We start from the raw sequence: 72,089 nt of genomic DNA on the forward strand, positions 1-72,089 counted from the left end.
TTCCTGCCTGCGATGGCATTCGAGACAGGAGATACCCTTGTCTCTGACAGCAAAGGACATTTGTTTCATCCAAGCTTTTCCCTTATCACTGACAACAATAAAATTGTCAAGAGTGTGATTTGAAACATCAAATTCAGTATGAACTTTTGTGTAAGCAAGGGACATTCGACATAATAACTTTTTCTCCACTCTGCACTGATATATAGGACATATGGATAGACAAATGGCTAGATAGACTGATATGTGTCTATATTAACTTATGTACAGACTACAAGCTCACTGCTGGATTTGTGCATTAGGAACCAAGAAGGTTATAATGAAGAGATCTTCTGAATCTAATAATAAATTTCCTTCTGTCAGCAAAGGTTTGAGATAATAACCTGAAGATTCTTGGAAGGGATAAAAAATGAAGACAAAGGAATAGAGATGCGGCACAAAGAAAAATCTCTTTTTTTCTTGGCAAACCTTGAAATATTGGCTAGCAAATTCTATTAACATTTTTTTTCTTCAAACAGAGAAGTTGACTCTGTTTGAATCTGATCCAAAAAAATCAAAACAAGATCTCTAAACTCATCATGACAGGAGAGTTTCAAAAGTGACTAGTGATTTGAAGTGCCTTAATTTTGGGCAGCCTAACCTGAGAGACCTTGAAACGGCCTGATTTTTCAGAGGGTGGGAGCTTAACTCATTCGGAAAACACGGCCCCTTTACAGTGTCCCAGATTGGACCCAGGCACCCAAAATTATTGGCCACTTTGGAAGATGTTGGCCTCAAACTTCTCAAGACAAAGAGAGCTGGAACAAATGGTTTTAGCTAGTTTGCTGGGTGGAAAAACGGGTCTGGCACGTGAACCATGATATAAGCTCAGAAGACATCACTCTATCTGTTGTGATGTTAGCTACTGGGACTCTTACAGAGCACCTCAGCGTCATAATACTAGACGCAGGCATTGTGGCCAAGAAAAAACTAACACTAAGTTTTTCCATCTGATCGTTTCAGTGGTTTGAGTCTGATGAAGGTTGCAGTGTCTTGGGTTCTTCAAGCTCTGAATTGCATGGACAGTGGCAAAGCCACCATTTCCAGGTTTGCCTCAGGATATAAGATAAGAAATCCCAACAGCAGAAAAGGAAAAAATAAAGGCTGAAGAAAGCGACTGTGACAAAACCTCTCATGAAAAAAGTCCACTTGAGAAAACTTCTAGTGTGTGCTGGGAAATTATTTTAATCCACTCTCCGGCTGTGTTAACTACAAACACTGCTGCTGAGAGCAAGCTGGGTCTGCATCACACAGGTCAATATTCAATACAGAGGACAGCGTGTCACATTGCAGAGTTGTCAAACTGTGTGGTTTTATCATGAAGCAGGCGCCCCACCAAAGATCATGAGACTGAGATTAAAAAGCCACAATTATTTTTGAGTTTTCTTATTTGCTTTCTGGCACTGAATACTGCAGAGGTCATGTTTTCAAGGCTTTCTCCACTACCGGGGGGCTAGGAACTGACTTTTTCTCTTTTAAATGAAAGCTGAGATCCTCACCTAAGCACATGAATGGAGCTTTAAGAAAAAAAAACCACATAGTATTGTGTGACTCACGATAAAATCATGAGTTAACAATCCTGAGCAAGGCCTTTGGAATCCTGTTGTGTCACAGGCTGAGATGGCTCTGAATTTGCTGGCATGAAGGGGTGGCCTAGGGACAGGATGGAGAAGGGCTCCTTTATATGGGTCTTTCATCTAGGAGCCCCCACATAGGGACAGGGACCCCAGTTGCAGCTCATATGCCAGAATAATGGCTCTGCTGTAGCCATGCATCTTGTGCCTGTGTTGATCCCTTTTATAGCAGAGACACATCTAAAGACCAAGTATTTGGGCATTTTGCGGCAGTAGCAGATTTCACCCATAAAGTTTAAAGCAATTCTTTATTATGGCATCAAAAGCGCATTTGTTATCATCTGAACTATGGTAGGATCTAGAGCCCCCAACTGAGATCAGGGCCCTGTTGTGTTAGGCACTGTCCGGCTGCACTGAAGAATTCACAATCTGACTAGGTGAGCTAGACAAATACAGTGGGAGGGAGACAAAGAATAAGTGACTTACCCAAGCTCACAGAGCAGAGCCAGGAATGCCGGTTTATGCTAGTCACCACAATTAGACCGTACGGTGACATAACATATGCAGCTAGACCCCACCCAACATTCTCAGACTCCCCAGCAGGGGGCAGTAGGCAGCACCACCTTCAAAAAGAACACTTGATCTAGATTTCCATTCTCCCAATCTCTCTTATGCCACAAGTGCCAGTGGGAGAGGGGGGCAAAACACACAGCAATGTGATTCTCCTGTTCCGGGAGTATCTGAAAACTTGTGTCCTTGTGCCCATCAGTTGTGAATTTGTGACATTTTAAGTGGCATTGCAGATAAAACTGAAATTTAGAAGGGTCTTTTATTTTTTATATCACAAAAATTTTATCCAACAGTAAAATTATAGTTTATATCATTAGAACTGTGACAGTTAGAATAAAAGTTTCCACAATTCTATGGTCTGTCGATTTAAAACTGCAGTAAATGTCAGGAAAGCTAGTCACAGTATAAGAACTATAATATTGTTGTAAAACCTATTGATATACTTTTTCTTTACACCATTGGTAGGAGAGCTATATTTCAGTTCAGTAATCACAATTTGGCTGTATTTTATACAAGCATAGATTTACCATGCCACTTCTCTTACTTTGCATGATTTCCCCAAATGCAACATACTGCCATGAAAAAAAATTGCTTTGAGGAATAAAATAAGTGAAGTGAATGCGTTATTAGATTTGCTTTTCTCAAAATTTAGATATATACTTCAGGAGTAGAGCTGGCTTAAGTATTAATGAACAATTTATCTGTCAACTTAGCGCCCGAGCCAATGCCCACTGAAGTCAATGGGCATCTTTCTATAGATTTCAGTGGGCATCGGATGAAGCCTTTACCCCAGATGTTTAAAGGCATTTAGGTACCTAAAGATGCAGATAGACACCTACTGGAATTTATAAAAGCTCCTTCGCATTATGGCCCAGACCCTCAAAGGTATTTAAGCATCTAACTTGATCAGAGTCGATTTGAGTTAGGTGCCTAAATATTTTTGAGAATGTGGGCCTATACCTTGAAAAATCTGGTGCCTTGGTGCCTTTTTCTGTTTCCTAAATACCTGTTAACAGATTTTGATTTTTTCTAATTTGTTCAGTGATTCAATGGAAGATTCATGTGAATGTATTTCAGCCCAGAGTTAGCTCGCAAATGGTTACCTGTGACAACTGCTTTGAGTGTGTGCTGTTTGCAATTTGCTGTCTGGGCTTGTTGTGGGGTGAGTGTACCCCCTGCTAGCCCGGCAACCAAAGGATTGAATACAGCATCTGCCCACAGGCCCAGCCAGAACTGATTGGCAGCTTCACCACAACTGAGGATGAAAGAGCTACAGGGCAGGCAGGGCAGCTACCAGACAGCCTGAGGGACAGTGAGGGGACCCCTCCAACAGGCTGGGGAGAGGTCACCGAGTGTGGCAGCGCCTGGAAGAGGGAGAAGCAGTAGGAGAAGCTGAGGAAGATTGCAACGGGAGGCCGTAGCTCAGGCGACTGTGAAGGACTGTGGAGGATTGGTTGCTGTCTGTTCCCCAACTGGAGTCCAGTGGAGTGGGTGGGACTGGGTTCCTATACCTTCCCCCAGCCAGAGAAGAAAGCTGAGCTGGTCTCACTCACCACGTGGAGTGCTGACGCCTTGTCCCATTATGGGGCTGTAGGACTTTGTCTGCATGGTCTCCCTGAGGTGCCCAGGAGCCTCAAGGAGAAGGCAGGAGATGGGGGCTAATTGCAATGTTTGCAGGTCAGGGCGACTAAAGAACTCCGGCTCTCCTGGTATCAGGCAGGTGGAGTGCGCTTCGGGAGCTGTGTTTGCACTTTGCTTGGCAGGCTGGGGCATGCAGGCTTGGTAGGGGGCCCCTGGCAATGTGCAGCCCTGCACAGCTGCATAAACCTGATGGGCCTCAGATGTAAGAGAATCAAACGCTACAAAAATTTATTTCCCTTATAAAGAGGACTTCATTACTGCCACTACTTGGCCTATAGGGAGCTGGAAAACCGCCATTCGTGATGTCTTGTGCCACAGTCAACACTGGGGACAGATCCTCAGCTATTGTAAATTGTCACAGCTGGATTGAAGGCAATGGAGCAGTGACTAATTACACCAGCTCACGAGGTGGCCTTGAATGACTCAGTGACTGCATAACTGGTCATCTTTGCCTCTGGAATATGTTCCTCAGTTCTAATGCACCTGCCGAATGCCCTGCAACTCGTGTGCTCCACTCCACTCTAAGGGTATGTCTACACAGCCAGTCTCGGAGCCCAGATCTACAGACTTGGGCTTGTGCTAGGACACTAAAAAGAGCTGGGTAGGTGTTCAGGCTTGAGCTTTGAAGTCTAGGGAGAGGGGTGGGCTTCAGAGCCTGAGCCCAAACATCTCCACAGCTATTTTTAGCACTGTAGCCCTGGGCTCTGAGTCTCACTGCTGGCGGATCCTGCTGGCAGTGTAGACATACAGTAGAAGATTAGGCTTTTGCGGGTAAGTTGCAGCTGTTTACTAGAAAGGTGGCAGGAAACTGGCACATGGAGCAGCACTCCAAGGAATGTGGTGCAAACATTGCCAAAGGTTTGAAGTGATATGGGGTGTCTAGGTTTCCAATGGGAGTCATCTTAAAAGGGCCTGATTTTCAGAGGGGGGGTGATTGGTATTTTCAGAATTCTTGACGGAATCTAAAATTGGATGCCCCAAAATTGATAAACACTCTTTAAAATTCATGGCTCTTGCCCATTAGTAGCATGTTATACCTTCTGAACTCTGCATCAGAAGGTGTTCTCAGTTGCCTTTTAAAACACACACATTGGCTTGGGGGGGAAAACCCCATTTGCAAGGCAGATTGTGAGCCCAGGGGAAGAGTTCTTAATCGGTGTGCGGTAGCCTGCTACAGCAAAGCCCCTAGGGGACTGAATGCTCACGACAGTGGCTGAACTGCCCACGCTTCGTGCTGCAAGGGTGTTTTATTTAATCAAAACAATTTTATTTTTGCTTGCTGCAAGTGCACACAATGCTAACAGAGCCAGGCTATTTATTGCTAACGTTGGTCTGGCCTGCAGAAAACGCTTCACCATGCGGAATAATTGTAATGCTAAACCCCTCGGTGTGTCAGCAAGACTGGGGCTCGAACCTGGGATCTCTAAATCTAAAGAGCACTAGTTTACGGTCTGAGCTAAGAGAGCTCATCAACCTGAACCTGTGTCCTAGCCACCACCCGAGGGGACACCAAACTGGTGTGACTTACATAAGGATTAATATAACTTGCACTTGTATAGCATATTTCACTCAGAAAGATCTCAGAGTGCCTCCCAAACTCTATGGTTCTGTTGGAAAAGACCTTCCTGAATGCAGGCATGGGGATTTGAACTATAGCAGAGAGGTCTGTAGCAGGGAGACCTCTAATGGCTTTAATTCCCTACTCTTTGTCTTGAAGATTTGGTAATTGGGGCATAAAACAATGCCAGATGTCAGTTTCACATACACACTCTTTGTCTGATTTCCTCTTCCCTCCGCTGAAGGGCAATACAAAGAGATGGGCTCAAATTGTGAAGGTCAGATCCAGACAGAACGTTCCCCAAGTTCAGTGAGGTTCAGCTTTGGGGTTCTGCTCCAGGATGATCTTTTACAGCAAGCATCGGACCCACAACTGAAGTGGATGGAGGGATGACAGGAGCGTGCTGCATTGCAGTGTGGGAAGGGTATATTTTGGCCAAGAACCTTGGCCTATGAAAAGTGCCATGGAATCAAGAGTTCAGAAGCCAGCCATCTCCCTTTGTCTCGCTAGGTGGTGCTGGGTGCTAAGCCCTTTCTGAAAATGTGGTTCCTCCAGTCAGAAAGCACTGAATTGGGAGCTGAGCAATTCTGAAAATCCTAGTGTTCAGGACAGGCAGAGGGGACTTCATTTAAGATCTTGTCCAAAAGATCACACATAGTCAACTGTCAATCTATTTCGGCATGTGTCTGTCACCCAAAACGTTAGAGAACAGGACTGAGCTTTTAGTCAATGACCATTCGGCTTCAAAAATGTTGCCAGGTAGAAGTGCAACATTACCTCAATGTTATCTGATTAGCACAAAGGGCACCACAGAGGACGTAACATGGGAGAGGAGAGATCTGACCAAAGATATGCCGAGTAGCATAGATTTTCTTAGAGTATTGTTTACATAACTACCGAGAGCCATGGGAAATAGGCCACAGTAAAAGGTGTGAAAGCGGGGCATTAGGGAAGAGATGAGTTATAAGGGTGATGGGAGGGGGGAGAATGAAAGTAACTGGGGATTGTCTATAGAGCAACCATTTTTGCTGTCCCACATCTGCATTTTACATGGGACCAAGTGCAACATAACCAGGAAGGTTCTGCCAGCCCTTTAGGTCTGTTGTCTCTATGAATGTAAATGGACCATCACTCTCTCCTGAATCAGATTCTGTTGGATTTTTAAAGGCCTGTTCCAACTGCCTTATTTGGAGTTGCTTTGTGCATTACGAAAGCTTGCAAAGCTCTGTTGCTCTGAAGGAAACTTGCATCTGCAGAATGACCAGATGAGGCTAAATGATGATAGAAGTTCCTCAGTTGGGGCTAATGCAGCCTTTTGAATTTGGCAAGCATATGAGTGAAAATGATTACGATGAAACTGGAGAGGGCAGAGGACTGTCTGCACATTCCAAAGGACCAGAGAAAGATGTCTCTTGTGTACTCAATGATGTGAAGGGAGAGAGACTTCACAATTCTTTGGCAAATATTGGGCAGAGTTCAGTTGGTGTGATGAGACCACTTCGCATCTGTGTATCTTGGACTGTGACTTCATTCTAGGGAACACTTCACATTAATGGGCTATGATGGCCGGAGGCAGGGTTTTTAAAACCCAAATTCACACTCTCTTTATTTCTTCTGTATTTCAGCTGGCAGAAATGCTGACAAGGCCACAGCTGAGGTAGGTGCTGTACACACAAAACAGTAAGACTATCCCTGCTCTGCCTTGAAATCGAAATAGCCAAGACAGATAAAGGGGAGAAGGGGCACAGAGAGGGAACATGACTTGCCCCAGGGCACATATCAAGCTGCCAGGAAGAGAACTTAAGGGAGCTGAGTTCTGGTCCAGGGCCTTGCACACGGATCACCAGTTAATATTGTGCCTCATGGCATAATATTATTTTTTCTGTTTCCTGGTTGGGTGAATTTCCACTGGGGATATTTGTACATGCAAACTCAATTCACTTTCCACAAGCCTTTCTGCTGGTTGTAACAATTTGGGGGATCTATGTGCAGCTTATGAATGGTTTTGTTTGATACGGGGGACGCTGTATGTATCTGTCAGATGGCAGACTCCACTTTTAATTTAGGGCGTGTTTGCTTTCTTTTCTTTGCCTCCCTGTTGAGCTAAAACCCACGGGGTGATTATTGCACCTGTCACAGTTATCACAGTCCTAAAACTTCAGTCACCCACTTAAGTGGAGCACCTTTGGATGAGGACATGACTACCTCCCAGGGTAAATCAGCTCTTCAAGGCTGAACCGCAGGGAGTGGTAACTAAGCCGTATACGACCACTTGGAGGGCCTCCGGTCACCTGATGAGACTGGGAGTCACAAGAGAAAGGGGCCTGAGGGCAACAAAAGAAAAGGTCTCATCTCAGCCACTAGAAAGTGCGAGAAGAGATAGTCTGTTCTGGAGGAGAAGCCATGAGCAGGAGAGAGGAAGAATCCTGGACCGCCTAGAGGACCCTGACCTAATAGTATATGCTGCTTGAGTGGTGAGGAAACTGAGGCAAGAAAGGGTGTTTGTTTCACTATTTTGCCTACATCTGTGCATTTCTTCTGCTATCTAAAGTGAAAAGTGTTTGGTTTTGGAACCTTTTGCAAAGGCTCCAAGTCTCACATGTCTCTGGAGAAGCAAACGCTCTAATTGGGTGCCCACAAGTCTGGCTCTCTGGGAAAGGGTGTGATTAAACAAGTGTGTGAGAGAAAGAGTGTGTGCACGCCCTAGTCCTGGGGGCCTAGAAGTGTGCCAAAGAGAGACCGAGGCTGAAACCTAGCTTGAAAGCACAGGGGCCCTAATGTGGGACCCAGACACAGCAGCCTGGTCAATGCCCAGCAGGGGGAGTCTAACCACAGCAGTGACACTGGTAATTCAATTAAATGTCTGCAGAAAGCAGATACACATTCATGAATATAATAACTATTTTTGCATGGAGTTCAGATGCAGAATATGAGGTATTTTGGACCAACAGTGGAAAAGCAGTCCTAAGGAGGGAGAAGTGAACTATTTGGGGGGAAATAAGGTGACCCGTGGCTCTCCCCTGTTTCAGGGATCAAACCTAGGGTTGCCAGGACCCATAAAAATCCGATTGGTGGCGTAGAGGGGGGGCTGGGTTCCAGCAGCCCCTTGGTGCATGGGTGGCCTAGGAGGCTCCGTGTGCTGCCCACCCCCCAAGTGCTGACTAAGCAGCTCCCATTGGCTGGGAACCGCGACCAATGGGAGCTGCAGGGGCGGCGTCTGCAGACACGAGGGCAGCGTGGGGAGCCTCACTGGCTGCCCATGCACCTAGGGGCCACAGGGACCTGTTGGCCACTTTCTGTGAGCTGTGACAAGCACTGCTGAGACCCCGCACCCTCTTTTGCACCCCAACCCCCTGCCCCAGCCCGGAGCCTCCTCCCACACCCAAACTCCCTCCTGGAGCCCGCACCCCAAGCCCCTCATTCCCAGCCCCACCCCAGAGCCCACACCCCCAGCTGGAGCCTTCACCCCCACCCACCAACCCTGTGCCCCAGCCCAGAGTCCTCTCCTGCACCCTGAACCTCTCATTTCTGGCCCCACCTGGAGCCCGCACCCCTAACCCAGAGCCCATACCCCCCCTGCACCTCCCTTCCCCATGCCCCAGCCCGGAGCCCTCTCCTGCACCCCAAACATCTCACCCCCGGCCCCACAGCAGAGCCCGCACCACCAGCCGGGGCCCTCACCCCCCTCCCACACCCCTGCCCCAGCCTGATGAAAGTGAGTGAGGGTGGGGGACAGCGAGTGATGGAGGGAGGGGGGATGGAGCGAGTGGTGGGCAGGGCCTCAGAGAAAGGGTGTGGCCACCGGAAGGGATGGAGCAGGGCAGGGATATTTGGTTTTGTGCGATTAGGAAGTTGGCAACCCTAATCAAACCCTTTTGGTGAATTGAAGTATCTTAGGTGCTGTTGTTGTTGTTCATCCCCATTCTCTCCGTGACCAGATGCAGAAATGCCAGGAGAGATCCTGTTCTTGTTCAACTTCCAGCCCAGTTTGCAGATGTGAGGGCTGAATAGCTTAGAAAAGTTGTGGTTGAACAGCGGAGGCCAAATCATCAACGGTATAAATCAGCACAGCCCTGGTGACTTCAGCAGAGCAGTGCTGACTTGCGCCCGCTGCAGCTCTGTCCCTGGAACATTTAGATGCTCATCTGAGACGTTTGATTCACTCCAATCTCTTGAGGCTCCCCCTCAAATGAAGGAGGGTGGTCTAATGGATTGGGTCCTTGACTGAGACTCTAGAGGACTGTCTATTCCTGGCCTACTACCTGCGAGCTTGGTGGTACTGACCTGCTGTGACCTTGGGTGGTACTTTCGAAAGCACTCAATGTCCGCCTAACCCTGCTTCCCTTGAAATCAATGGGACTTCTGCCATTGGCTGGGAGGAGAGATGGGCAAACGCTGAGAGCTTCTGAAAATCCACCTCCACCTCTGTGCCTGTGGTTTTCTGCTCCAACCTTGTGGATATCTTGATTATTTAGGTTGTACACTCTGCAGTGTGTGTGTGTGTATGTTTTGGGGGGGTTATCTATTCTAGAGAAGTGTTTTAAGGCCTGCTTTATTCAGGGGAACTCCAGACTGCTGATTTCTCTTAAATCTACTTGCTTTTTTAAAAAAATCATTCTGCAGTGCTCTCTGCAGGGCAAGAGATGGGGTTGGATAGCTAAGGGTAAATATGGGGTGCAGAAGAGTGGACCCAGTGCTTGAGTGCCCCCTCATGGCTGGGTGTGGCATAGCTCATGGCTGGGTGTGGCTTAGCAGGCTTATTTCCCCTGCTCCTCTCCTTCCAGCTGACAGCAGATGATCTGCTGAGTCTCTTAACTCAGCCCTCCAGCCAGCTCACGTATTATTCCTGCCCCCTTCAGAGTAAGGGAATGTCCTCGCCAAGAACTTGTCAGGTCTCTAGCCCCTGGCTTTGGGCCCAGTCGTCCTTGCATTCCTTATCTCCAGGTCCACAGCCTCATATTATGCATCTTTTTACAATAGGGCTCCCTGGAGTCCTCCAGCAAATCCCAATTGACAGTGTAAATGTAAACTACTTCTGCCCTCCTCAGGCAGAAACTTTTATCTCTCCTAAGTTCCCCTGTGCTCCATTACTCCACTGAATGCCTCCCTGGACTTCTTTCTTGGAAGTCCAGATCTGGCCTCACCACCAAAACTTGCTCCTCCCCAGTGGCTTTTTCCAAGTCAGAGTTCTGAACTCAGGGGAGGATCCCTACTTTTCCCACGGGCTTCCTCTTTGCTGTGCTGATTTCCTTCCCTGGCTCTGCAGGCAGCTCTGCTACCAAAAAGAGACTTCAACGCTCTCCTTGCAACCTCTTCAATGCTGGGCTTCCTCTCTTTCTAGCACCGCCCAGCTCCTCCCTCAGCTGGGCCTGACGCACACTCTGTACCTGCCACCAGGTGCCCTAACTGAGCTCTCCCGCTCCCCTTAACCCTTTCAGTGCCAGTGTGGGCACAGGAGGGAAGAGGCTGATCTGAGCACAGCAAAGTAAGACCTAACAGAAGAGAGAAGCAAAGGAAGTGTGTTAGACGGGGGGTGGGAGGGGGTAAGAGCAAGATGCGTGAATGCAGTGCTCATGAACAATTTGTCTTAGTCCAAGGGTTGCAGTATATTTGCACATGTTTCTTCCAAATAGATGTGGTCATGACAATATAAACCATCAGGTCCTGCTCAGTACAGTCTTTGAGTTCAAAATCAAGATATTAACGAGCTGTCACGACACTGCAAAACGGTTAAGAGAATCCTCTGATAGCTGGTTTTTTTCTGGGATGCGAGCGTGTGAAGGAAGGAAAGAACATCTCAGTGTGAAATCTCCCAGGCCACATAAATGCAGTGTTTTGGTTTGCATCCTGCTCAGCTTGGCAGGAGTTCTCCAAGCTGGTCATTCCACCCCCCCGTTTCCCTCCCCTCCGCTCTTTTCAGAAGCAATATTTTAACGGTGTTAAAAGAGCATCGCCCAATGGGACCCCAGGTGTGTAACAGGGCTGCTAGTGAGCCTCAGTCAGAAAAGAAAGCTGAGAGACTGAACTGATGTACAGATGAAGAGGGAGATGAAAGGCAATTGGAAGAGAACAGGAAAGGGGAGTCTCCAGAGCATTCTTGTACCCGGTGGTCAATAGACAGGGTTGGGAAGCTGATCATTTGGGAGTGATGCAGCTGATACGGTATCAGCACATCCTTGCAATTGAGAAGATGGGCTGGACCACTGCAGAAGCAGCAAAGTGGTCTACTGGCTAGACGCAGAGGCTGTTCCTAAAGCAACATGGCTGCTAACCCTCATGTGGTCCCTCTTGTTATGCCTGTGCCTACACACACACACACACACATGCTTTTCACACAATGCCTGGGATTACAGCCACACTTTCGTTTCGACTGGCAGCAAGCCTGGTTAGCCAATGGGTTGCTCTCTACCATGCCACACTGCTGCGGTGCCAGCGTGGCTGGAGATCGCTGCTGTAATAGCCCCATCAGTGTAAACCGTTCTCCTAACCATGCCATGGCCCAGCAGTCACTGCTGAGGAAGTATGTGCCAGGCTACACTGCAGAGGAGTCGAGTTGGTCTAAGTCACTTCCCTCTCTGTAGCACTGCACACGGCATAGAACTGTTGTGGCCTAATGAAGCAGACAAAATGAAAAGGCCTGTGAAGAATCCTCATCCGCATGTAGACCTGAGTTCCCTTTCTGGCTCTGGCTCTGCCCCTGACTGGCTGTGTGACCTTTGGGCAGTCACGTCACCTCGCTGGGCTTCCTTCCCCTCCCACCCTGGGTCAGTCCTGTCATTTCAGCCTCTAAGCTCTTTGTGGCAGGTGCTTCTCCGAAAAAGTGTCTGTCCAGCACTTGGCACAAGGAGGCCCTGAGTTTTGTTTGGCACCTTTAGATGCTACTATAATACAAGGAATTAGGAATGATTTGAAAATCACCAGGATCATATGAGAGGGGCATATCCATAACTAGATTTATTGACCAGACCAGACCTTTTGCCAAGCGCGCTGTAGAGCAGCGGTTCTCAAACTTTAGCCATTCGAGGACCCCCATTTTGATTTAATTTTTTTTGTGGCGCCCCCAAGCCAGCTTCTAATTTTCCCTGCGAGTGCTCAGCCCCAAGCCCCGCCCCCATCCCACCTCTTCCTGCCCTCACTCCACCCCTGCCCCTCCTCTTCCTCACCTCTTTCTGCCCCCTCCCCTGAGCGCGCCCTGTCCCCGCCTCTCCCCCTCCCTCCCAGTGCCTCTGGCACACCGCTGAACAGCTGTTCCACGGTCTGCAGGAGGCACTGGGAGGGAGGAGGAGGAGTTGATCAGTGGGGCCGGCGGCCCCGGACATGACTCGCAGATCCCCTGGATCCGGACATGACTTGTGGACCCCCTGGAGTACCCTCGCGGACCCCAGTTTGAGAACTGCTGCTGGAGAGTCATCCATACAGGCAATGTATTGCATTGCACCCTGTCACAGGTTGGCTGGGCCTTTCCGGAGAGTGAACTCAGCCTTTCCCATGAGGTAGAAATTATCCCCCAGCTGATCCGACTCTGGTGACTTAATCACAGCTATTGATCCCAGCTATGGAAGGGCCAGGACAGACAACATGGAGAGGGAAGAAAATTTGGGCCCAGATCCTCAAAAGTATTTAGGCTCCTAACGTCCAATGAAATCAACTGAAATTTGGAGCCCAAACCACTTTATGAGCATCTGGGCCTCAGTCAAAGCAAGGTGACCCAGGAGCGAGGAGCAAGGGAATAGCCCTCTCTGGGACGGGCTGGGGGACAGAAGGCTGAAAAAGGCCCACATGGTGTAGGCCAGGCTCCTGTGGGAGGGCCAGCAAGAATCAGGTAGGTCCCTGGGAGAAATAGCCAGTGTCCTTGGGAAGGGGAGGTACTGGATACCTGCTGGGGAGAAGCCTGGGGAGGCAATGCTCAGCGAGCGGAGCATAGATAAGCTCAGCAGATCCTGGGAGCAGGAGTGCAGAGCAGGGACATTTGGAGGTCAGAAAGACTGTCCGTCTGTTTGTCTGGACTTTTGGTACCCCAGGAAGAGACTGAACTTAAAAGGTGACCTGGACAGAGGGCTGAGCCATGGAAGATGTAGACAGAGACAGGCCACTGTGGGGCAAAAAATGGTCAACAGGGGCTCTACAGACAAATATCTCTGCAATGCCCCATTCTGACAGCAGGGGGTGCCATGGCAGCCAGTGGAACTGCTTATACACCCACAAACATTTTCTGTGTGGCAGGGGGAGGGAGGGACATAAAACAAATGTATCTAGCAGTCAGCAACCATTGCAAAAAAACCAACCACCCCACCCCACACCCCAGCCAATGAGCTGAACGGTGGCGAACTAGGAGTAGGTTAAAAATACTTTGAAACCTTTCCAGTGTTGAAAGGAAGGTGATAACCTGTTGTGCAAAAATTTGAGGAAACTGAAGTAACACCAGTGTCTTCTACCCAACATGCCCAAGTATTCCTTCCAGCATATCTGTGGTTTTGATTTGTTAGTGTGTTGCTCGTGAAGGTGTACACATAACGAAGGACTAGAGAGAAACTGGAACCACACTGTGACTTAGACTTCGAGTGATATAAATACTGTTACAGGCGCTGAAACAAGTGTAAACACTTCAAATTAGCACCCGCTTTGTTTGCTGCCAAGAAGAAGCATATTATAGTTGGCAGAAGAATTAAGCAACATTGTAGCGTTAACACCCGAAGCCAATGCAAGACAAAAGTTACAAGTAAAACCTCCACCTAGGAATGCAATAATGTTCCTTTAGGATATATCTAAATATGGGGCTATCCCCCCACTCAGTAACTCTGGTAGGTACTTGCATATTATGATGATGGATGTGGGAGAAGGTAGCGCCATAAAATACAATGTAGAACTGAGGATGGCCAATCATAGTAAGATCTGTCTGACATTGGAATAACCAGAACCGTATTTTGCCTGTGTTTGTGGGGTGCATATTCTGTGCCCTCCTATTATTGGAGGCTAACCTATAGGTCTCTTGGAAGCCTTTTAGGATTAAGTTGTGAGAGCACCACTCCGCTGCATTTGGCATTTGCCATTTGCCAAGTAGCACATATCAAAACAGAACGGAGGGGAGGATAAGACAATTGTGTGTGTGTGTGTGTGTGTGTGTGGGGTGTGATTGTGAATGAGCTTTGGAGCCTTTAAGGTATTGGTTCAGATCTGGCCCAATTACGCTGGTGGTAACCAAATAGGATTACTGCTGTCTGATGACTGTTCGGTGGCTTACTCTATTTGAAATAATATGCTGGTCTTGGACCACTTCCTAGGAGTTGCATCATAAAACCACTGTCACCTTGACCTCTCTGCTGAAACCACCAACCAGAAGTCTAAGATCAGCTGGACACAGTAAATGAACCATGTCTCGTGGGTGATCCTTCAGATCAAGGCTGAGGACCCCTTAGGGAAGCAGGGTACCTCTGACCCACCTTTTGTTAGCACAAGGAAGAACTCTGCCTGAAGCTGCTAAGTTAATTGTGCTGGCACGTGCGGCTTGTTAACCACCACAAGGGTATGAGCGAGATGAGCATGTCCCTTTGAACAGAGGCAGTTGGAGGAGCAGAGACAGGGAGGTCCTGCATAGAGCCCTAGGAAGAATCAGACTTGGGAGAAAGCAGACTCTGAGGTAGACCTGTGACTACGGTAAGAATTACCACTAAAGCCAAACCCAAGGAGAAGCATCGATAAACATTGTTTGGAGCAGGGTGGTAATGTCACCTGCTAACAAGATGATTAACTGAAACACTGCTGCTTATAGAACAATGGGATCTCTGATATGTTCCTGCTATATTTACTATTGTTTAACCAGGCTTCCTTTCAACAGGCTACAGAAATTCAATCTTTGTGGATCTGATGCAAGGAGCACTGAAGGCACCTAGAGACTTCCCATGTTCTTCAGGGGGTGTTGGATCAGATGCTGTACGCTAAGTAACGGAGGAGCGTGGCAGGGTTTTATACATTCTCAGCAGTAGTCCCCACTGTCACTGAGCTCTGGTCACCTAGGACAGGCAGGTAGTATAGTTTATACTCCTGCTATGGATTCTGGAGGAGATTTCAAGTATGTCTTAAGGATTTAGGTACCCAAGTCCCATTGACCTTCAGTGAAAATCAGTGGGTCTTGGGCTCCTCCGTCCCTTAGCCTTTTGAATCATCTTGTGTGTGCAGTTTTAGGATCTTTATTCACAGCAGGCTAAAACCTGAGAAGTGCCAAATATCTGCAGCGCCTTTTGAAGAAAATAGGCCAAATCATGACTTCTTTCTTACATTTTACACTCCTTCCATTACTCAGACAAACTCCTATTGACTGTGGAAGGACCTGAAGACTTGATCCAGTGAGATGTGTGGCTGACAAGCCGGTGCTCAGTGCCTGATGGGATCTGGCTGTGTATTTGTGTTGGCTGAAAGTGGTGTAAGAGCTGCCAACACAGGGGATTGAACCAGGGGCTTCCAGAGCTAAAAACCAAGAGTCTCTACTGCTTGAGCTGAAGAGTCACATGCTGTCGGGCTCACTTACCCTCTGGTCAGCTACAGACAAGGGCATATAATGTGGTGGTCAATAGTTTACGTAAGACTGTTGGACAGAAACATTCCCCCTTAGCAGCTAAGGCCTACAGCAGTTCAAATCTCAATTTATATGGCTGACATGAGGCATTGAACTGGAAACTTCCAGGGCTGGAAGCAGAGGCCTTTACAGCTTGAATCATACAGATGGGGTCTTGTGCCAAAAGCTGTAACAAACCCATATCCTCTGTGGATCGGACACAGACACACAGGATATACTGCCCAGTGGGTTACAGATGCAAATGACTTAGTATATAGTTTTACCATCGTTGATCAGGATGTGTAATGTATGTAGGATTCTGGCTATTTAAGTGATGTGTACATTCTTTGACAGGGTAACCAGCATTGTAGATGGGGGGAAGTGGTAGATGAGGTATATCTTGACTTGAGTAAGGTTTTTGATACTGTTTTGCATGACCTCCTCCTAAACAAATTGGGGAAATATAGCCTAGATGGAGCTACTATATAAGGTGGGTGCATAACTGGTTGGAAAACTGTTCCCTGAGAGTAATTATCCATGGTTCACAGTCAAGCTGGAAGGGCATATCGAGTGGGGTCCCACATGGATTGTTCCTGGCGTCCAGTTTAATATCGTCATCAATGATTTAGATAATGGCATAGAGAGTATACTTAAAGTTTGTGGACAAAACCAAGCTGGGAGGGCTTTCAAGTGCTTTGGAGGACAGGATTAATATTCAAAATGATCTGGACAAACTGGAGAAATGGTCTGAAGTAAATAGGATGAAATTCAATAAGGACAAATGCAAAGTACTCCACTTAGGAAGGAACAATCAGTTGCACTCATGCAAAATGGGAAATGACTGCCAAGGAAGGAGTACTGCGGAAAGGGATCTGGGGGATATAGAGGATCAAAAGCTAAATATGTCAGCAGTGTAATGCAGTTGCAAAAAGAGCAATAATTCCGGGATGTTTTAGCAGGAGTGTTGTAAGCAAGACAATACTGACTAGGCCTCAGCTGGAGTACTGTGTCCAGTTCTGGGTGCCATATTTCAGGCAAAATAATAATAATAAAATAATTAATGGAGATATCCTATCTCCTAGAACTGGAAGGGACCTTGAAAGGTCATTGAGTCCAGCCCCCTGTCTTCACTAGCAGGGCTAAGTACTTATTTTGCCCCAGATCCCCAAGTGGTCCCCTCAAGGATTGAACTCACAACCCTGGGTTTAAGCAGGCCAATGCTCAAACCACTGAGCTATCCCTCCCCTCCAACTGTGGACACATTGGGGACAGTCCAGAGGAGAGCAAGAAAAATGATGAAAGTTGTAGGAAAGATGGGACGGGGGGAGAAATGGATTTATTTAGTCTGGGGAAGGGAAGCCTGAGGAGGAAACATAACTGTTTTCAAGTACATAAAAGGTTGTTACAAGGAGTAGGGAGGTAAATTAACCTCGGAGGATAGGACAAGAAGCAATGGACTTAAATTGCAGCACGGGCGGTTTAGGTTGGACATTGGGAAAAGCTTCCTAACTGTCAGGGTGGTTAAGCACTGGAATAAATTCCCTAGGGTGGTTGTGGAATCTCCATCATTGGAGGTTTTAGGAACAGGTTGGAGAAACACCTGTCAGGGAAGGGCTAGTTCAGCGGTTCTCAAACTTTAGCAACCCGAGGACCCCTGTTTTGATTTAAAAAATGTTGCCGACCCCAAAGCTGGCTTCTAATGTTCCCCGGGGGTGCTCAACCCCTGCTCAGCCCCCAACCCCCCCCCCCCCCTCCCCCCTCCCCCCAGGCCCCACCACCTCTCCACCCCTTCCTGACCCTGCTCCACCCCTACCCTCCTCTTCCCCGTCACTTTCCACCCCCACCCCCCGAGCATGCCCGGTCCCCGCTCCTTCCCCCCTCTCCCAGCACTTCCTGCACGCCGCTGAACAGCTGTTCCCTGGCATGCAGGAGGCACTGGAAGGGAGGGGGAGAAATTGATCAGTGGGGCCAGCAGCCCCAGACATGACTCACGGACCCTCTGGAGCTGGACATGACTCACAGACTCTCTGGAGTACACTCTCAGACCCTAGTTTGAGAACTGCTAGTCTAGTTGATACTGAGTCCTGCCTTGAGTGCAGGGGACTGGACTAGATGACCTATTGATGTCCCTTCCAGTCCTGTGATTCTATAACTAGAATTCTAGAAATGTTGCACATTAGGTTAACTTCTAATTAGCAGCTGGACTTAGTCAGTTTCTTAGCGTGAACAGCTTTGGGCATGATTCATTGTTAATACGTTCATTTTCTTTGGCTGGAAGGAAGAGTGCTATTGTCTTTGTTTGCATAGACTTGTTTTAGATGTTAGTTTTTGTCTCCAATTTGTATCAATTTTGCAAATTGGCCCTTGCAGAGAGTGCTTGTCTGAAGGTATTGTGCTTCCCCTTTAAGCTTGTAATAATGTCACCGAGTTTCTTTTGAAGCTACTAATTAAAAAGAAAAAATGCTGCCCATGGATTTCTATCATGATGTCATCTGAGTCCACTGTCTCTCTTGCTGGTAGCTATCTGATTTGACTTACACCCATGACAGACAGTGTTTAAAAATAAGTTGCGGCACTTGTTTCATTTCTGGACTGATGAGAATAGTAATAAGGAGGCGCAAGTCCTGTGCCCCGATAGCTGCATGTAGAACAGCCAGGCTGACTCTGTATACCATCACTTTCATGCATTGTATAGGCAATTAACATAGACCCTAAAATAATTAGTGATGAGAAAACTTCAAAGGGCGTGGAGCTTCCGTTCAGTCAAGCATCCAAACGCTCAGCTCCTTATCCAAGCATGACAAATTATCTGAATCTACATTAAGAACAGTCTTCTTGGCCCTGTGTAGGTGTCTTTGAGTCTGTCTGGAACTTGGAAGCAGAAAGGGGCCTGGCCTTTTTAAATGACCTACCATTCCAAGTTAAACAGTTTCCAAACTCCCCAAAAGTTTGGTTTCAGAGTAGCAGCCGTGTTAGTCTGTATCCGCAAAAAGAACAGGAGTACTTGTGGCACCTTAGAGACTAACAAATTTATTAGAGCATAAGCTTTCGTGGGCTACAGCCCACTTCTTCGGATGCATATGGTCTAATAAATTTGTTAGTCTCTAAGGTGCCACAAGTACTCCTGTTCTTTTTCCAAAAGTTTGGGTGACTTTATTTTTAGGGTGAGGAGGGACAATAAGGGTTTATCATTCTATTTTTATCAGAACTATTTTACCAATACAGTATCTAGATAAGGAATTTAGTTCTGTTGTCTATACCACATCTCTAAACAAACCAGCATGCAAAAGGTTATCAAAAAACATTACCTTTTGAATTCTCAGGGTATTGGCTGAATTTTCCCACATGACCTCCGGAATAAGCAGCCCTGCAGAAGAGATGAGCTAGTATTGAGACGTTGCTGGTGACTTCATAGCTAAGGCTGAATTGAGCCTTTCACTAAAAGCAGGATTAAAATTCCTCCATTTCACAGTTCAGTGAATTTAGTCTAGAAATGTAACAAAATTACTGTTCAGAGGATAATTGAATTTCCCTTGACACATTGGGGATAAATTCATAACTAAGTTTTCATGAGAAAACAATTACAAATCATTCACTTTTAAAAACTGGGTTGATTAAATCTCATTTTTGTTGGCTTCCCTCTAGTTCAAGTAGAGTTTACATCACTTTACCTCTTAGGGGCAGGGACAGATACCATGCCCACCCCGGCTCTGCCTAGACTTGGGAAAATGAAGCTTTTAAAAGTGAAGTAAGTTAACATGACCTGAGCCCCGCCGCTTAACACCAAATGTAGCCACATCTTAGCACCATTACCATCAACACAATGCTCATTTTGCTGAGGTACAATGGAGAGCTGAGGTGTTAACATGCAAACAGGCAGCTGAGACAAACAACAGCATATCCTCCCCGTAACAAGGGCCTCTCATTGTTCACTGACCTAGGCCTGTAACTCTTGGGACTGGTTTGTCCTTCCTCCTGCCCTTGTTTGTAGGGAGAGGGTGTTTCTTCTCTTCTCTCCCCCACCATTCACAGCTGGGGGGAAGGGGGGGGGGAGAAGGTACCAGCAGTACTCGGGAAATGAGGAATGTGCCAAAACTGGGATCACAAATGAAGCAGCTTCTGGAGTCTCTAAGAGCTTTCTCACTCTTCAGCAGATTCCTGCAGCTCACCTGGGTCAGGCTCTGACCTCCCTGACCTTAGCTGCACTGCGGTGCCAGCAGTAGGTGGGATACACTCCCGTGGGTTTCTCCATGAGAAGGGCATTCAGAGCCACCATTGCGGTGGGAGGAGGGGAGAAATGGCAGAGGCTTGCGTGTTGGAAAAGTGACCAAGATCCGAAAGGCTTTGCAGGGTACATTTGCTTTGCAATATGATTCTGAGGGACTGAATAGGTATTGTGTGCTGGGTTACACGTTGGAACGGAAAGAGAATTTGTTATGAATTGTAGGGACCTTTGGACATTTTCTTTAAGTGTTTGGGTGGTAAGATGTGAACTGAGGTAGATGGGGACATAAATTTCAGCATAACTGGCAATTTCCCTGCTTTTTAATGATTGGGAGAGAGTGACTTTAATTGTAAGCTAAGTGTATCCTGCCACTTCATTGATTGATGACTTCACTGTAGGTAACAAAACTATAGTTGACACAAGCAAGCAGTTACAGGTCCCATGTTGTAATAGGAAGAGGGAAAGGAAGTAAAAATCTATAAGCACTTCCACAAAAGAAGTGCCTAATCTTGCAGGAGTGTCTCTGCAAGCAGAGCATACGCCAATCTAAAATTAAAAGCAGAAGAGTGTTGATCTGCCTATATTTAGCCTGACAAACTTGTTTAGCTGCTGCTTATCAGAGAGATTTGAAAAAGCAAAGCAGGTTGCCTGATACACCTCTCATATACTGCTTCATTGCATTTCAGTTAATTGGATTAGATATGATTGTATGTGCAGCAGTAATTTAGATCCTATCCGACTATCCTAAATGTTTAGTGTGATGAGTTACATTCCGTTATAAAATGACTAAACTGTCTGTCAAGAATAAGAAGGGGTGACATAAATAAGTGGTGTGAGAATCACTTAAAATAATGTACATTGCACAACTCTGAATGATGCCTAGAAATGTTGCTGACACTACACAATAAACCATTTCTTCCCAGAAAACTGTACTGAGTGCATAATTAGCCATGTGCTTTAGTGACTGTTCTACTAAGGAACAGTAAAAGCCATTTACAAGGTGAGAAAAGAAACCGAGTGAAAAGGCAGTCAATCCCTCTGAAGCTTTAAAGACAATTTAAATAGAACAAAACCTTTACTGGATCCAAATGATCTATTAAGTTATTTCTGCAAAATCTCTCAAACTCGCTTTATTTCAAGGCCTCTAGGAAGGCTTTTTGCATAGAAAGTTGTAAACATTCTTATGTATTTTTTTTAAATCATGAATTATTTTCTTAATGTCTAAGCAGGCCAGTTGCCCCTTTTGCAGGGAGCAAACATCTGGTTTTACTTTCAATGATGCTTGGGCAGTGATCAAACAAAAAGGCTGCCAATTAACCCCCTGTGATCTTTGCCATGTGCATTTGATTCCATTGTTTTTCCATTTGATTTATTTCATTCAAGCTTGATATCAAATCCCTTACCAAATTCAGATCTAGCCATGGCTTCCCCAGTGCTCTGACAATATTTCAAACTGCCAGAGGACCTAGACAGTTGAATTCCTCACTGTTTGAGTCTGCAGTGAACTGATCTGAGAGATGTATATCTGGTATTTGGAATAAAAGGAATACACAATAGTAGTACTGTGCATGGGGACTCTGTGAAAAGGAAAACAGGGAATCAGCCCAGATTAGAGCTAAATCTCTGCAAGAAATACTGTACAGTAAGTGTAAATTACTTACAGCAATGACTTGTTCTGTAGCTCATTGCTAGGATGCAAGTAGCAATAAATCTAGTGTAACAGAATAATTTCAATATATACTTGTTGGTACTGGAATACATGATTAGTAATGTTTATATACTGGTTATTAGTACTACTAATGTATTAGTCAAGAGGTTTGGAAATGTAATGTGCAACCACTAAGGGCTTGTCTACACTTACCGGGAGATCGACACACGGCGATCAATGCATCGGCAGTCAATTTAGAGTGTCTAGTGAAGACCCGCTAAATCGACCACGGATTGGTCTTCCGTCAACTCCTGTACTCCACCTGAACGAGAAGTGGAAGGGGTGTTGATGGGAGAGCGTCTCCAGTTGACATCGCGTAGTGTGGACCCAACGGTAAGTAGATCTAAGTATGTCGCCTGTTGTATAGGGAACTCCCTCATTTTCAGGCATTATAGGGTCGCATCGAGAGGCTCCAACCAAGATAGCGCTTGTTGTACTAGGCAGAGTCCCCGCCCAAGTCCAACAGGTATTTGCAGAGTCCGAGTCTTCTGACATTTGAATTCATGTTTCTGACATTCTTTTCCCCGATACATGTTCTTACCCCATGTCAGCAAAACTATTCTGGCTCTTCCTGATGGAGGAGCATGTGGAACATTCTATGTCTTCTCAAGAGACATCATTCAAACATTTGGCTATTTATATCTCTTGTCTGTTGCTCACCATGTTAACTCATGTCTAGCTACTCCCCACCCCATCCACCCACAGCCTCACTCTTTTGTAGCACTTTCTCCTCTCTTTGATTTTTTAAAGATCAAGACAGCTGGAAAATATTTTCCAAGTTTCCATTTAAAAAAAAGTTTCTGTGATGGGTTGGACTCCCCTGATATGCCACCTGATATGCTGGGGTCCCACTGATTCTGCCCGTTCCACCAGCCTGGGTTTCCTCACCCTGTCCTAGCTGTGCCAGGCCCTCAAGCCTTCTCCAGTACACACACACAGCTGCAAATGGACACAGACACACTGAGATCAGCTCTGTGTGGGAGGAATCAGCTTGGGGATTGTCCAGCACTCACATACACATCTCCTTTGGGGTATAAGCTCAAAATAATATTGCCTTGCATTATAGAGAAAACTGCACAGCACAAGCTCACAAAAATTCACCCTCTCCCTCAATGTGGAGAGACAGACAGCTTTTTGCCTCCCTCCCGCAAGAAATGACTTGCACAAACTGGGTTTTGTAATAAACAAGAAATAAGTTTATTAACTATAAAAGATAAATTTTAAGTGATCATAAGGGATAGAAAACAGAACAAAGCAGATTACTGAGCAAATAAAACAAAACACGCAAATGAAGCTTAATACACTCAAGAAACAGGTTACAAAATGTAATCCTCCCCTCCCCCCAATGTTGTTTTAGGCAAGTTGCAGAGTTTCTGTAGCTTAGAGTTCCAGTTATTTCTCTTTACCGACTGGCCTGTGTCTCAGCCTGGACTCAATCTCTGCCTTTCCCTTCAGGTGTTTTTAGCAATCTCCTTAGGCAATAGAGAAGAGCGCTGATTGATTTACTCCCCAGCTATAAATAGAATTTACATAAGGTAGGAACCCTTTCTTTCTAGTGGAAAAATACCAGCAGTGTTCAAGGTGGTACTCCGTACCAGGTGACATTATCAGATGACCCTGCAGTGTCTCAGCAACAACCCAGGACGGTGGGAGATTAGTATCTTCAAAGTTCTATTGTCCTTCTGAAATGGCTCATTCAGGCTGATTGCCTACTGTCTTGTGGGCGTTCCCCCAAGTGCACACACAGTTGTAACTGTTACATAGGCAGTATTCTTAATCTCAGCTACAGAAATGATACATGCATACAAACTGGATAATCACATTCAGCAAATCATAACTTTTTTCAATGACACCTCACGCGACCCATCTTGCATAACACATATCTTAGTTATGCCATATTCCTCTTATAACAATATTTCTATGAAGAATATGGAGTGTGTGACATCAGTTTCCTTTTACGGGGGCTCAGTTTATGATGAATAAATCGATCAAGAGGTGTTAGTGTTTTGTTATCAACCTCTTTTGTACAAATGTGTGTAAGATGGATCCTGCAGGTTTGATGTGTTATGAGCATAATGAAATAGGGTATTTATCATGGTATAAACTCTGAGCTGGGTACGTCTATATATTGGGTAAACAAAGCTATCAAACTACCAAATGGAGGAGGAGATCGCATTACATCTTTGCCCCAGCAGAAGAGTGAAGCTTGGTCTGGGCTTGGCTTTTCAAGGAATACATGCAAACGTTTGCTGGATTATAAAGATGGGATGTGTGTGTAAACCCCAAGTGATAAGCAATTACGTAAGAACGGCCATAACGGGTCAGACCAATGGTCCATTTAGCCCAGTATCCTGTCTTCCAACAGTGGCCAATGCCAGGTGCTTCAGAGGGAATGAACAGAACAGGCGATCAAGTGATTCATCCACTCCCAGTTACTGGCGGAGACTAGGGATACCCAGAGCATCTCTCACTGAATTGGCTAATAGTCATAGATGGATCTATCCTCCATGAACTTATCACATTTTCTTTTGAACACATTCTAGTTTTGGCCTTCATGACATCCCCTGGCAAAGGATTCCACAGGTTGTCTATGCATTGTTGTGTGTACCTCTCTGCTGCCTAGAAATTTCATTGGGTTTCTTGTCTTGTGTAAAGGAGTAAATGATGCTTCCTTATTGATTTTTATAGACTTCTATCATATCCCTGTTTAGTCGTCTTTTTTCCAAGCTGAAAAGTCCCAGTCTTTTTAATCTCTCCTCCTATGGCAGCTGTTCCATACCCTTAATCATTTTTGTTGCCTTTCTCTGTACCTTTTTCCATTTCTAAAGTATCTTTTTTTTGAGATGGGGCAAACAGAACTGCATGCAGTATTCAAGGAATTGGCATGCCATAGATTTATATACTGGCATTATGATATTTTCGGTCTTATCTATCCATTATTGATGGTTCCTAATATTCTGTTCCCTTTTTTGACTGCTGCTGCACATTGAGCAGATGTTTTCAGAGAACTACGCACCATGACTTCACAATCTCTTTCTTGAGTGGTATCAGTTAATTTAGATCCCATCGTTTTGTAGGTATAGTTGAGATTGTTTTCCAATGTGCATTTCTTTGCATTTATCAACATTGAATTTCATCTGCCATTTTGTTGCCCAGTTGCCCAGTTTTGTGAGATCTCTTTGTAACTCTTCACAGTCTGCTTTGGACTTAACTATCTTGAGTAGCTTTGTATTGTCTGCAGATTTTGCGACCTCACTGTTTACCCCTTTTTCTAGATCATTTATGAATATGTTAAACAGGGCTGGTCCCAGAACAGACCCCTTAGGGACACCACTATTTATCTCTCTGCATTCTGAAAACTGACCATTTATTCCTACCCTCTATTTCCTATCAACGAGTTACTGATCCATGAGAGAACCTTCACTCTTATCCCATGACTGCTTACGTTGCTGAAGAGCCTTTGGTGTGGGACCTTGTCAAAAGCTTTCTGAAAATCTAAGTAGTCTATATCCACTGGATCGCTCTTGTCCACACGTGTGTTGATCTCCTCAGAGAACTCTAGTAGATTGGTGAGGCATGATTTCCCTTTACAAAAGCCATGTTGACTCTTCCCCAACGTATTGTGTTCATCTATGTGTCTGATAATTCTGTCCTTTACTATAGTTTTAACCAATTTGTCTGGTACTACAGCTGGGCTTACTGGCCTGTAATTACCAGGATTGCCTCTGGAACCTTTTTTAAAAATTGGTGTCACATTAGCTATCCTCCGGTCATCTGGTACAGAGGCTGATTTAAATGGAAGGTTACTTGCCACAGTCAGTAGTTCTGAAATTTCATATCTGGATTCCTTCAGAACTCTTGGGTGAATGCCACCTAGTCCTTGTGACTATTACTGTTTTATTTTTATTGAATCAACTTAGTGTATACAATATTGCTCTATTATAAAAGTGTATAGATTTGTTTTATGAAAGCCTATGACACACTGCAATTAATATAATACAATGTATGCTAATACTATATAAGGAATTATGCACACTCATTAATATAATGCTTTACAGTCTAATCAGAAAGAGGAACCGGTCTCCCAGAAAGGAGGAAACATCAAATCTATTTACCTGTCTCCTATGTAAATTAAGCATGGTGTAATCAAAATTATGAAAGCCCTATTTGCATACAAGGGGATGGGAAGCCCACAGGAAAGGAAAAGCAGCATCCTGCTTCTTGAAACAAGGTCACTGAACTTTAGGATATCTAAGCAAAGACAGAAGCCATCTTTGGCACTCATCACTAGATGGACACAAGGGAACAAGGCTTTCTCAAGCTGAGAAACCTGGGGCTTGGCATCTCTGGAAACTGAATCTAGGGTGAGAAACCTTCTTAGGCAAAGATCTTTCACTAAGGGAAACCAGCCCCTTTCACTTCTCTGGAATGTCCTGACTGAGTGGAAGTCAGCCATGGCTGGGGAGAAGGAAGTTTGGTGAAAGAAACTGTCTTGAACAAAGCCGGTACCTTGCCAGATTAAGTTTCAGGCCTTTAGAAAAAGTAAAACAATACAAAATACCCATCTATCTTCATTCCTTATGCTTCAACTCACTTAATCCTATGTATATTTTAATAAATTGGTTTTATTTTCCTGGAAAACTCTCCTAAAGTGTCAACCAGAGATTTCCCCAGTGTACAGGAATCACCTTGCGTGATAAGCGACAAAGAGTCCTGTGACACCTTATAGACTAACAGATGTATTGCAGCATAAGTCTATAAGGTGCCACAGGACTCTTTGTCGCTTTTTACAGATCCAGACTAAAACGGCTGCCCCTCTGATACTTGACACCTTGGGTGATATGAAACTGATCTAATTGGCTCAGTGTTGCCCACTCTACCAACCTGTGTGGAGGCAAGGAGGGTCAGGAGCGGGCAGAACGGTCCCTGTGGGACAGCTTCACGTGGCATAGGCTATAGCAGCCTTTAGGCAGCTTTGTTATCCCCGTGTCCAGTTTGAATGGAGGATGGAGTAAAGTCAGAGCAGTTAGGGTTTTAGTCCATGATGCTTCATGGGTAGAAATAGAAACTGAATTTGGCCCCATACATAGCTTCAGTAATAGGAATCTATACTTACAAAGATGTAGGGGAAGAGGTGTTATGTGTCTGGAATGATAGGAGATTAGCGTAACAGGCAAAAGTTGTTGTTGTTGGTTTTTTATATCAAGTGGCTTTAAGAACACAGGGACTGAAGCTCAATATTCAAATCTGGATGCCTAAAATTAGGCCCTTAACTCAGTAATTAAGCATCGACATGTTGATTTTAAAGTCTAGACGAGTATTTGGGTGCCTAAGACTGGCATTTAGCCAAATCTGTGTTTAGGTGCCTGAATTTAAGCACTCCAATCTGAAAACTAGTCCCCAGTGGCTGTGGGTCTGTATGCCTGTGGGGTGCTTTTCTGAATTGACGCTGGGGAATCAGCTGAACATAACCTGGCAGGAAACAAGTAATAAGACAGTGAGCTACTTAGTAATAGGCTGTGGAGCCTATAATAACTGTCAGACCATGGCAGATGGAGGCATATGTTTGCTGTGTGGGAGGGCAGGAGGAATAACTCCACATTTTTAGTCTTCTCCATGTGAGAAGCAAACCCATCACTTAACAGAATTGTCCACAAGTCTGACCCAAAGAGTGGTGCCACTGTTCGTGTTGCTTCTTGTCTCTTCGGCTCTGGGCAGCTTGTTGAAAGACTCTAACATACTGCATATGCTCTCTGCGGGGATGACTGAAAAGGCTCCGTGCATCAGTTGACGGAATAGAGGCAGAGAGAAAAAAGCCAGGCTGCAGGATGAGACAGTGGAGGCTTCAGGGCAAATGTGACTGTTATCAGCTTTTTCCTAATAACAGGACTGGTGCCTATAACGTCTAGCTTGTTTTTCAAGATTCCCTAGGAGATGTGCTAGGCTTGATTTCCCATCCGGCTGACACATGAATCTTGTAGACAGCGCACGTTGCAGAAGCAGGGCACTTTTGCCGTATTCAACCTAAAACCAAAAATAAAGGCTGGCTGCTTGTCAGTACTGTTCCTATCCTCCGGAACATGTCTAGGACAGCCAGGGCGTACAAAGAATCCGTTCCAAGCAGCTCAAGGAAGGTCAGGTTCTTGCAGAAATGCAGGCAGATAGTGCGAGAAAGAGCAACCCTCTTTAATTTTCAGATCTGTTTCTATTGCTCCCTTCCATAAAACTTTGGGGACATGGACGAAATGGCATGAGCACGTACCTGTGCATGCAGCTTACCTCTCAGAGGTGGCGCAAGGAGAGCCATGTCCTGCAAATAGCCAGCTCCACGCCCTTGTATCTCTCAGCAAATGTCTGAGAACGGAGTTGGCCTGTTCCCTGGCCCTGGAAGGTCAATAAACTGGGTTCCCTCAGGCCACCAGGGAGAGCGAGTTCTGTACGTAAGACTCCACCACCATTGGCTCTGTCATCATCTCCCTCATGTTTAAATCTGGGGCTTTTTATTTAAATGTCTCGGCTGACCTCAGTTGTCATCAAAGGGAGAGACGTTGCCTCCTAAGCAGCCGTGGCCCAAGTCCGATAGAGCTGTGTAGCTCAAATCAACGCTTTGAATTGCAATTGGAATTGGCTAGGAACAGTGACTGTGGAGTTACTATATCTTCCATCCCCATCTTGCAGGCAGACAGCTGCATGGGCTGCCACTTCCAAGCTCCCTGCAAATGGAGTTCCACGTAAGAGTACATCATGGGCAAGACACTGTCTGGTCTGGAGGTTATGGAGGCAGGAATTGCTGTGCTGAGATCTGAATTGGGGGGACACTGCTCCAAGGACACAGCTGTGGTGCGGATGAATAAAGGCACCTTGGACACTGTTGCTCCTTGGCTGATGCCAGAAGCTAGAGAGAGCCAAGAGGAACTTTACTGCCAAACACTTTAGCAAGCACCCACAGGAGTGGGGAAAGGAGCGACCTGCCACACTCTCAGGGCCTCTCCCTAGCCTAATGGCTTTTCTTTCATCTTCAGCCATCTCGCTCTCATTCAAGACTCCCTCTCAGCTAGGCACAAGAAATCCAACATGCCGCAGAAGTCGGGTGTGCTGACAACAAGCCATAAAGCTGGCGTGTCCGCTGCATGTGGGCGTCCAGGTTACCTTGCAAAATCCTGTAGCAGCCTCGAAGACCCTGAACAGTCGGATGAGAGCTCTTCAGAACACCACACGGGAGATCACACCCTTTGGAGACTCAGCCCGAAATGGCTGGAGCCAATCTAAAGTGACACTGTCTAGCACAACAGCGAACGTGAGGGATTAACAAAATCCTGTGGTGAACTGCATGGGCATCTGCTGTGATATGTAAATAAGCCAGCACAGATGCCTAACCAGATGCATGTGGAAATAGTCAGGGGCAAGGGAGAAATCACACTACCCTTTTGCTATTCTCCAGTCCAGGCAGGCGGGCGCTTCCCATTAACAAGGGCATTCTGCAAAGAGCAAAGGACCAATTCCCTGCTTCTGAACCTTCCTCTTCCAAGACAGTTAGCAGATCCTGCAGAAGGGATTAGAGGCTATCGATGCACACCCAGTCTTCAGGCAATCTCATTGTCCCTCTAGCCCAGATGAGGTCAAAGCAGTCTGTCCTCCCTCTACTCCAAAGGAGAAGGAGGTAAATATCTGGATCTTTTTGGACAGAAAGTCATATCCATCAGCTGCCAAGTGACCATGTATGGCTAGCAGAGTCTGGTAGTGAGCTCATGTGACTTGGGTTTCATTGAGCAGCCTGTTACTCTTGCATTGAGTGGGGTAAATAGGAGCTTTCCATGTACAGTATCATCTCTGTGCCATTAATTATAGCTCCCCTGTGTTCTGTTTCTCCCAGCTGTTTCTACTCTCAGTTCTGGTTGGCTTTATAAACAGGGCTGAGTGATTCTGGCATGAATAATAAATATCCAAGAGCTAGATGAACAAAGGCTTGCCCCTAGCACAGTCAGAACTGGCACGAAATCCCATTATTGGTATTGCAGTGGTGCTAAGAGGCCCTGACCAAAATCAAGGCTCCATTGTGCTCGGTACCATTACATGCACATAGTGAGAGACAGTCTCTGCCTCAATGCGCTTACAGCCTAAACAGACAAAGGGGTAGGAGGGGAAACATAGAAGTGAAATGACTCACCCAAAGTCATGCACCAGGGCAGTAGCAGTGCTGGGTTAGAACCTAGCTCTCCTGACTCAAAGTTCCATGCACACTCCCTTTATTGCTTTATCTTTCCCCTAATTCTGAACCTCGGTGGAGTGGGGACCCTTGTGTCCAGGCTCATGGTGCAACTCTGGAATGGCTCCATCAAAAACTTAATGATAGCGTTGTTAAATTTTTAAAAACAAATTCATCCACTCCTACTGCGCGTTAACCTTCCCCTACAGATAAATAATGCAGGCCTTCTACAAGTACAGCCGCACAGTCATTAACCCCAGTGCTATTTGTTTACAGAACCACATTTTTAAAAGAACAAATGCAATTTATTCCCTGAAGTCTGCCAAGCATCCGTTAGACCTTAGATAAGTCAAGCCCTACAACTCCCATTGTCCTCATGCTCCAGGATTTGAAAGTTTTATGCATGATCATCTGACTTCTTTTCTGAAGCCATAGAGAAATTTCTGCAGACGATAGGGGAGACTCTAGCTTAAATTTAGAGAGGGGGGATAGTTCTGAAATGAAAACAGGGATCAGTGAGGTCCTGAACTTGGAACTGGATCTGCACAGGTTGAGCCTTGGTGCCCGGCCACCGCCTCATTCACTGTTCACAAAGGCAGATCCCATTGCAGGAGCCAAGCTCAAGATAGCTAATGTCAAGAGTGCAGCAACTCAGAGATTGCTTAGGGCTTCTCTCCACTTACAGCCATGCCCGGGTGCAGCTGCGCCATTGTAGCACTTAGTGAAGACCCTACCTATGCTGACGGGACAGCTTCTCCCATCAGTGTTGGTACTCCACCTCCCCAAGAGGTGGTAGGTATGTGGAGATTCCTTTGATGGAGTGCTGTGTACACCAGGGGGGATTAAGTTGGTATAACTACATTGCTCAGGAGTGTGCTAGGGCCGGTTTTGTTCAACATCTTTACCAATGATCTGGATGATGGGATTAATTGCACCCTCAGCAAGTTCGCAGATGACACAAAGCTGGGGGGAGAGGTAGATATGCTGGAGGGTAGGGATAGGGTCCAGAGTGACCTAGACAAATTGGGGGATTGGGCCAAAAGAAATCTGATGAGGTTCAACAAGGACAAGTGCGGAGTCCTTCACTTAGGAAGAAAGAATCCCGTGCACCGCTACAGGCTGGGGCGGGGGGGGGGGGGGCTGGCTAAGCAGCAGTTCTGCAGAAAAGGACCTGGGGATTACAGTGGATGAGAAGCTGGATATGAGTCAGCAGTGTGCCTTCGTTGCCAAGAAGGCCAACAGCATGTTGGGCTGTATTAGTAGGAGCATTGCCAGCAGATCGAGGGAAGTGATTATTCCCCTCTATTCGGCACTGGTGAGGCCACATCTAGAGTATTGCATCCAGTTCTGGTTCCTCCACTACAGAAGGGATGTGGACAAATTGGAGAAAGTCCAGCGGAGGGCAACGAAAATGCTTAGGGGGCTGGGGCACATCACTTACGAGGAGAGGCTGAGGGAACTGGGGTTATTTAGTCTGCAGAAGAGAAGAGTGAGCGGGGATTTGATAGCTGCTTTCAACTACCAGAAAGGCTGTTCCAAAGAGGATGGAGCTCGGCTGTTCTCAGTGGTGGCAGATGACAGAACAAGGAGCAATGGTCTCAAGTGGCAGTGGGGGAGGTCTAGGTTGGATATTAGGAAACACTATTTCACTAGGAGGGTGGTGAAGCACTGGAATGGGTTACCTAGGGAGGTGGTGGAATCTCCTTCCTTAGAGGTTAAGGCCTGGCTTGACAAAGCCCTGGCTGGGATGATCTAGTTGGTGTTGGTCCTGCTTTGAGCAGGAGATTGGACTAGATGACCTCCTGAGGTCTCTTCCAACCCTAATATTCTATTATTCTATGATCTTTGGACTACAAGGGGTAGCAATATAACTAACCGGGCATATGTAGTATGGCCTGAAGATTCTGAAATCTTGTGCCTGCTGAATTTAAGCTTGCCAGCTCAGTAAATATGCATTTTTGCAACCTCTTAAACATTTTCAATAAATCAAGGAAAGCGGTCTGAAATCCATCTAACTTTTGAGGCTGTATAGATCTTTAAAACAGTTACCGTAGCAATTATTGCAGTTTTATGCCATTCAGAAGATTTTTTTCTTATCCTAACTTATTTATTGATTTATTTTGCTTCCTGTTCTCTGTATAATGGGGAATTATGTCATCTTTAAAGCAAGATATATTTTCTATTAAATTGGAACTTGGCATATGCTGATTCAAAACAGACATTGAGCGTTTACGATCCCCTATTGTGCTGAAGGCAGCTTATGTATGGCATATAGTCAAAACATCTTGATGAAGCATTTATGTAGTATATCTAGCCTCGGGGGCATGGGATAAGAGTCCCCTAAATGGAAGCAAACTGTTTGCTCTGTCCAATTAGACAGATGAAGGAAGATCTGGATTTGAGAAAGATCTTTTTTGTTTTTTAAATGAGAGGCTGGATTGATATAAATGTAGGGACTTGGGAGGAGTTTTTCCTTGATTGTAGCGCCGGAAGGGACAATTATAATGATCTTGTCGGACCTCTGGCATAAGGCAGGCCAGAGGATTCTACCCAGTGATTCCTGCATCAAGCCCATACCTTGTGTTTTCAAAACACCTAAGGGGTTTAGGAACACAAGTCTTGTTAAATGTCTCGACCTTACTCGCTTAGGCATCTTTGAAAATCCCACCATTCTTCACTTGGGTCTAAACAGCCAGAACAACGCTGATCCCAGGCCCTAGATGCTTTTACCCTCAGTTAACAAGACAGGCCTACAATCGCTACACCGAAACAAAATGGTGTAGCATTTGTACACCCATCCCTCTCCCCTAGGCACACAACCACCAAGCAGCAAACACATTACAAATCAAAATCCCTTCCCCACCCAAGTTCCCTGCATAACCATCACCAGCAATCACCTCAACCCTCCCCAAATACTTGCTGAAAAAGTTACTGAGTGAGCATTGCTGTGTTTATCCATCTGCAAAGAGCAACTGTCTACTTCCAACTTGATCGACTTTTAGTTTCAGAAAATAAAACCAAGCAAGAAAGAACAAAAGTAAAGTACCCTGTTTCCCCGAAAATAAGACAGTGTCTTATATTAATTTTTGCTCCCAAAGATGCGCTAGGTCTTATTTTCAGGGGATGTCTTATTTTTCAGAAATGAAAAATGCCTTATTATCGGTGGATGCCTTATTATCGGGGAAACAGGGTATGCGCACGTGCGAGAGAGAGCCCGGTGTCTCCTCTGTACCAAGCTGTGTCATTCAGCTTCACATAACATCAGATTCTCCAGCAGAGTCTTAAAGATGCAGTGCAGCAAAAGCAAAGCTGTTGCCTAGATAACTATGCATAACCAATATAGAATATCATTGACCCAAAGCAAAAAACATCCTCCTTTAGGATAACAAACCCCAAAGAGCCCTAATAAGATTTTTAAAACCCAGAACTCCTTGGGCAGGGAGGGATAGCTCAGTGGTTTTAGCCCTGGCCTGCTAAACCCAGGGTTGTGAGTTCAATTCTTAAGGGGGCCACTTAGGGTTCTGGGGCAAAATGAGTACTTGGTCCTGCTAGTGAAGGCAGAGGCCTGGACTGGACTCAATGACCTTTCAAGGTCCCTTCCAGCTCTACAAGATAGGTATATCTCTATATATTATATCCAATATATCTTAGGAAAATGGGTTGACCGAATTTGAAAAATATCCTAAATGAAAGGTTTTTATTGAGCTGGTATGAGCTCTGGATTGACTTTTAAGTGCATTTTATCTGCTCTTGCTATGACAAACTTTTAATAATTCTTAATTTAAATGGGAAGAAACATAGTGGAGCGCAAGCAAGTAAAATGAGAGTATCAGGACTGACTTATGCCTGCCTTGGAGGAGGGGATGATGGGGAATGGTGGCTGGAGGACTTGTACTATGAAATATTAAGCAAAGGGATTGATTAATTACTATTACTAATGAAATGTACTATGAGATTGGGATTTTATTGGGTCATAAATCTCTTCTCTGGCTTTGCTATGTAAATATTAAAGCCACCTCTTGCTGAGAGGGCTTTCAGCCATGAAAGGGCCGGCTGGACTCTGTCATAGGGCCTAATCTATCGAAGGGATAAGTGACTCTGGACGTGCTCTCAGTTGCCACCTTGGGGTCTGATTTGCCACTGTCTTGCCCATGTGCAGTCTCTTACCCCATTGGAAAGTGGGTGGAAGATGCCCCCAAATTGAGAATGGTGTGTGGGCCTGATCCCAAAACCCAATGGAAAGGCTCCCCTCGACTTCAGTGGGCTCTGGATCAGGCGCTAAATGACTACTCAGGGGTGGGAATCAGGTCCATTGACTTCAGTGGGCGCTGAAAGTGTTCAGCAAACTTCAGCAGGTGGTTCGTCCCTTGCTCGATCTGACCCATTAACAGATGGCCTATACAGAGGAACCTCTCTGACATTAGGCCTGATCCCAAGCCCAGTGAAGTCAATGGGGCCCCTTCTATTGTCTTCAAGGGGTATAGTGTCTGTGTGCCTCAGTTCTCCATCTGTAAAACAGGGATAATTCTTCCTTTCTCCTACCTGTTGTCTTGTCTATTTAGATTGTAAACTCGTTGGGGCAGGGAACGTCTCTGTATGTACAATGCCTAGCACACAATCAGGCCCTGATCTTGGTAGGGGCTTCTCAGTATTATTAATCCTAATACTGGCCCTTTGACAACTTGAAATCAACTGGATCAAGCCTTTTTGAATTATGGAAGTGTGCAGTATGTGTGAGAGTGATTTCAGATCCTCTCATCTCTACTCTTTCCCTCTCCACCTCTATAGGGTCCCAACCTGTGTCTTGGCATTTTCCCCTTAGGATATAGAAATAGCCAAATGCTTCATTATAAAAACATGGGCTTGGTAGGATTTTTTTTCCATTGGAAATAAATGGGTACACTTTGGAATATTTAGAAACTGACCTGATAAGGAAAAAAATTAGCCGACTTACATGTTGGCTCATTTCCACTTGTCGAACGACTCGGTGAAAGCAGATTCAGGTAGAGACTATTCAGTGCGCAGGAGATAGAATTGTGTTTTACCAAGTGAAAATGAATGAAAAGCGTCTCTCTCTTTTTTTATGTCACAACTCTGTCTCCTGTGGAAAGTTCTGGAACCTTCTACAGAAGGGCAGGCTTATGGGGCAAGATACAAACCAAGCATGTGACTTAGTTTTCCTGCAGATCTTTTTCTTATGCTTGTCTATCTCTAATTTAAATGGTGATTGTTTGATTATTAAATTCTACAAAAGCAACTCACTAGCTGAAGTACCCCTCATGGCTGGGCACAGCATCAATATACTCCAAGGACAGAAGGTATCATTGTTTTGACCATCTAGTCTGGCCTCCTGTATTACACAAGCCAGAGAACTTCTCCAAAATAATTCTTTTAGAAGAACATCCAATCTGGATTTAAAAATTGCCCTAATTACTCTCCCTGCTTAATAAGTTGCACCTTGTTTTCCACTCTGAATTTGTCTAGCTTCAATGTCCACCCATTGGATCATGTTAGACCGTTCTCTGTTAGACTGGAGAGCCCATTACTAAATATTTGTTCCCCATATAGATATTTAGACTCATCAAGTCACCCTTAACCTTCTCATTGTTAAGGTAAATGTTTTTTGCAGGGCCTTCTCCATTGCCCCCACCAAACACCATTCAGGCCTGCTAGTGCTCCACTTTGTCTTAGGACTTGGACCACTGGCCTGGTCACATTCTGTCCTACCCCTTCTGAGTTACCCAAAGTCCAAACTTAATGCAAAGGGACACACACTCTTCCACCCTTCCTGCCCCAGTCCTTAGCAAACTCTGCCGCCATCCCATGCTCTGCGGTGTTCTTTCCTGCTCTGAAACAGTGGGCTGCTTCCCAGGGCTTTCACCCTGGAGGCCCAGCGCACCTCAGGCTCCTGGCCTGCAGTCTATCTTCTCAGTGCTTCAGGAATTACCTTCTCCAGTCAAGGCCAATCCCAGGGTACCAACTCCCTCCCTCAACTCCTCCCCTTACATCAACCTCTCTCTCGTCTCATCTGGGTTTCATCCTTAATTAAACCTGATACACAGCCTCCAGGTGCCATCAGGGACACTAATTGTGCTCACTGGCTTCCCTTAACCCTTGCCAGTGTGAGGTTCATACACCCCACCCTTCACTAGATAGAAATAATCCCCAAGCAGGCTGTTACAGGAGTACCCAGAAACCTCAGCTGAGATTGGGACTTCATCGTCAGGCATTGTACAAGCACAAAGTAGGAGACCATCTTTGCCCTTCAGAGTTTCCAATCACAATAGACAAGACAGACAAAAGTCACACAGCAGGTCAGAAGCAGAGGCCTAGACTCACTCCTGCCTGCCAGACTGGTGCAGGTGTCATTGGATTACACTGCCTCTCATCATATGCTTTATTAGTTTAAAAGACACTAGTGGGTGGTCTCTAAGCCCAAGGGCTAGGGAAAGATCAGGGCACATACAGAGGAAATGGAACATAAATTGTGCTCTAGAGAAATTAGCTGAAAGACCTATGAGATGGAGCTTCTGTGCCAGCTAAACAAGTTGTAGAGTTGTAGGACTTGTAGAGGTCAGCCTCGTGGGTTATCTACGGAGGGTGAGTTTGGAAGACAGTGTAGATATGAGTGGGAGAAGGGAACAAAAGGGAATCAAAGCTGGCCTCATTGGTGGAGGAAGATCTATCTTTGAAAATCTTGGCTAAAATCTGTTTTTTGAGGTGAGAGTTTAGCAAAGGAAAGAGGTAGGGGGTGGGATTTTCAAAGGCATCTAAGGGAGTTAGGCACCCAACTCATTGGAGCTACAAGGAAGTTGGGCACTCAACTTCCATAGGCATCTTCCAGAATCCCAGGCAGAACCTGGACAGGCTGGTTGGGGCTAGCTTTGGATGTGTAAGGGCTGCAGGAATGGAGGAGGGTTAATTTTCCCCAGGGAAAAAGGAGGTGTTTTGAAGAGGCTTACTGAAAATACTGCAGGGATGCCTTGTAACAAGTGAACCTAGCAGTAGCCTGGCACGTTGTGTCCTCAGAGGTGGCTCAGTGCCTCTGTCCCGCACTCACGTCAGACATGTCTTGTGCCACCCCGAGCTCTGACGTTGGAGCTGCAGCAGCTGGATAGCTGTGGTGCTTTTCTGAAATGCTGAACTGAACGCGAACCTGAAGAACAAAACACAGCCTGATACTAGCAAGGAATGTGTGACATGCGAGCTCTCTGAAACTCACAGGTTTCTCAGGAACTTGTTTTGCTGGGCAGGTAACTGGGATAGTAGAAGATGAAACTAGACTTCCTGTTCAAACATATGGCCCTGGTAGGAAATGAAATCCGGTGCTACTGCCTGTCTCAATCGCTAAGATCTAGCAGGTAACATGACCTGCTCACACCACATGTTCTTCAGATGCCGAGAGTTTGACACAGCTGCCACTTCCACTCCTTGTGCCTTAAATTGTTCTGTTGCCCTCTAGCTACGAAAGGACGGGGTGACTGCAGTTTTAAAGATCTTTATTCTGAACACTCCTCAATGTATAAGACACCCTCCCTCAGTCTAACGGCAGCTACTGGATACCTGGAGGGAGATTAAAGTGACAGTGAAATAAATGTCTACCCCTTGAACCTGGCTGGAGAGTGCTGGCCTGATCCTAAACTTCTGGACATTTCTAAAATAAAAGCAAAGGACTAGACTGCTAGAGGAACCTCAACCTGGGGCCCAGACGTTAGAGCATTCAGCTGGGCTGCGGAAGACCTGGCTTCTGCTCTCTTCTCTGCCTGATGTGGAGAACAAATTTCAACTTGGCTTTCCCTGCTCTCGCGTGAATGACCTAACTACCGGGCTGCAGCGTTAGTCTCCCATTTGCGCACTCTGGCCCGCTGACTATTCAAGTGTTTAAAACCCCGTAGAGCAACTTCAACAGGGGAGAGCGAGAGAGCGAGCATCAGTTAAGGATAGCCAAGGTGGTTAGGGCACGCTGCTGGGAGGTAGAAGACCCATTTTCAAATCCCTTCTCCCTGCCAGGCAGAGGAGGGAATTGAATCTGTGTCTTTTACATCCCAGGTGAGCTCTGCCCATGGGGCTAAAGAGCTCTGCCCATGGGGCAGTATCCCCTCTTCCTCCAGCCACTTGTGAATGGGAGCTAAGTCCTGACCTTTTTTTCTGGCCAAAATGATTGTGACTTTGTGTCAAATGCACCAATAGTTTCAGGTTGCCCCAAACTGCATTTTTTGGGGAAATAAACTATTTGTCTGAAATTTCATCCAGCAATAGTTCGTGTCCATCACTCACAAGGGACTCACTACCTCCGCTGTGTGGAAGGCTGAGATGGCCTGGCCTGCCAACTCCATGTGAAGGCACTCCCAGACACCAGAATTGTCTCTGCAAAGCATTGGCCATCTGTGCACTCTCCCATCTGCCCCAGCGCTCTTGCAGGAAATCCCCACCCAGCAGATGGCCCTAAAGCCATCTTCCTGCAACCTACAGTACAGTCAGGGAAAAGTGTTCAAGCTAATCTTAGCCAGGAAGTAATGGTGGAGCTGTCTGGGGAAAGATGCCATCCACCCTTCCCAGCTGCAGATCCCAATTCCCACATAGCCCCAGAGGGTCTTCTGCAGGGCCTGGATCAGGAGATCAAGGCAACAAAAGAAACATTCCTCATTTTGTGCCTTGGTTCCCCTGGGGTTTGGAATTGGCCGGGTTTTCAGTCCTTTCCCGTGTCAAAGGAGGACGGAGATCAATGATTTGGCTCAAAGATGACTAGAGGAAATAGCCCAGTGAACAGAATGGGAGCTGACTAGGTAAATTTCATCAGCTTTGAGAATCGCAACCTGGGGTCTTACTATGTGCACAGGTATAACTCCAACAGATGTCAATAGGATTTCTGCTTCTGTAAGGAGCTCTGTAGATGAGGGCTGCACACTCTTTGATCAGGGGTTATAAACCAGTGCTCGGTCTCTTCTTACAATCAGAATCTCAAGATTAAAAGGATTTTCTTTAGGGACTTGACCAGAGAAAGATCATAGGAAATTGTAGCCCGTTCTTGCTGCTCTGTGCTCCAGATGCTAGTACATTCTACATGCTCAGGACAATGTTTCTATTTTATTATGAAATTAAAACAATCTGTCCCTCTCTTCTGGGGAGGGGGAGCTTTTTGTGGCTTAGGGCTTTGGGGTAGCTATGGGTCCTTTCAGTGGGAGTTATGACAAGCAAATAACAGGAATCAACCCAAGGGAAAAAATATCTATAGAATGGGGAAAAAAGAGGAAGAAACAAGCAAGAGGGAAACGTATAATAGTCCACTCACGGTTAAATCCAATGACTGCAAATAATAAGTGCTGCTTCCCCAAGAGCAAAGGATCCAGGCATGGGGAGGAAACTATGCTGCACACCGTGGTAATGGGTAATGTGGATTCTTGCACATTGTTTTCAGGGGGAGAATTTTCCTCTGCTGCTAGGCTGTAGCTGAAAGAGGCTTCAGGTGACGCAGGTAGTTACCGTTTCCCATCTAAATGTCATGCAGTGCATATAAATAACAAGTTGATGCCTCTGTACCTGCAATTCAGTTGATCGCTTTCCTAATGATATGGCATATATCTAGGTGGGCAAAAACATACTAAAATAGCCACTTAATTGGAAACTGGTTAGATTTGTGTGACTAGGGTTTCTAATATGTCTCATGTTTGTTACAGCACCTTTTTGTTCTGAAGGGGTCCAAAGTGCTTTTCAAACCGGGAGCCTGGTTCTCTTCTCTTTACACCAGTGCAAATCAGGAGCAACTCCAGTCAGTGGAAAATATAAAACAGAATCTGTTCATCCAGAACTCAGTTGCAGCTACCTTATGGGTGAAATGTGGTAGCTGTCTTAACAGCATGCATTTAGGCAATGAAGAGGAATGCCATCTCCAATTGAAAGTGGAGGGGGAATCTGAGGTAGTCGCAATGCAACTACTCAAGGTGGAATTTGGCCAGGAAACAAGGGCTAGCATCCCCTCTCCTGCAAAAGTTGCTACGTGCTCCTTAACAAATGTAAGTGGAAAGGGACTTGGTTTTACCATTCTGATGGGAGGCAGCACCCCCTTGCAGCACAGTTCCCCCCCCCCTTATGCTGGAACACTTGTTTAGCACTGAGGCTTGCTCGACACTTAAATTTGGTCAATGGTGCTAGGTTGGTCTGGTGAGTGTGTGTGTGTGGGGGGGAAAATACCCCTGATTATGCTGCCCTAACCGCTGTGTAGACACAGCTCTGTTGATGGAAGAACACTCCATTGAATGGACATAGCTTTGTTCAAGTAGGTGATGTTCCCAATACCGATGAAAAAACCTTTCGTCAGTGAAGGCTGTGTCTATACTATGGGGTAATGCTGGTATAACTATGCTGACATAGCTACCCCAGTATAACCTCCATAGTACAGATACAGCCTGACGCAGAGAGAGAGAGAGAGACTGCCACTTCCTATGGCTGCAGCATGACTTTCTGTAGTTTTCTAGGTACACCCCCAGACTGAGACCCACCTTATTTGGCTTGGGAGATCTGACAAACAGCACAATTCAAGGTGAGAATGTCGAGGTTCTTATGCAAAATGCTTTAAAATGCTTGTACATCAGTAAGCAGAACTAGATCAGCTACTTTCCTTTCTGATCCATGGAAATAAGATTAACAACGAGACACAAACGCAGCCCTCTGCTTCTGTTACTTCCAACAACTGCAAACAAACATGCAAAACAGGGAAAGATGAACTATCCCAGATGTATGAAAATCATTTTCTAAAGCACCTTTGTTCTTGCTGAAGTGCAGCGTGTACAATGGATTGCTATCCTTTCCAACTGAACAGATGAGGAAAAGAAACTATTAAAAAAAAACCCTGCAGGCAGGGAGGGAAGAGAGACAGATCCTGCAGCTGGGATTAATCAAACTAGCCTGCAATTCATTTAGGAAAAAACATTTCCGCAAAGATTTCTACATGCGCATTCAGCCATGTTGCTTGCATTGCCTTACAGCTGCTTAGGAATCATCTTCTTACACATACTTTTATTTTCTTGGACAGTCATGCAGTCTATGCTAGCCTCTAGCACTGGATGATTGCTTATTGGAATAGAGGCAGCTAGGTATGAAATGAACAAAGTGTATGACCAGCTTTTTCTCCTTGCTTGCTGTTTTTAATAGTTGTTGCCTTTACATTTCTAACTGGGCTTAGTGGTCCTCCTGCCCCTGTATTGTCCCATTAAAAAAGGGCATTTTGCCTGGAGTCACTGGGGGATGCTTGTGTCATGGAGTCACCGGGGGATGCTCTAGAACTACTACCTACGAAGCCAGTCAGGACTTTGGGGGGAGCCTCCTCTCTCTGAGCCTACAGTCTCCAGGGCGAGAAGCTTACACAGCTTCAACCTTCCTGGGTCTGACCTCGGAGCATTCAGCATCCCCTTCCACACTGTGCGCTTCCCGCAGTGAGTCCGCCCGGGTGGGACTCCTGGGGCAGCCAGCGGGCCCTGCACCCCAACTCCACAGTCAGATGTGACTCTTAACCAGCCGGTAAAACAGAAGGTTTATTAGTCGACAGGAACACCGCGTAGAACAGAACTTGTTAGCACAGAAATCAGTGACTTCCTGCCAAGTCCATCTTGGGGGGGAAGGGAGCCCAGAGCCAGGGCTCTGGCCCTCCCCCTGTGCCCCAAGCCAGCAGAGACTAACTCGCTTCCAGCTGCCTGGCCCCTTCCCTGTCCGTTGCTCCTCCTCCAGCCTTTGTCTCGCTTCCCAAGCCAAGAGTCACCTGGTCGCATCCCCCTCCTTGGTCTCAGGTTATGAAGGGGTGCCATAGCATCCCTGCAGGTAGTTGGAGCAACCACCGCAAAAGTCTCACACACGCTTATTGCCACCACTTAGACTTTGGTGCAATACAAAGGGAAACTGAGGTGCACACAGCATTCATGCAAAACAGTAAGACTCACATACAACATAACAAGGGAAAATCTCCACTTCGTCACACCTTGAAAGAGAGCATCATCCATTTTGAAATGGCTCTTTTGAAATAACTGACCGAGAAGTAGATGGATGCTAAAGGAAGGTCTGTTTTTTTTTTTAAGGGGACACTGGAGATAACAAATTAACAGGAGACTATTCACATAGAGAAGCCAGCAGCGACATAGACTAATGTGCAGAAGAGCTTTGATTTACTAGGTAACTTCTAGGAACACTTGTGATGAAGGGATCCTGTCCCAGCCTTCTCTAAGAATATATTTTTGACCAAAGACTGATGTCCTTCACAATCTAAGGTTGCCGTTGGCTTACACATTGTGTTCTGGCTCTTTGGAGTTAGATAGAACTGGTGCTTGGAAGATCAATACAAAGAAAAGAGACATGATCCAAAAGGAATGATTATTTTACAGCAGAATTCCAAAACTGTTACCAAGTTTTCTCCTCTTAAAATATGCCTGGAGAGAAACTTTTAGCAGTAATCTTTCAAGATGGTATTAACTGCCATTGACTTTATTACACTGAGCCAACATGAGACATGAGCATATTTTAATCACAATGTTTTAAGAAACTACTTCAAGGCAGTGAAATAATTATTAATCACTTCCCTGCAATTGCAGGGACCTCAGATGCTGGTTCACCTTGGTCCTTTCTATTCTCTGCCTGTGGCACATAATAAATCTAGGCTTGTGTGTGCTGTAATATTTTAGTCTCATTCCAGTGGTTGGGTTTAGTGTGCAGGTGTTGGGTAGTGTGGGTGGCTTTTGCTATACAGGAGGTCAGAGCAGATGCTAGAGTGATTCCCTTGTGGCCCCAACTCTGACTAGTTACTGAATAAAAAGGTGGGACAGTAGAAACACAAATGATGCAGAGCTGTCTCAGAATCAGGGCATGATATACCCAAGTCTGTTGTGCTGCGAAAAGCTAAGGAAGGACCCTGTGATGTGCACTGCCCCTCAAACCTAGGACCGCTTTTATATCCACTCCTGGCCCAAGTAAGGGAGGTAAGAGTCATTCTAGGTTGTGCCATACTTCCTATGGCCCCAAGCAGCCTCTTTGGGAACTGTGGCACTCTCCCTAGGAACTGCAAGGCGGTAGGGTAAGATGCTGGCGCTACGTTATGTGAGGATTCACCTTATGCTGAAGGAATTCCTGGTTAAGCCAGCTTTATGGTCCTCTTGGTCTACCAGAGCACCATGACAGGGCCATAGTGAGGGATAAGAGCTAGTCCTTTGAATTCATACTTTGGAGATGAAATAAAGCAGCAGGAATTATTGCAAGCAACTGGGACCGTGAATTGCTCAGAGGTCACTGTTGCTCTGCATGGGTTCTCATTGCCCAGTAAAGATCCATGTTTTGTATGCAGTGCTCCTAGCTGGGGAGGAAGGGTGGTCACTAGCCTAGTTTGTTGGGGGGGCTAGGCTGGGACTCAGAAGTCAACAATTCCTTGCTTGACCATCGACTTCTTGTGTGAGCTTGGACAAGTCGCTTAGGCCAGATCCTCAAACAGATTTGGGTACCTGACTCCCTTTGAAATCAAGAGAAGGATCTGGGTCTTGTTCAGTCTGTGCCCCAATTGCCCATCTGCAACATGGGGGTAATAGCACTTCCTTTCCTCACAGTGGTGTTTTGAGAATAAGCATGTTAACGACTGAGGTGCTCCAACACTGCAGTAATGGAGACCATGGGGTGTCCTTGATGGCATATCAGCATGGCGGCTTGGTCATCGCTCTGACGTCTAGGTCAGAAAATTGTGGGATCAAGTCTGTGCTTGGGAGGGGCAAACTGGTTTGGCTCAAATGACAATTGACTCCAGCTGTTGTTCAAAACTCAGATTTGAACCTGTTTGGAGGACTGAAAAATACTGGGTTTTTTTACATGCAAGTGTTAACATTTTTAATGCATCTTCGGGCGACAATTCTCATTACTACTGACCTGCCAAAGCCATGAAGCACCGCACCTCCTGCCTCTCCTAACACAAATATTTGTACTGTTCTTTAAACCTGATAGCTAAACCAAGCAGAGTGCCAGCTCCAACTCACAGCATGTCTCTCTTAGACGTTCTCTTCTGCATGTCATCACCTGCTGAAACTGGAAAACCTTCCAATTTTCTTTCCCATCTCTCTTGCTTGGCTTGAGAGGAGGCATTGATGGAGGACTCCAGCCATTGCACAAGGCATTCCAGGCAGTCTCAGCCCCTTTCAGGAGCCAGTGAGCTAGAGCCAGCCCTCTTACTGAACTTGAGGGGCACACCTGTGCCCAGCTCAGGGCCAGGCATTCCCCAAAGAAAGGTACCCAGAACGTTCCTCTAGGTTGCCTTGGAGATGTGTACTGGTCGGGCTATGACATCACATACAGCTCCACACAGTTGAGGGCTTAGATAGATTGTTGATGGGGAGTTTTTCCTTCCCTCAGAAGCATCAAGGAAAGGCCACTTGCAGAGGCCAATCTTGGACTTGATGCAGCCTGAAATCAAGTCCGACAGAGCCTGTAGGACACACAAACCAACTGGAATGCCAGGGGAGCATCAGGTTGTGCCTGATGTCCGGGCTTGATTCTCCGCTTGCTTAAGCTAGTTTGACACCAGCTGTTTTGTTCCATTGACTTCAGGGGAGCTGCTCTTGATGTAGACCAGGGTAAGTAAGAGGAGAATCTGCTTCTCTCTTTGGTGTTAGCTGCATACTCTTCTAGCAGCGGCTTGGCCCCACACTCGCCCAACAGTGGTAGCTCCTCTCCCATTTTCCTGCTGCAAAGCATTGCAGCGCCATTCGCTCCCATTTGGCCAGGCTCCCCCTCCATCCCCAGAGTGGAGAGCTGAGCCCAGCCCCACGGGGCAGGAGCTGCTGCTGGGTGACTGCAAAGCAGGTATGTTCTGCAACACTCCCCATGTGGTCCTCCCCTCCCTTCCAGCCCCAGTATCTCCACCCCCACGTAGATAAAATGAAGACCACAAAATTCCTGAAAAATCAAACAAATTATATATATCACCCCCCCTTCGTCTTGCTCCTTGGAGCAACTAGCTCATCTTGCTAGGAGTTTCAACTAAGCAGTTGAATTTAGCTGTTAATAAATATATTTTGTGACTGTTCTAATTGCACTGTAGAGTCTTCAGTAACATCTACTCCATAGATTGTATAAAATCCTCTATATAAGAAACTTTTCATTTATGTCTGAACGCTACAGCCATATTTGTGCAGAACAAAGTGATCATACATGGCCTAACCCAAGCTGTTATGATTTGGGAAATACGCTCAGTTAATTAAACCAAGGGCAAAAGACATCTGCAAAGCACTTTGGCAAAATCTGTAGAGATTTCCAACCCCCCTTCCCCTCCCAAATCTGTAGGCTTCCTAAAGCAGGGATGATGCTTTTCATTTTCTATTCTATTTGCCTTTATTCATATTTTAATGCTAGGTAATACCATACGAGACAAGCAGGGTAATTGAAAAATATTCATTGGCTTATTAAAGTGAATTGCCTTAGCTACTGCAAAAAGTTTAAGAGAAACTTTTATGCAAACTTTACCGTTGGCTCAACTCAAAGCCCATTAAAGTCGATGGAAAGACTCCCATTAACTTTGATTGGCTTTGGATTGGGCATGAGTGTAACATTTTGTGTTTTTTTTTTTAAGCTGGTATCCTGATAATCCTTCCTTTTATCTTAATTTTCAAGAGAGAAGCAAACTTCTCATTCATCACCATAACCCAGATGCTATTTTCATAGTCTGGACCTGTGGGGTGAATTGTAACAGGCCATCCTTTATCTGAGGCTTCACAACCAAGCAGGCTAAGGCAGCACCGTAGCTGGAGGTTCTGGTGCAGTGGTTGGTACTGAAAAGGTTAAGAGTGTTGCCCCTTAAATGTTCATAATTAAGATTGAAAATCTTGCAGACCACTCTGGTGGGGGGGGGGGGAGTTTTTCTTTTCTCTTGGTGTGATTATTTCAGCCTCCCTGCAGACTCAGAAAGTCAGCAATTTACAGGACGATAGTTATTTTCACAGCCAGAAAGTGTTTTCTTAAGTGAAAGCTTAGAGGCTGTAGAAAACAGGAAATCCCTGGGGAGACCCTAATTTCTCAGAATTTGCAGACTTTTCGCAGCTGCAGATTTTGGTGGTGCCTGGGCATGACCTTTTGAGATATCTGTAAAGCTGCAATAGTCTAATCACAACAATAATTAATAATGCTTTACTTATCATGTGTAATTTGTTTATATCTTACATCTGGGCTCTCAAAGGACTTTACAGACCTTCATTAATTAGCTCTTCCAGCCCCTAGTGAGGTGTGTAAGGGCTATAATGCCAGTTTTACAGATGGGCAAACAGAAGTCAATGGACTCCTGAAATCACCCACTAACTCCATCTTTAACCCTCTCCAGCCTGCTTAATAACTGGTAGAGAGAGCATTAGCAAAGGACACCCTAGCCCTATCAATGGTTTCTCTGCTGTCTTAGCAATGTCTCACTTACTTTGTCCCTCAATCAAGGGATGAGATGAGTTCCTGAAGCCTTTGAAAGGGTGTAGCTTACTCCCTCCCCTCAGACCTGGTTAGCAACTGTGGCAGGTGGGTTGGAAGGATAGAAGGAAGGCCAACTTGCTCCCAGGTGGAGGGTATCTAGAGAAGCAAGGACACACCAGACCCAGATGGAAGATCAAACAGTGGGTGCAGGACGTCATGTCCCTTTACCACCTGGCTTGGCTAAGTGAGGCACTAGTCTAGCCCTAACGCTCAACTGCCATTGATTTGAGTAAAAGGGATTGGGCCCGACGTATTATTGTGAGTTTACTGATTCATACAATCCACTAGATCGTTCTGTGGCCATTTGCTTTGTCGTTTCTACAGCTGGTCAAAACTATTCCTTTGGAATTAGGGATTTTTAAAAAATGAAAAATAGCCTTTTTCTAAAGGAGAATTTGTCACAGAAAATTTGCATTGCCTAGATATGTTGTATTTTTTGATTGAAAAAAGGAAAACCTGAAAAATGTTCAAAACTCAAGAGCAATGCACCAACAGTTTCTCTGAGCCCCCCACCCTAAAAATCCCATGAAAGAGTTTGAAAAAGCTGAAAAATCCTTTTTTTCCCACAGAATTTGACATAAACTACTTACCACTTTCTAACCCTCTGAAAATAACAAACATCTTCACGCGTCTATTTTTCATTATCATTCGTATTGCCATAGTGCCAAGAGCCCTAATCGTGAACTAGGACCCTAGAGTGCTAGGCGCTGTACAAACACAGAACAAAAAATGGTCTCTGTTCCAAAGAGTTTGCAATCAAAATTTGTAGTCCTAGTCTTGTTTATTAACTTGATCACTGCTGCATATTTCACAATGCTGTAATATTATTACATTCCTGACATCAAGAGAGTTCTACAGTTGTCAAGATTCCTTTCAAAATACTGTATTAATTGCTAGTATGTTTTTCTTGCCAGCTACAGAATGTCTGTAATCTGCTTCTTACAAATGACTGCTCCCGGGGGTGGGGGGGGGGGGAATAAATCATATATATATATATTTGGAACCACTGTTGATTCAATACTTAGAAAATGCATTGGTGGTAATATTGGCTATAATTCTCTTGAGATAGATTAATTATAAACATGTAGAGAGGCAATCAGGAATCTGCTCTGGCTGTGACATTGAACAAAGAATACCAAAGAGAAGGGAAGGGTGGCTTGAATTCAAACTAAGGCCTATAAAAACAACAAGGAGTCTGGTGGCACCTTAAAGACTAACAGATTTATTTGGGCATAAGCTTTTGTGGGTAAAAACCTCACTTCTTCGGATGCAAGGCCTATACTATACAAGTACTATAAGGCCTATAATACTTCCAGAGGTCAGATGGCATACAAAACAGTGTTAAGGACCCATTGTTGCAACAGGGGAGGGGTGTTGGCTTGAACAAATAAGAAATTAGAGCGTTATGCTCCAGGGCCTGCTAGACCATCCCTTTCCCTAATCATGGCACACTATAAATGCTGCATCAAAACAAACAATAGCATCACCCAAGCCTAAGGAAGCAATCAGATAGGAGGAGGGGCTACAAGGCAGCTTCTTTTGTGACATTCAGATGAGCAGGAGGCAGAAGTGGCATGGAATTACTGCAGGTCCTTTTCATTTATTAGTTGCCTGTAAGGGGTTGGGGGTTTGGGGGAGCGGAAGCAGAAAGAACAGGTATATAGAGATTAAGACCAGCATTTTCAGAAGTGGCCACTACTTCTAGCGGAGGCAACACATGGGGGGTATGTGTCTCCCCCCTGCACTGATTTCTTGCTTGGCTTGTACTGAGCATGTGCACATGGACTGAGCATGCTCAGTAAAACTGCCGAAGCCGCTGCCCTCACTTTGTCCCCCTCTCCCTCCCACTATCAGCAGTCACAAGTTGCCTCTGGCTTCTAGGAAATATGTCTACACAGCAAAAAAAACCCTGTGGCACCAACCTCTCAGAGCTCTCACCTGACTCAGGCTTGTGCTGCGGGGCTACGAAGAGCCATGTAGACATTCTGGCTCAGGCTCTGAAACCTGGCAAGGCAGGGAGGGCTTTGAAATGTGGGTTCCAGCCCAAGCCTGAATATCTGCACCAAGAGAGCCACAGGAGTCCAATCAGTTGACCCAGGGTGAGTCCCGCTGCTGCGGGTTTGTAGCTTTTTGCTGTGTAGACATACCCCAAGAGCCTTCATTACTAGTTGTTTGAAATTTCTTTTTCACATGGATCTTGGGTCACAAATGGGGGTCACAGAAAGTCATGGGCTACTTCCGGGGAGGTGGACGTAGTTGGTTTTGAGCTAGTGCATATCATTAATACAGAAGAGAAGGTGTGCATGTGTACATGCTCACTTCAGTTGGGGGATAACAGAGTTAATGAGCACAATAAGTGGTGTCACGTACGCCTATGGGATGTGATTGTGTAGCTGTGATTACACAGCACGTTTTTTTCCCTTGTGTTGTTTTATCTGTCTCTAGCACCTCCTGGACCTCTAGCCTCTTCCACTTTTCCCCCCTTTTTGTCTTTTTCCGCTACAGGTTTTTTTCCCCCCCTCCTTAAATCCGTTGTAGTTGAAGGGCTGAATTCTGCTCTGATTTCAATGAAATCATGTGAAGTGCAATTCTACCTGTAAAATGAATACAACTCCTCCTGTTTAGAAAAAACATCTTGGCACTTTGTTTTCAGAAAGAAACATTCTGGTGTGACTTTTGAGGCAGAAATTCCACCTTTTGGGAGGGTAGAATGCAATAGTTATCTGGTTATTCTAGCTGGCTTTTATTTCTTTTTTTAATGTCCGCTGCCGCTGTTCAGAGGTTTGGAATATTAGAAATAGTCCCAGGGGAACTGAATTAATGGGCAGAGTGCAGGTTTGGTGGCTAAAGGTGCAGGAGACGTGCACCTTATTCCATGGCTCTGCAGTTTATCATGTAATTTCACTCCACACATCTAGCAATATCCCTTACCTCTGTTTGGGGGCATTGATTCATTACTGCCTCTGATGGGGAGAAGTTTGAAGAAGACTGGAAAAGGGCAAATATAGTGCCCATCTATAAAAAGGGAAATAAAAACAACCCAGGAAACTACAGACCAGTTAGTTTAACTTCTGTGCCAGGGAAGATAATGGAGCAAGTAATTAAGGAAATCATCTGCAAACACTTGGAAGGTGATAGGGAATAGCCAGCATGGATTTGTAAAGAACAAATCGTGTCAAACCAATCTGATAGCTTTCTTTGATAGGATAACGAGTCTTGTGGATAAGGGAGAAGCTGTGGATGTGGTATACCTAGACTTTAGTAAGGCATTTGATACGGTCTCGCATGATATTCTTATCGATAAACTAGGCAAATACAATTTAGATGGGGCTACTATAAGGTGGGTGCATAACTGGCTGGATAACGGTACTCAGAGTGTTGTTATTAATGGTTCCCAATCCTGCTGGAAAGGCGTAACGAGTGGGGTTCCGCAGGGGTCTGTTTTGGGACCAGCTCTGTTCAATATCTTCATTAACGACTTAGATATTGGCATAGAAAGTACGCTTATTAAGTTTGCGGATGATACCAAACTGGGAGGGATTGCAACTGCTTTGGAGGACAGGGTCATAATTCAAAATGATCTGGACAAATTGGAGAAATGGTCTGAGTTAAACAGGATGAAGTTTAACAAAGACAAATGCAAAGTGCTCCACTTAGGAAAAAAAAAATCAGTTTCACACATACAGAATGGAAAGAGACTGTCTAGGAAGGAGTACGGCAGAAAGGGATCTAGGGGTTATAATGGACCACAAGCTAAATATGAGTCAACAGTGTGATGCTGTTGCAAAAAAAGCAAACATGATTCTGGGATGTATTAACAGGTATGTTGTGAGCAAGCCACGAGAAGTCATTCTTCCGCTCTACTCTGCGCTGGTTAGGCCTCAGCTGGAGTATTGTGTCCAGTTCTGGGCACCACATTTCAAGAAAGATGTGGAGAAATTGGAAAGGGTCCAGAGAAGAGCAACAAGAATGATTAAAGGTCTTGAGAACATGACCTATGAAGGAAGGCTGAAAGAATAGGGTTTGTTTAGTTTGGAAAAGAGAAGACTGAGAGGGGACATGATAGCAGTTTTCAGGTATCTAAAAGGGTGTCATAAGGAGGAGGGAGAAAACTTGTTCACCTTAGCCTCTAAGGATAGAACAAGAAGCAATGGGCTTAAACTGCAGCAAGGGAGGTCTAGGTTGGACATCAGGAAAAAGTTCCTAACTGTCAGGGTGGTTAAACACTGGAATAAATTGCCTAGGGAGGTTGTGGAATCTCCGTCTCTGGAGATATTTAAGAGTAGGTTAGATAAATGTCTATCAGGGATGGTCTAGACAGTATTTGGTCCTGCCATGAGGGCAGGGGACTGGACTTGATGACCTCTCGAGGTCCCTTCCAGTCCTATAATCTATGAATCTATAAGCTCAATTAGTGAATCACAAGCACGGATCATACACAGTGGAAATCAGAGGACTCAGATGGCGTCTTGTGGGTTAACCAGCAATTGTTGCTGCAGTGAAAGAGAACAGTTACCGAAGCTGCCTAACCACATCAGAGAGGCATATGCTGAGCTGCCGGGCACCACGGGAGTCTGCCCAGAAGGAGATGTACTCTTTAATATTCAAGATCTGATTAAATCATTGGAAAGATTCCAAAATGCAAGCAGCACAAACTTTCAACTGTGTTGTTTATTAGGAGCAATGGAACTGATAGGGATATCACTTACCCCAATATACTGCAAGGGATGTTTTGAGAATGCCATTTGGAATTTGAGGAATGAAATTCACTCATTAAGGATCCTGATCCGAAGCCCATTGAAATCAGTGGGAAAAACTCCCATTGAATTCACTGGGCTTTGGATCAGGCCTTAAGTCACTGCAAAAATGGTATTCAGCCAACAACAAATCACAAATGCCTTTTAATATTGAGCTTCTGATCATTTCTGCAATTTCCCTGCGTTGTTTTCTCCACCCTTTGGGATGTTTTTCAACAAGTTTGAAGACCTTTCGGTTAGAAAACCAGGTGCTTTTCGTATGTTCTCTATGGCTATTTCTACTGCTTTGTCTTTTACTGTTTTTTGCTTCTCTCCTTTCCACCTACCCTTTCGCTAAATATAGGTATCTTAAATATGTAGGAGAAAGAAAGGCAGTTAAAAAAGAGGCAAAGAATACTGAAATCAAGATACTGCATGTACGTTGCAAGCAATTACAGCATTGCCACTTTTCTTAAGAGATTCAAGCCAAAGCCCTGATCTTGCAAAGACGTGCACCTTTTCGACTTCATGAAGTAGTCCCATTTATATCATTCTTCTCATTCCCTCTCAGTGTTCCTGTGTTGCTTTCAAGTACATCATTGTCCATTGGAAAAGTCATCTCAGCTGGGGTGGTAAAGAAAAGTTTCTCATTTCTCCAGTGGATGGTGACTTTAGGTGCATAGGTGATCTCTGAGCGAAGTTCTCCTTCTGAAAATGCTTGATGTCATGGAAGTTCAGGGCTGAAGCTTTGGAAGAAATACATCTTGCTATTGTTGAATTTGAGCTTTCCAAGATGGTAGAATCATAGGACTGGAAGGGACCTCGGGAGGTCATCTAGTCCAGTCCCCTCCATTCATGGCAGGACTAAGTATTATCTAGACCATCCCTGACAAGTGTTTGTCTAACCTGCTCTTAAAAATCTCCAGTGATGGAGATTCCACAATGTCCCTAGGCAATTTATTTCAGGGCTTAACCACTCTGACAGTTAGGAAGTTTTTCCTACTATCCAACCTAAACTTCCCTTGCTACAATTTAAGCCCATTCCTTCTTGTCCTATCCTCATAGGTTAAGAAAAACATTTTTTCTCCCTCCTCCTTGTAACAACCTTTTATATACTTGACAACTGTTGTCTCCCCTCTGTCTTCTCTTTTCCAGACTAAACAAACCCAGTTTTTTCAATCTTCCCTCATAATTAATGTTTTCTAGACCATTCATAATTTTTGATGCTCTTCTCTGGATTCTCTCTAGTTTGTACACATCCTTCCTGAAATGTGGCACCCAGAACGGGACACAATACTCCAGTTGAGGCCTAATCAGCGCAGAGTAGAGCGGAAGAATTACTTCTCATGTCTTGCTTACAACACTCCTGCTAATACATCCCAAAATGATGTTAGCTTTTTTTGCAACAGTGTTACACTGTTGACTCATGTTTAGCTTGTGGTCCACTATGACCCACCGATCCCTTTCCGCAGTACTCCTTGCTAGGCAGTCATTTCCTATTTTTTATGTGTGCAACTGATTGTTTCTTCCTAAGTGGAGTACTTTGCATGTGTCCTTATTGAATTTCATCCTATTTACTTCAGACCATTTCTCCAGTTTGTCCAGATCATTTTGAATTTTAATCCTATCCTCCAAATCACTTGCAACCCCTCCCAGCTTGGTATCGTCTGCAAACTTTATAAGTGTACTCTCTATGCCATTATCTAAATCATTGATGAAGACATTGAACAGAACCGGACCCAGAACCAATCCCAGCAGGACCCCACTCGTTATGTCCTTCCAGCATGACTGATAACTACTGTCTGGGAACAGTTTTCCAACCAGTCTTGCACCCACTTTATAGTAGCTCCATCTAGGTTGCATTTCCCTAGTTTGTTTATTAGAAGGTCATGTGAGACAGTATCAAAAGCTTTACTAAAGTAAAGATTTACCACATCTACTGCTTCCCCCCATCCACAAGGCTTGTTACCCTGTCAAAGAAAACTATCAAGCTGGTTTGACATGATTTGTTCTTGACAAATCCATGCTGACTGTTATGTATCACCTTATCTTCTAGATGTTTGCAAACTGATTGCTTAATTATTTGCTCCATTATTTTTCCCGGTATAGAAGTAAAGCTGACTGGTTTGTAATTTCCCGGGTTGTCCTTATTTAAACTTTTTATAGATTGGCACTATATTTGCCCTTTTCCAGTGTTCTGGAATTTCTCCAGTCTTCCATGACTTTTCAAAGATAAATGCTAATGGCTCAGATATCTCCTCAGTCAGCTCCTTGAATATTCTAGAACGCATTTCATCAGGCCCTGGTGACTTGGAAACATTTAATTTGTCTAAGTAATTTTTAACTTGTTCTTTCCCGATTTTAGCCTCTTCTGATCCTACCTCATTTTCACTTGCATTCACTATGTTAGATGTCCAACACCACCAGCCTTCTTGGTGAAAACCGAAAGAAAGAAGTCATTAAGCACCTCTACCATTTCCTCTTGTTATTTCCCGCCCTTCATTGAGTAACGGGCCTACCCTGTCCTTGGTCTTACTCTTGCTTCTAATGTATTTGTAGAATCTTTTCTTGTTACCCTTTATGTCTCTAGCCAGTTTGATCTCATTTTATGCCTTGGCCTTTCTAATTTTGTCCCTACATACTTGTGTTAGTTGTTTATATTCATCCTTGGTAATTTAACCTAGTTTCCACCTTTTGTAGGGTTCTTTTTTGAGTTTTAGATCATTGGAGATCTCTTGGTTAAGCCAGGGTGGTCTCTTCCCATACTTCCTATCTTTCCTACGCAGTGGGATAGTTTGCTCTTGTGCCCTTAATAATGTCTCTTTGAAAAATTGCCAACTGTCTTCAATTGTTTTTCCACTTAGACTTGCTTCCCCGTAGGATCTTACCTACCAACTCCCTGAGTTTGCTAAAGTCTGCCTTCTTGAAATTGTCTTTATTTTGCTGTTCTCCCTCCTACCATTCCTTAGAATCATTAACTTTACCATTTCATGATCCCTTTCACCCAATCTGCCTTCCACTTTCAAATTCTCAACCAGTTCCTCCCTATTTTTCAAAATCAAATCTAGAACAGCCTCTCCCCTAGTAGATTTCTCCACCTTCTGAAATAAAAAAAAATGTGTCCAATATATTCCAAGAACTTGTTGGATAATCTGTGCCCTGTTTGTTATTTTCCCAACAGATGGCTGAGTAGTTGAAGTCCCCCATCACCACCAACTCCTGTGCTTTGGATGATTTTGTTAGTTTTTTTTTTTTTTTTTTTTTTTTTAAAAAGCCTCATTCACCTCTTCTTCTTGTTTAGGTGATCTGTAGTAGATCCTTACCATGACATCCTTGTTTTTTATCCCTTTTATCCTTACCCAGAGATTTTGACAAGTCTGTCTCCTATTTCCTTCTCAACCTCAGTCCAAGTGTGTGCATTTTTAATATATAAGGCAATAGCTCCTCCTTTTTTCCCCTGCCTGTCCTTCCTGAGCAAGCTGTACCCTTCTATACCAATATTCCAGTCATGTGGATTATCCCACCAGGTCTCTGCAATGCCAACTATGTCATAGTTGTGTTTATTTACTAGCATTCTGAGTTCTTCCTGCTTATTCCCCATACTTCTCGCATTAGTATATGGACATCTAAGATACTGATTTGATTCTTCCCCCACCCATGTCTGTCTTCTCTCTCTCCTTTTTCCATGCTACAACAGCCCATGGGTCTATGATGGGTTTTTCTTGTCAAAGATTCTCCCACCAGCGCAGCTGCTGCCGCTCGCCGAAGTGATCTGATTATGTCCACGGGCAAGCTCTCTTCCATCGGCATAGAGAGTCTTCACCAGACGCGCTGCATCACTATATGTATAGACAAGCCCTGACCTTTCAAAAATGGTGAAACTTTGAGTTCTTAAACCATGTGTCCTCATGCTGTAAACTTTATTGAACTGTTGTGGTGACTGTCATGTGCATTTGCACATGCTACATACATTGAATTCCCCTGCGGCTCTCTGCTGCTCCGTGCAATTGCAGAATGTCTCTTCCACTGTTAAACGTTGAGTGTCACTCGTCCACAGGATGATTCGCTGTCCCAGACTTCTCTCTGATAACAAAGTGCAGATGCAACAAAATCCCGTCAAGCAATCTGCCTGTCGTCTTTGCTTTAGCTTGTTAGAAACAGAAGGCTGCATTCTGCCACCAGCCTTAGTGTTGTTCTAACCCAAGTTAGTTTGCTCAGAGGCATCTGTGAGCGTAACATGGAGATGCAACTCTGTGCACGGGGACTGGAGAATGCCAGGGAAGCAGAGCCGCCAGAACGCCTATGAGTTCATTATTATTAGTTCTGTATCCCCACAAGTCTACTCCCCATGAATATTTGATAAAGCCCGAGAAGGTCACTACAGCTTGTTACTCTACATATGGCATTTCTGCATTTCCCTGCTCTGTGTGCATGTGTGATTTTTTTTTTTTTATCTTTTAACCATGGCACCCAGCCAGCTCCTTGTCTCTCTTCCGCCCCCTCCTTCCCCCCGCCTCCTTGTTAATTCTGAAAACAGAAAAACAGGCGGATTTTATTATTCATTACAGGCGAAGAGCTGCATGTATTATGAGAAATTCTGACTCTGAACCCATCTCATGTTTTGTTGGTGTGTGTTTGGATCATTATGGAAACAAGTTGGGCTGTAACAGTTTTTGGTGGTTGTTACTATTTTGATGACTCTAACCATGATACTGGAGTGTGGGCTTACATTGGGGTAGGAAAATTATAATTCTTTTAGACTAGAACAAATACTTGGCTGTTAGGTTTCACCTTTTATCCATGGATCTCAGTGCCTTACGCAGAGCCCAAGGTCCAGTGTGCTCCAGCAGTGGAAACTACAGGTTCCGGACTCCAAACTGCTGCACACTGGGAGAACTTCCTGGGGTTCCTGCCAGCTGGTCCCCTCCGCCCTCCCAGCAGGACTGAATCTGGGAGCATGGGGCAAGCAAGCTGAGCGGAGGCGGCTGGACTGTCATCCTGTTCTGTTTTCTTACAGAATACAATGTTGTTTCTGGTGATGTGGGTGAGTGGGTCTGGTCTGAGGGGAACACACACTGACATGCACTGCAGAGCACTTTGAGGAGCCCAGTTTCCCAATATTGTGTAAAAAAAAGCCCCAAGGCAGACTTACCCTGTCCTGCACAACCTCATACTGGGCCGGTGAACAGGAGCGGCAGAGGGCCACACAGGTATGAATGAAATCTCACCACAGCCGTAGAAGGGAAGGAAGCATTATTTTTACCCTCAGTGCACAACGGAGGAAACTGAGGCATGGAGAGAGGCAATCACCCAAGACGGTGCACAAAATGGAAGAGCTGAGTGTATCCCAGAGGGTGGCTTCCCAGTCCTCTGCCATTAGGAATGCTTCTTTTAGCCAGCCGAAGGGCACTACTGCTGCTGTTTGCAGCTGAAATAACCTTTCAAAACCAAACTTTTTGAAAACCTCCCCAAACACAACTCACGTCTGTTGCCCAGCAAGGTGGGCGCACTGCACCATGGCATGTTGCCTGAGATAGCGTCAGCAGTGAACTGATTGCCCCAGTGAGTATCTCTCCATAGTCCTGCAGACAAACGTCCCTGGGGAGTGACAGCAGAAGCTGGGAGCACGGGAATGCCTTATATAGGGAGCCCAGAGGAAGTGGAAATCAGTAATGGGGAGTATTGGGGAGAGAGAGAGGTGAGAGAGAGAATAACTGACTGGAAACAGTGAGGCTCAGAAAAAGGCCCGGGTCAATGAGAGAGGAGTGGGGAAGATGGACCCAGACAGAATGGCTGAGGGATATGGCCCTGCAAAGCTATCTCAGGCAAGGGGCCAATGGGACTGCTGTCCTGCCTTCTCTTCTTCTGTTGGTATCAATGTTAACCTGCAGCATGGGGATTTATGAAGCCAGATTGCCCACAGACCATTCCTCACTCTTTCCTGTGAAGACATTGCAGCTGTAGGCCACTGCTCTGATTTCAGGTGCTGAGGGCATGTCTTTTGTGTTTTAGCTGTTCTTTAGCTGGCATAATGCGAAGCAGTTGGCTGTTCATTTGTCCGATGAACCGATTAAGTTCAATAGCATTATTGTTGGCAGATAATGAAGGGAAAGTCGTCTTCACAGGAGAACTGGTATCTTTGGTGGCAGGGGCTGTGCCTTTAAGGGCTGAGGTTCCCAGACAAAGAGTCTGGACAGGGCATGGTGAAGCTCTTACTTTGCACAGCCATTTGGAGCCAGACACCAAATAAAGCAGAGCTCTTGCAAGCCCTTTAAGCACCGAACACTACCCTGTCCACCTAGCTGACTGCTGTGAGAACCAATCCCAAAAGGACGTTGCCAATGTCCTTCTAAGGTTGCTTCGGTCACAGCATTTGGAGTCTGCTGGGAAATTGCAGCTCCACAGAAAACAAAGGGCCCCCTTGTCCACTACTTCTATAGTGCTGCGTGTTGTGCGCCTCTGTCTGTGCTCGAGCTATTCAGAGTGCAGCTGGGTGACATTTTTCATCTGAAACTTTTTTCGGCAAAACATGCAGATTCGGCAGTACCAAAACGTTTCACGAATTCAAGTCGGTTTCACCGAATTGTTTCAATCAAAACAAGTAAGACCTAAAAATCAAAACATTTCACTTTTCAGTTCAAAGCAATTTTTTCTATTTCAAAACTTCCTTTAATTTTCTCCTCTTTAAAGAGTCAAACTTAAAAAAAAAAAAAAAGATTGGAACTACCAAGAGGTTTAATTTTGGGTCGAACAAACTGTTTCATTCCACCTGAAACACATTAAAACAACAACAACAACATCACTCTTTGATTCACCAACAATTTCAAACAGTCAGCACTTAGCAGGGTAAGGTCCTAATCCTTTGGGTTTCCTAGGGAGACTCCCAATTATGAGTGCTAGGACATAGACTGAGAGGAAGAACTCATTCCATGTGGATAACTGAACAAAGAGCTGATGGTCATTAGTTAAGGTCACTACTAAACTGGTCTGGACAGGGCCTACTCTGAAGTCACTAATCTAATGTAATCTGCTGAAGGAGAGGAGGGGAAGAGTGGGTAGGTTTGTTGAGTGAGAAGCTCAGTACTTAGGGGTTGATTTTCAAAGGCACAAATAGCAATTATGTGCCCAACAGCATTTGAAAATCTCCTTAGCACCAACTCAGCAAGGTGTCAAGCTTCTGACATGAGTAGTCTCAATGCAAATTGTGTGCTTACAAGTAGGCATGTGCTAGTGTACCTCACTGTTAGGTACTAGAGGAGCAGGTGCCGTCTAAAAACCAATCATGCTGACCATTATTCTCTTCTCCTTTCCTTGTGCTCCCGCTCAGATGTACCTCATTATTTCTTGTCAGGTTGTCCTAGCAGTAGGGCAAAACTATCTAATGGGGCTTAGTGGAAAAGCACTAGGCTGGGTTTCAGGAGTTCTAGTCCTAGCTCCAGGCAGTGGCCTGCTGTGTGAGTGAGGGCAAATCACTTCCTGTCTCAGTTGCCTCATCAGCAAATGGGAATAATTTAAAGCAACCTCCTTTGTAAAATGCTTTGAGATCTATTGATGAAAAGTGCTATATACGTATTCCGATTATTTGTTCTGTGCTTGTACAGAACCGAGTTCTGTGGGCTCCTGGTCTATAGCTGGCGCTCCTAGTCACTGCTGCAATTCAAAGAAAGAATAAGGTGGATAAAAGAAACCAGATATGGGTTACAAACTTTCAATTCTTTTTAATAAATAAAAGAAATGATCAGGTCCGCCCAGAGGATTCAGGGGGTCTGGGGCAAAGCGGGGGAGCTTGTACTCAGCGGGCGGCACTCTGAGTCTGCGGCAGCGGCATTTCGGCGGCTGGGGGCCCTTCAGTCGCTCCGCGTCTTCAGCAGCACTGAAGGGCTCCCCACCGCTGAAATGCCACCGAAGACACAGACCGCCACTGGGTGAGGAAAGGGATTCTCGGCCAGGGCTTGCGGGGCCCCTGTAGGGCCCGGAGCCTGGGGCAAATTGCCCCACTTGCTCCCCCTTCCCCCCGGGTGGCCCTGGAAATGATTGGGTAGAGTTTCATAAGCAAATTATCAGAAATAGTAAACATAGTTAATATCTAAATTTAGAAGGATAAAACAGATGGTGCAGCAAAGGACCTGCAAGTGTTTCATGTACTGAAAGACACAGCAAAATGGCTTTTATTTAGCGATACTAGAGGGAAATACAGGCTACGGGTTATCAAAACTCAGCATCCATTGAGTGATTTTCTTTTTGTGTGACTCTCCTTTCCTTGTCTTCACTATGGAAAAAGGTGTATTCTTACTGCGTGAAACTGAGTTTCCAGTATGCATTGCTGAATCCAGAGACTTTTCTTCAGAAAGTGCATCCAGCTGGCTACCAGGTATATAAGTCCATCACAATATGCACAACACTCACCTTGGTTCATCTCTCTTGCTCCCCTGCTTCTTCACTGTCCCTATCTTTACTCCTCCTTCCTACTACATGCTCCTGTTTTTCTGCAACGCAAAATGTACACAATCAGGTATATAAGGGCCTGATCTATTTCCCATTGAAATCAGTGGGAGGAGAGCTGAGTGAATTTGTTTTGATGAAGAGTACATTTACCAATAAATGCATTTTTGAGGTCACCAAAACTAGTTGGGTTGAATCTGGCAAATAGTTTTGCCTGGAAAAAAAATGATTATTTTTTTCCCCTCCAAAAAATGTCAGTTTCATTTTGACAATGTCTAAATGAAATGTTTTGTTTAGAACTGGTGTTTAGCTAAATTTTGAAGTGAATGTTAAAAGTATAACTTCTCTCCCCCCTACCCCCCAAAATACCCCTATCAAAACAAAACAAAAAACCAAAATACTTCATTTTGGGGCAAACATGTTTCATCCAACTCCAGGTGATTCCCTCCCCACTCCTGCTTGGTTTTTCATTTTGGCATGAAACAAACTCAGCTTAGTTGAACCATAAGAACGGCTGTACCGGGTCAGACCAAAGGTCCATCTAGCCCAGTATTCCGTCTACCGACAGTGGCCAATGCCAGGTGCCCCAGAGGGAGTGGACCTAACAGGCAATGATCAAGTGATCTCTCTCCTGCCATCCATCTCCATCCTCTGACAAACAGAGGCTAGGGACACCATTCCTTACCCATCCTGGCTAATAGCCATTAATGGACTTAACCATCATGAATTTATCCAGTTCTCTTTTAAATGCTGTTATAGTCCTAGCCTTCACAACCTCCTCAGGTAAGGAATTCCACAAGTTGACTGTGCAATGCATGAAGAAGAACTTCCTTGTATTTGTTTTAAACCTGCTGCCTATTAATACAAGAACTAGGGGTCACCAAATGAAATTATGGGAATAAGTAAATAACTTTTCCTTATCCACCTTCTCCACATCACTCATGATTTTATATACCTCTATCATATCCCCCCGTAGTCTCCTCTTTTCCAAGCCTCTTTAATCTCTTCTCATATGGGACCGTTCCAAACCCCTAATCATTTTAGTTGCCCTTTTCTGAACCTTTTCTAGTGCCAGTATATCTTTTTTGAGATGAGGAGACCACATCTGTACGCAGTATTCGAGATGTTGGTGTACCATCGATTTATATAAGGGCAATAATATATTCTCAGTCTTATTCTCTATCCCCTTTTTAATGATTCCTAACATCCTGTTTGCTTTTTTGACCGCCTCTGCACACTGCGCGGACATCTTCAGAGAACTATCCACGATGACTCCAAGATCTTTTTCCTGGCTTGTTGTAGCTAAATTAGCCCCCATCATATTGTATGTATAGTTGGGGTTATTTTTTCCAATGTGCATTACTTTACATTTATCCACATTAAATTTCATTTGCCATTTTGTTGCCCAGTCACTTAGTTTTGTGAGATCTTTTTGATGTTCGTCACAGTCTGCTTTGGTCTTAATTATCTTTAGCAGTTTAGTATCATCTGCAAACTTTGCCACCTCACTGTTTACCCCTTTCTCCAGATCATTTATGAATAAGTTGAATAGGATTGGTCCGAGGACTGACCCTTGGGGAACACCACTAGTTACCCCTCTCCATTCTGAGAATTTACCTTTAATTCCTACCCTTTGTTTCCGGTCTTTTAATCAGTTCTCAATCCATGAACGGACCTTCCCTTTCATCCCATGACAGCTTAAAAAATCCATTATTCACTCAGCTCTAAATAAGCTTAGGACTGGGCCCTAATGTGCTGCATAAAAGAACTAAAGCAAGGATGTTATTGAATCCTGTGCTCCCATATATACTGACATAAATTGTCAGTATCGTACAAACTGGCCGTTTATTGACTGACCGTGAGATATTCAGATGTGGTTAGCGTTGGTCTGACTCTGCTCCCTTTGAATTTGGTGAAGGTTTATCATTGATTTCAGTGGGAGCAGGATTTGACCCACACTGAATGCTTTTGAAAATCCTCCCCTTGATGCCGTCATGTGAAAGAAGTGCCTCCAGAATCCGCTTTACAAGGGATGCTGAGATTGGGGAGTACAGATCAAGCATTACAAGGACTTCTGGAGGTTGGGGTTTTACTTTGGTAACGTACTGCACAATTATTCATTTCAAATGGTCCAATGAATTCATTCCCTTTTCATCAGAAGTTCATGCTTTTAATATTGAATCAAATGAAAAAAAAATCAATGATACCAGATCACTGTGACAACGCTAAATTTCTCTTGCCAATATTTGAACATAGGGAAGAATTGTTTAAGGAAAGAATTATTCATTTCCAAAACGTCCTCATTTCCATGAGAGCTCATTTCTAGTATTTAATTAAGCGATGTTGTGAATGATATCATATCCTTATGGTAGAATGAAAAAGCCTCCATACCCCGCCTCATTGTTTTGAATATTTCAGCTAATTAGAGAAACAACACTTTTATGTAGGAAGTATTATCTAACATTGTAGAACCTAATTCCCGTTTTATTTCGGGGAGAGGAGAAGAAGAGAGACTAATGGAGGAAGAAATGTTTAAATAAACAGCTTAGAATAAGTACAGATGCTCAAATGAGTCTTTTTATTCATGAGGCAGAGGTTCATCCCACGATGGAGCCTAGATTTTCTCTCGCTTACTATCCTCCTTTGGATTGTTGGAGCATAGCGGAGCTTTGATTGAACACGTTTTCTAGCATATGAACGGCAGATTACACATGGGCTGCAGAACAGTACAGAATAATCCAACGGCCGTGCCACTGGCTGGAAAGTACAAGCTAGTAAATTTCAAAGAGGGCCAAGATCATCCTCTTTCATGCAAAAAAGCACTCGAGGCACAAAAAATGGTGCTGAGGGCTAGGTGTGATGTTACCCAGTGGCACCACGTAATAGGGTGTTTGAAGGGCCAGGCAACCTAGTGGTTAATGCACCTGGCCTTTGGCCCCTTGCCTCTCTGTCTGAGCAGTACAGGTGCCTCGTTCCTTATCCTAAGCTAGCAATGTTCTGCCCTCCAGCTGCCTCTGGGCTTTGGCCCTTAGGGGGATGTGGTAGGGAGACCTGGGCCCTCCCTCTCCACTAGGTCCCAGCCCAGGGTGCTATGGGAAGCAACATGGGCAGACCTTCCCTGCAGAGAGTCTAAATGTATTGTTCTGGGCTACTTCCTACCGATATGTCCCTTCAGTCTGGGCCATGGCCCCTGTGTCCAAACAGTCAATCGCTTAACAAAAAGTGTCCAAAGGATCAGAGCCCTCCTGGTGCTCAAAGAGAATGGTGGTTGGAGAAGGAGTTGCCCGTGGCAGGGCTGGGGTAACCCCCTGGAATGCCCTGCTAAAATGCTGGCTAAGCCCTGCTTTCTGGTAGGGAGGCCAGGGCCGGGGGCCCAGGCAGTCAGCAGAGAGCCCAGCTGCAGGCCCTAAGGAGGGCTGGCTCACTGCTATGAGGTGAGTTAAGTAGCGACAGCTGGGCTGAGGAGGAGGCGGGCTATAAAAGCCCAGAGGAAAGCTCAGTGAGGAGGCTAGCTGGGGAGGGGGTAGGAGGGTTACATCTCTGTCTCCTCACCAGAGGAAAAGAGCCTAATGGGTCAGGAGACCCTGGGAGGGGGCTGACTGGGGATAGCTGGCAGGGGGAAGGGGGACAATGTTGTTGCACTGTAAATAGACACAAGGGTGAGGCACTGAAGAAGGCGGGGGGACTCTTTATTTTAACCAGTCAACACAGGGCACAGGCACGAGAGAGGGGAAACCTGTGCAGACCCTGTGACAAGGCCTTACCCGCTTGATGGTCCCTTCTCAGGCTGTATGGCCTGAAAAGGGGATCCTCCATCTTGCAGCCTATCCACCACCTTTTGCCCGGGCTTCTGAGCCCCTTCTAACCCACTCCTCCAGCGACAGCATGTTCAGCAGGCATGGAGGCTTGGGGTACCTGGGCCCAGTACTGCCTCCCACCCCCTTCAGGCCTGGTGTGGGGTCTGTGTACTCTGTCAGGCACCATCGCACAAGCTGTGCTGCTACAAAGGAGTTGTGGGAAGGTCTAGTGACACTCACTGGTGCACTGCCCCTCCCAGTAGCCTCCAGGACAGGGACAAGCTTGGTGGAGGGTGGGGAGTGTCAATGCTGGATAAGGTGGGAGCAGGTGTAGTCAGATTAGCTCAGTGCCCTGGCATTTCCCCACTGCCACAGGTCCCACAGGAGCGTAGCAATGCGGTGTGTGAGTTAGAGCAGGCCGCAGGAGTGCCATAGCCAGCAGTACCCCAGTCACAGTGAGAGCACAAGCTGCAACCCCTCACTTCCTGAGCCGGGCTGACGGGGGAAGAAACGTGCCTGAAAGCTGGAGAGCGCTAGGCATGCTCTGTCGCCCTCCCTGCTCTGGCCCTGGCCCAGTGGGAGCGGTTATGTCCACCGGCAGGTGAGGAGCAGTGTCAGAACTGCCGTCGCGTCTCTTCATTTAATGCACTTGCATTTATCTCCTTCACTCATGGGAGATGCCGGGCAGGATACAGCCATGCTTAGGGACCTCTCCCTCGCCCGTAGCGAGCCTACTGATGCCAACAGCCCAGAGTGGACAGTGGATGGTGTGGCAGCACTGTGCAGGCCATGGGGTGCCGTAGATGGTGCCCGTTGCAACATGGAGCCAGGGACTCCACTGCAGGTGACTGACACTTCTGAACAGGCTGCTGTAACCAGAGTCCCTGCTGCCAGCACATTGCATCGCCAGCCGGTGGGGCTGCTGTAGGCGCTCTGGGCTGGCCATGAACGCCGGCGCTGGAGGGCTGCAGGAATGCTCAGCAGTGCACAGCACCTATGGGTGCTATTCCCCAGCAGCGCTCGGATTTCCAGCGCCACAAGCTGCGCAGACATGGGTGCTCCCTGCTAAAATGCCATTTCGAGTTGCCTAGACCCAGGCTCCATTGTGTTCCACTAGCAGCTGCAGACCAAGACCACCTTTCAGTGGGAGGTTCAGTCTAATGGTCTGTGCACAGGACTAGGCTCTTGTCCTGGCTCTAACACGGAGGCCACTCCACACCAGGGACCCCAGGATCTGGGGAATGCAAAGGCAGTTTGTTTGGACTGCATCCATAGCACACTAGTCTTGCCAGCAAGTAAAGAAGCCCAACCCTTTCATGAGGATGTATGCCCAAGTTTGAGGGTTTGTGTACATGGTAAAGCTTAACCAGTTACCCTGGTTAAATTATACAGGGTATAGTTACACCGCTCTCATGATACCGCTATAACTCCCATGTGGACATACTTATTCCAGTACAGAGTGGCGTTTTTCAGTTTATCTTCAATCGTCTCGTACACAACATAAATTAAACCAGAAAAATACACTCTTATACCAGAGTAAGTGTGTCCACATGGCGAGTTAGGCAGGTTTCATTATAGCAGTTTAAATTAATAATTTAGCTACTACTGGTATAACGTTTCCATAGACAAGCCCTTGGCATGACTGCAGCATACTTTTCCAGTGAACTCAAAGTATCAGTTAAAATCTGCCACTCCCTGCTCCCTCTGCCATGGTGTGAGAGTGTCCAAAAAAAAAAAAAAAACTGTGCAAAGCCAAACGAAGAGAAGCAAGTATGGCACGTGGCAAGCTAGAGAACAGAGGAGGGAGAGCCTAGGAGCAGAGGGCTGTGAGAATGACTTCCCCTATCTTTGAACTGAGCCAACGAGTCATTCCTTATTCTGTCCTTGAAAAATAGCAATGCCATTTTCATGAAGGTTGTTTAGAAAACATGAGGTCGTAAAATGGAAAAGTCGGGGAGGGGGGAGATGTGTGCGGTCGGGAGTGGCCAGGCAATTTTCCACTGTTTTTCTCCAGTGGTTAGACTGCTTTATTTAGCCTTAAAAATGGACTCTGATGGAAACAGCTGAGCCTATTTAGCTAGGGTGACCAGATGTCTCAATTTTATAGGGACAGTCCCGATTTTGGGGGCTTTTTCTTATATAGGCTCCTATTACCCCCCCCCCACCACCCCTGTCCCGATTTTTTACACTTGCTGTCTGGTCACCCTATATTTAGCTGACTTCTTTTAAGAGCAGGTTATCCCACAAATGTCTGCCACTGGGTGCTTTGCACATTGGTCTGACCCAACCGGCCACTCTTGGAAACAGGTCCGACCTAGCCTGGCAATCTCTGCGTTCCCCTCTGTGTTCAGAGGTGACTCCGCATGGAGTGCACGCGTATTGCAGCCAACCGAATGGATCCTCAGTCACACTTTGTATCGAAGTTCCGTTTATAAAGAATTAATTCATGTTGAACAGACGTTTTAATAGACAGTTTAATAGGTCAATAGGTTGCTTGCAACTCTGGCTTATCACCATCTGTAACACATGCTGCCACCACGTTTCCAGCCATCTATAACACCTAGATATTATAGCGCTCAAGTCTGTAAGATGCCTATCAATCATATATTAACCCATTAGAAACCATTCATTTATGGAACTTTAATACAAAGTGTGACCGGATTCTATGTGCAGGCAGGACAGAGTACGCTAATTATTTTAAAAGCCTCATTTGTGTGGCCTTTAATAACTCAGGATCCTTATGCTAAAGGAGCTCTAATGAGGGATGCTGTCAGAACGTCTTGAAAGCAGCAGCTCCAGAACTCAACTGAGAAGTGGGAAGGGTCAGAGCCGGCAAGCGAGGACACGGGTGAGAGACGCAGGCACAATCTGGAGCCGTGATTGGGTGTTGACAATGGGGACATTTTCTTAAATGTAAGTGGGGGAAATTGCAACCCAAATGAAGTTGATTTCCTTGCCGGGAGCCAGCGAGGCTGGTTATTGGAGGAGCTGGAGCCCTTAGTGATAGATGTGGCAAAGCTGTTCTCTGCCGCTCAGTGTAATCACCCAATCCAGCCTCCTGAATGCAACTCTGAAATTTCATTTGACCTGATTACAGCAGTGAATGGTTCTAGCCCAGATTGGTTAGCTAAGGAGAGGGCACTGTGGGTCCTCCTCACATGCTCCCCACATACATTTACCCAATCTTCAATTTTTCTTTAATCAGCAAAACATTTTCCTGTAAATGTCCCATGGTCAGACTGAGATTTATCTTTGTGAACAATCCATGAGAGCGCCTGGGAATTGGCTGGTTCCCCTCCTCGCCATCTCCCCCATTATCCCTGCAGAAAGACTGGTGAAGATGTTTCCTCTGAAAATTCCTGTCCCCCGACGGGAGGGGACCAGAAGGCTCCTGCCATCAAATGGTAGAAGAGGGGTGGGTGGCCTCCCACTGTAAAACCCTGCTGCCTGGCTTGGGGGGACCCATTTGTTCCATTCAGAGTTGCGGGAGGGAGAGGAATATGTGTCTGTCCCGAATATTCAGAGGCAGAGACAAATGCGTGGCTTTCTCTCTCCTTTCTTCCTTTCTCAGGGGCTCATCCCCAGGTTGTCCTGAAGAGCCATGATTCCTCCACGAGCTAGGGAAGGGAACAATGACCAGTTTGTCAAAGGTGGGGTAGTATGAAGAGAGGGTCTGAGACTGGAGGATAGTGAGCTAGGCTCTGTATTTTGGGTTGGCAGGGATCAAGAAAAGGGATAGGGAGCTGTTAGAGGGTAATGGTGAGGTACAAGGGTTGACAGAGATGGGGCCAAGGCCTGAAAAAAGTTCAGCTACTTTAGTATCAAGATTTTGGCCTGTTGAGGTGACTGAAAGCTTTGAATTAGGGCTGGGCCAAAATCACAATCCTCAGATGATGCCGAAAGTCGGCCTCTGAGGGGAACGTTGTGGCCCAAACCCCGCGCTGCTCTGAACCTCGCAGGATTCCAGCCAGCTGTTCCAATACACGGTAAAAAATACGCCACTGAAGTCCCACGAAGTCTGTGTCAGTGAAGTTTCACTTAAAGCCACTGTGATGCAGAGGCCTTGCACTGGCTGTTTGAATGGGTGAAATTTAGCCCTGTGCTGAGTGTGAAGAAATAATTGGCCAAAGGCCTTTTCTTTTTGGATTTCTGTCTAGTGGGAAAGAACTGTGGGGATTTGTAACCTGTATTGCTCCCATGACTGGTGCTAGAATGATGCGAAGAAGTGTTGATGCGCAGGTTGATTACTGCCCCCTTCCTTTGAATCTACCATCTTCTTCTCTTTTAAAATGTATATTAAGGGCACCCAATGCTTCAGATGGGCATTCTCGGGTGTGGAGACTGCATCAGCCCGGCCCCTGAATAAATAATAATGAATGAAATATGCAGACACTAAAGTTCTGCAGCCAAACTCTCGGAAACGTTCCTCTTCAATATAGGATTAGGATTTTATTTTTAATTGATTTAAAAAAAAAAAAAATGCTAAACAGCTGCTGCACTGTAATGAGGGGAAACAGAAGCGGAAAACTAAGAGAATGTTACTTAAACAAATGAACAGATGCAGAGAATGGAAACGCAGCAAAGCAAACAAATGAATACTTGGAGTAAACAACCTAAACGCAAATGGAAAGAAACAGGAAGGCTCTTAACATTCTACAGTTAGGTTAAAGCAAATCACCACACGTGCACATCGTTTTACACCCATGCTCACAATGATGAATCTCTTGTCAGGGTCTGAAATATAGATGTACGATTTCCCACAAGCTTGTTATGTTAGTTCATTTTGCCTCATACTGCCCGTGTGAGACAGATATTATCCCAATTTCACATATGAGGAAACTGAGGCACGGAAAAGCAAAATGACTTGCTCAAGGTCTCTCGGTGAGTCAATAGCAGAAAGAGGATCTCTCAAGTCCCAAACCACACAACCTTTCCTTAACATGATTGAAGACAAAAACACCCCATCACCTGTGGGCAAATGCTTTTCACAGAGCAATCACTTCATATCAGAAGTACCTGTCTGTAGCGGGGTGGACACCCGCTCCTGCCCTGAGGGGTTTGGAACAGCCCTGGGAGAAGGCTGGGGCAGGGAAGACTGGGCTGATTGGGGAAGTAGCCACAGCTGGGCCACGCCCCAATCAGAGCCCAGTTGGCCTGTATAAAGAGGCTTCGAGCCAGGCACTCAGGAGTCTCTCTCTGCCTTCAGAGGGAGAAGGGCCTGGCTGCAGTGAGCTAGACACAGAGTACCTGAGTGGAGCAGGGCTGGGGAGCTCCAGCCTGGAAAGCCCCAGACTGCGGCCTAGTAGGAGGCCAAGAGGTACTGGGGGTTGAAGAGGGCAACCCAGGTGTAGGCCAAGGCAGCAGGTCCAAACCCAACCTTGCCTGTGATGAGTGGCCTATACTGCAGTCTGCCCCAGGGAGCGGGGGCTAGTTGGTGACTGGCAGTGGCCTTATCCTGAGGCGAGGTAGGGATAGTGGGTGGGGGTTCCCCGGGGAGGGGAAACCCAGAGAAAGGGGTACTGCCAGAGGGCAGCACCCAGAGCAAGGGGCACTGGGGTCCTGGGAGGGACACGGGGGTCAGTGCGAGGGACAAGGCGGATCACTGGCCTGCAGAGGGTGCTCCGGGCTGATTCTCCAGATGATCAGCAGGAGGCACCGCAGGGGTGGGTCCGACCCCTTGTCCTCAAAGGAAACCTGCACAACACCTTGAAAAGATGAGCCTGGGAATTTAAATTCATAATTCTTCTAGACACTAAAAATCATGATTCCAGCAGACCACACTGGTTTTATGGCTCATTATATCAATTTGTAACCCATGGACCCTGTGTCCTATCACTGAGGAAATGTTAATTGCTCACTTCATTTTAAGTGATTTCTTGCAACCTGTGTTAACCCCTTATGCATAACAAGCTATCTCACCTTATATTTAGCTGTGACACTCTAGTTACCTTGCCCAGACCTGAAGAAGAGCTCTGTGAAGCTTGTCTCTTCCTCCAACAGAATATCTGTCCTCAGCCACCTTGTCTCCTTCACAACCTCTCCTTAAGCACAAGACACTGTGAGGAAAATCTGCTCCTGGTGGAGGTGTGCATACCTGCACTGCTGCCGACATTCCACCCAGTTCTGCAGATGCAAAAGGCTGGTTTAATTTGGATACGTTGCCTTTGGTTATGCACTTAAGCCTAGCCAAACTTTTTAAAAATTCATCCATCACTAAAATAACCACCCAGAATTTAAGGACCCAGTCTTGGATCGCTCCCCTCTATGCCATGCAGGATATCCTAGCTCTTCCTAGTCTTATTTGCTAAACACCACCCCAGGATAGCACTTTGGTTTCTTATAGTCAAGTAGTACCTAGAGACCTCAAGCAAGAGAAGGTTCCTCTTGTGCTAGGTGTTGTAGAGACACACATTTGATGGTTCTCAGGACATCCATGACTGAGAGTCACCTTGTTAGCCCCTGCCTCCAGCATGCGAAAGTCTTGCTTGTAGCTGGCTGGATGTCAGCTTCCTAACACCAGCCTCTCCTTTAGGTTATGCAGCCCCACTCCACCTTTCAGGTTAACGGTAAGCATGACCCCAGTCCTTCTGAAGCATTCTCTGGTGTTTTGCAGCCCTTGACACTGGTTTCTCAGAGAAATCCCAGATCTTCTGCACCCAAAGGGGCAATGTACCCCATTTTACCTTAAACCACCACTCTTGTAAACCACACAGCACTTGGATAAGACAGAAGTAAGTTTATTTAAGAAAGAATTAAGATTAAACTAGAAATGAGAGAAAGCAATGGACATAACTGGCTACAACACAGTCATAAAACGTGAACCTGGGTCTACACTTATCAATAGTCACCTTCCCTGACCCAAAGCAGGGTTCCCCCTAAAGTTGAATCTATTGCAAAGCTGGCTGGTTCACAAGAATCAGGGATCCAAATATTCACAAAAGCCCTTAAGATGTCCCCACAGTGAATGGAGAGAGTCCTCTGTCCTCTGTGATGGTAGCTAGGTTGAGGGAAGAATTCTCCCATCAACCCAGCAGCGTCGACACTGGGTCAATGTAATTACATCGCACAGGGCATGACATTTTTTCACTGCCCTGAGTGATGTAGTTAAGCCAACATAACTTTGTAGCCTAGACCAGCCCCAAGAGACTAGTGTTAGTTTTGGTTTTGAGATGGGGAGCTGAGCGAGAAGCCAAACAGTTCAGGGAGTCCTGGTTTAACTCCCACTCCCCACGAAGGGAGTCTGAGAACTGCAGTGGGATCTAGTGCATGCATCAGGCAGTTCCGACCCTGCAGAGTGGCAGGGATCGCACCCTGTGCCAGCTACTGAGAGCCCTCTGAGACCTCCACAGGACTCTGGACCAAGGAGCCAGGAGGGGACCCTTCCCCATCTAGGGGTGAAGACCCAAAAGGGGACCCTTTTTTGTTTAAGCCGGTTAACATTCATAGTGCTACAGCACTTGTCTCTGGACTCATTCTCAGTGTCCCATCTGTCTGGGAAGAGCTGGGGGTTGGGAAGAATTGTGAGTGTTGGCAAGTGGGGAATTTGTTGATGTTTAGTACTTACTAGTTAACCCTAAACTTTTCCTTCCTCAGATCCTATTTCCCTGCCCCCCAGGAAAGCCCTCACTGTTGTTTTGGGGTGTCTCTCTTTTTTGCTGGGGTTTGTGTTGAAGTACTTTATTGTTTTGTGTGTATTGACCTTTATACGCTGTCAGTAGTGGTAGCCTTTAATCACTTTCCCTATGGGCAGCGCCCCATGTGTCCAGGGCACAGTGAGGAATCCGACGTGACAAAAAAGAGCCTAGAGCCCAGCTTGTGCTTGGAGAGGGGAGAAACCCCTGCAGGGAGCAAGCCACGGGGCAGAGGCTTGAGCCACACCTGGGGGCAGTTGCTATACCTGAATGGAACCAGGATTTCTCCCCTGACTTCCAGGAACATTTACATCTGGAGTAACTTCATTGGAGTAATTTCTGTTTCCAGTTACACCAGCATAAATCTGGATCTGTCTCTGTGTAGTAGTCCTGCAGCAGCAGACCATCTGGATCGCAAGTCTATTCCCTCTGCTTATACCCACAACGAGAGAAGGTTAAAGTTGAGCAAGAAACGCTAGGCAAAAGATAGCGAGAACCCATTCTTCCCTGTGAAGGCTGATGAAAGCACTGCTCGGTGCACAAGCAAAACACAGGTTTTGGAACTCTTCTTTTGCACCATACATTCAGAAGCGTCCCTCTCCCATACAGCTTGCTCACTTTTTTGTTCTCCTTTAGAGTGTTTTGCACTCCCTGGGGGATTCTGCCTTTCTTGCTGAATCTGTTTAAATGTTTATCTGAATTAAAGCGACCTAGATCCAATCCTCTTGTATAGGTGCTTTGCGGTACAGCCACCATTCTGGATAACAGACACTACTATGTGGGTTTTTTCCCCTATTAATGGGCTTTGCACAATACATATATAGTATTTAGGGAAAACCAGCCATAAACACAGCTGCTAGAGCATCTGAAGTGACTGAAAGGAGAACGTTGTTTGATCAACACTCAATATCGTGCCACAATGCTGCCTTCTCCACAGTCA

This window comes from Trachemys scripta, chromosome 5 (genome assembly GCF_013100865.1).
Source record: "Trachemys scripta elegans isolate TJP31775 chromosome 5, CAS_Tse_1.0, whole genome shotgun sequence".
Taxonomy (NCBI): Eukaryota; Metazoa; Chordata; order Testudines; family Emydidae; genus Trachemys; species Trachemys scripta.